The sequence below is a fragment of the Benincasa hispida genome, chromosome 1, assembly GCF_009727055.1.
Source record: "Benincasa hispida cultivar B227 chromosome 1, ASM972705v1, whole genome shotgun sequence".
In the NCBI taxonomy this organism is placed as follows: Eukaryota; Viridiplantae; Streptophyta; class Magnoliopsida; order Cucurbitales; family Cucurbitaceae; genus Benincasa; species Benincasa hispida.
This window is the reverse complement of record NC_052349.1, coordinates 39,599,427-39,667,933: the sequence shown is the minus strand read 5'-3', so window position 1 is coordinate 39,667,933 and position 68,507 is coordinate 39,599,427. Positions and strand designations below refer to the sequence as shown.

The window sequence follows — 68,507 nt, the reverse complement described above, 5'->3', positions numbered from 1 at the left end:
TTTATAATCCCAGGTAGTTTCGATATGAATTTAACGAGTACCATTAATTCTGTTGATTAGAGAAGATAATTACGTTTAGCTAAGGTATGCTAGAACCCGCCATCTTCACCTGTTGAGAGCGAAGTGAAGATGTCATTCTGATCTATCAAGAGGCAAGGTCAGACGGATGTGTTATCTTAAGCTGAGTAATACTTTCAGAAATGGAAAGCAACACTTGCAGTTCATTACGTTACGTCTCTGGTTTTCACCACAACATGTTGGGAACGGACTGATCACTGAAGTTGTTACGCTAAGGAAAAAAACGGAAATTCTACTTATGACTTTAATGCAAATTAAGGAACTTGCGGATGTTTATATTAGTTATTTCTTTCTTTTCTGCTTTCGTACATAAGACTTTTCCATCACATTACATATGATTCTGTGTATAATCTTTACAGCCACGGCCTTGCCCTCATATTTTGTATCATTGCCTGTCATCTTTGTACCATTTTAGCTTAGGTTACTTCATTTTATTTTATATCGCTTTCTTACTGCTTTCCTTTACTTTTATCGCAAACTTTTATATCTGTACACAAATACTTTTTATTAATTGAAAAATAGTGCGCATTGTTATCATAAACATAACGCAATAACCCTCAAACAGTCCCTGTGGTTCAACCTCAGATCACACCGAGGAAACTTACCGGTATGGAATTATCACTTGGTTCAAAACGCAAGGAAACTTGTCACACGCACCAGCATACAACAAGAGCATCCATTTAAATAACACATATCTAGACAGTAGTATTGCTGAATTGAGTCCATTAACGCCATGGCATCAATTATAAGAAGTAATTTCACTATTACAAGTTTATGGCGCCATTGCGGGGACTGGTTACGGTTTTATTGTTGAGTTGTGTTTGTGGTATTTATTAGGACAGGTCTCACTATAATGGTTTGTTCAACGCGGAGAGCCACTTAACGGTTTATGTCAGTACTTAGTGTCTGGAAACCAGGAATTTCGAGCTGACCCTAAGATCGAGCGTACTTTCGTACACCAAGCCGCTCGCCGCTTTAGGAGGAAAGAAGCGCAAGTATGGCGGACAACAACTTAATGCATGGTTACCAGTAGTGACATTTCAAGGAAGTTTTCGACCAAGAGGATTCCTATCTTCCTGGCAGCTGGGACCGCAACATTTCCATGAGGAATTCTGCAATACCCAACCTGTATGACTTTCTCCTGGGATTTCGAGGCCTACTGACCGAGGAGAACGCAAGGTTCGAAATCAAAAACGGTCATGTTTAGATTGATCAAAATGCTCGACAATTGAGCGGTCTGCAAGGTTGAGACCCACAATGACCACCTGACCAACTTTGTTCGAATGATGGCGGCAACTTCTCTCTACCTGGCGTAACCCCAGAGCGTTAAAGGACTGTATTTTGTTCCCTTACACCTTGTAGGGACGAGCGCCAAGAAGGGGCTCTCTCACTGGAGCCCAAATGAAATATACGTCGTGGGACCAAAACTGGCTGGAGCGATTATGAAGATTCTTCCCACAAGTGTCAATGCAAGCGACGGAAGGACGTGCTCGAACTATCGAGCAGAAGGAGAATTGAGACCCTGAGCACATCTGGGTGCCGGGACTTTAGCAAGATTAATTGAAAATTGCCCAACATTATCGGGATTCCGATTGCGTCTGAATGGACTTTTTATAACGGCTTTCTGAACAGATCACGCAGAGTTATTTGCTAACGCCTTCGCAGTAGAGGGTTTTATGGATAAAACATACACAGAGGCTAGGTCATTCTTGTCACATATCACGGAATGATGGAATGATTGGATTGACGATGGATATGAAGGGCGAGGCGCGATTAGAGAAAGAGCCGAAAATGCCATTGTCTCTGCGGAGCATAACCCGTTTGGCTGCACAGATGGCCGCGGTGACTCTCCATCCTTCAATCGGATGGTAATTAATCAAGGAGCCATCCCTCAAACAATCAGGCAAACCTGCTGCGTTGGCTCAAGTGGCCACATCTAAGTTGCGGTCAATTGTGGAGGGGCTCATGGGTTGAAGTGTGGCCCATCGAACATCCAACAAGTATGCGGCCCATCCAGAATAAACCTCTTTCAGCAAACACTTATAATCCTGGCTAGAGGATCCATCCAACTTCGGTTGGGAGGGAAAATCCCAACCAAGGGGGTCCACTCAACCATTAAGGTGGCGGAGAGGAATCTCTCTTTTCAAAAAAATTAAAATCAAGGGTAGCTGAGACAGTCGCATCTCAGCAGCCCTTATCTTCTAACACTTCTGTAAGCTCTTTAGAGACCCTGCTGAAGTAATATATGGATAAAAACGACGCAGTGATGCAAGCACAGGTGTCTTCACTTAGAAATTTGGAGATCCAGGTGGGCCAACTGGCTTCCGAGTTGAGAAGCAGAGCATCAGGAATGTTGCCCAGCAATTCAGAAGCCCCGGGATCTATAGAAAAGGAGCAATGTCCCTAGGATATTGGGCAGGCAAGTAGGAACGCTTGCGGAGATGTGGATTGCGCTCATTCAAGAAACGCATCTGTCGGTCCATATCTCACCACTATGTTTAATGCTTTCTTAAATTACCGTCTCTTTGAATTCTTGAATTTTGTTTTCACTTGCTTATTTAATTTGTTATTGGCTTTATGAATTTAATTCTCCATTTATTTCCTTGGCATTTATTTCCGTATAGTCTTTAATTCTTTAAGCTTTTCTATAATTAATGCGTTGAGCTTTAAATGGTGAATGATTGAGTAATAAAGAAAAATTTATTGCTGCAAGTCATAGCACTTGCGTTGATGAAGAAAATAAAAATAAAATAATATAATAAAAAACAAGTATGCAAGGCAACAATGGACACATCTTGAACCAATAAGATACACCTAGCGTTCACCCAACTCAACTGTATTGAGCTGAGGGGTGTGTTGCGCTAGTATATGCCCTTTGCCCGGCCTTAGCTAAATGCACCATGTTGAGGTATCCTCCAGAAATGTGTTTGGTGAAGGGGTGTGTTGCGGGGATGTATGCGTTGTCGCCCTTCCCCTATGAAGATGCATTTACGTTGGTGAGCACATTGCGTTAATCTTTATCTTGCGACCATTTGAATAAAATATTAAAAAAAAAAAAATTCTTTTTGTAATGTGGGGAAGTCCAATCGTTTTGTATTTCAAAGTAATGATGATTCGGCGAACGAAAGGACATTTTTTTTTCTGAAATACCATAAATGAGGGAAGTCAAACGACGTGCCTTTTGAGTGTCTCGAGGCCTGTCGCCGCAAAAATCACGTTGGGCTCACTACGACCCAACCTATAAATAGGATTCTTACCTCATTTTGAAAACGTTACCTCATCTTTGCAATCAGAAACCCTAGCACCGTAGCATACAGACTTTCTTCTTCCCCAGCATCCCAGCATTTTACCAGTTCTTCCGAGCTTAGCTTCCATGGCTGACCAAACTTCCAACCACTCTGCTTCACCATCCACCCCTACCTCTGACCAAGTCGCCATGCGAGAGGCAGCATTTCTGGCTGCCAGTCGCAGACTCGCCGCCCAAGCCCACACTACCCCCAAACCTGTCTCTTATACACATCTAGATGTGTATAAGAGACAGACCTGAAGCTAGGAGGTGGACTACCCGAGGCAGGGGTTGTAAATCAACCACTGTCTATAGAGGAGGAGACGGTGACAATGACGGGAGGAGTGGTAGAGAAGAAGGCAGTGGTGACTGAAGAAGAAATCGGAAAAGACGTTATGGCCCCAGAGATTCCCGAGGAGACTGTCAACGTAGAAGTCTATGATGAACCTCCCAGAATTGCGGAGGAAGAGATTACGATGGAGGAGGCCAAGGAGGCTGAAGTTGCATTGAAGACCCCTGACGTTGCGATGAAGAAGGTTGCAGGGGAGGCGTAACCAGAAGTGGCTGAGAAGAAAAAGAAGAAGAAGAAAAATAAAGGAAGGAAGGCGGGAGAGGTTGAATCTTCCCATCATCGCGAGGAGAGAGAACAAAGAGAAAAAGGATGATGATGAAGATGAAGAGGCCAAGAAGGAAAGAAAGGAGAAGGAGAAGGAAGAAAAGAAAATGTGCAGGCATAAAGAGAGGCGCCTAAAAAGAGTAGAAGAAGAAAAGCAGAGGGCTGCAAGCCCGCAGAAGGATGAAGAATCAACCTCCATGAGGGAGGATAGGGGGAAACGGCACAGTTGATGGAATCAACGTAACCCGAAACAACGCAAATGGTTGCAGCCGATGAAGGAGAAGAAGCAGAAGAAACCCCCTTGATGTGGCATCGTAGGGAGAATGTGCTGCAAGGGTCCACTATTGACCTGCAAAGATTAATCATCGCAATGGAAGAAAAATAAAGAAAAAGAAAAGAAGAGGAGGAGAAGCAAGAAAAGATGAAGAGGGGAAAGCTCATCATCGCAGAAGGAAATAGAAGAAGAAGATTGGAGTTCGAAGAAATGCGAAACAATAATGAGCTTGCAAGACTTGAAGGGATATAGAAGCGCGAGAAGGAATAACGTCTGTTGCTGGCCTCTGAGCAATTTGAAGAAGAATTTGCGAGGGAAGAACAAGAAGAGGAGGAAGAGAGAAGGAAAAAGGAGGAAGAGGAGAGAACATTGTTGGAAGAGAAGGAGAAAAAGTGCGAAGCTAGTATGCGGTGCTTAATGAAGAAAAAGGGCAAGAACTCGCAGAGCACGAGAAGGAGGATCAACGCAAAAAGCGGGAGAAGAAACAAAGACAAGTAGCCCGCCTTATATTAACTAAGGAAAAAGGAAAAGCAATCGCAGAGAGCAGTGAGCCCGCATCGGCCAGGAAACATTCATAAAAAAGAAAGGATAATGATGACATGTTGATTGAGATGGGCTTCTATCCTACGCCGACACCACTACCTGACCTCATCACGAGCATGATTGTGGAACATGGATGGGACACATTCTGCCAGTGCCCATCCATCATTGTGCCTTAGGTGGTGGGGGATTTCTATCGTGGACATCTACATGGAAACAGGGATGCGGTGACCTTTAAAAGAGAAACAGTATCCTTTAGCACAAGGGACATCAACGAAATATATCAGATGAAGGACTACCCTAATGCACCAGGGAACAAAATTATTGATGATCCCATGGAGCAACAGATGGAAGATGCGCTGAGGGTATTAATGTAAACGGACACGAAGTGGTCGGTTTCGCTCAAAGGCATCCGTACCCTGGAACAAGTCCTTGCTTCCGGAGGGAAGGCTTTGGGTTTACCTGGTCAAAAAGCGGCTGATCCCAACAACGCATGACAGAACTATATCTAAGGATCGGATCATGGCTATATACTGCATCGCACGCGGCATTCCTATCAATGTAGGGCAGCGATCGCAAGGCAGATCAGATCCTTGGTGGGGCATATCTGAGGGCAGTACTTCTTCCCGTGGATCGTTTCAAGTCTGTGCCTGTCTATGAGCATAGGCATTGATTAGGAGCCCATGCCAGAAGTCCACGGCCTCATCAACATCAAAATCTTAAGGCTGCTTCTCAAAGACTACCCATACTGCCCCGAGTTGCCAGCAAAGAGGCCCGTGATCGATTTGAATGCGCCGCAAGAACCCAGGCCAAAAAGACAATGCAGAGAAGATAAGGGAAAAGAAAGAGTTCAAAAATCGCCAGCCCAAGATCCAGAACCTGTAGACCCTCTTCCCTTAGTCATTTGCCCTCCAAGTCCTCTTAGCCCACCCGCACAACCTTTTTCTCCACTACACGAACATTTTACTAATCTTCTCCTTGTCCCAACCTCCTCACATGTTTACCCAGCAGCTCCACCTTCACCAACAGCATCATCACTTCAACCCCCCATTCCACCGACGCAAATTGATGATACACACGATTTGGGTGAAAGCATCTTTGTCCAACCCCAAAACGATGCTAATGAGACATCGCAGACATAACCCTCCATCACCTCCATGGCTGTTGAGTTAACAGAAATGAGATCCCTCTTCTCTCAACAACAACAACTTTTCTCTCAACAAAAACACTTCTTCAACCAAAGATTTGAAGTGGTAATGGAGTAGATTGATGATATTCAATGCAGTGCTGCCACATCAAGAGAGGCGGTGATCAACATGCAGCACAACATTTAAAGGTCCATATGCACCAGTGACTGATTACGGAGCGTAATCAAGAGTACTTCAACTTTCTCACCGCATATCTCATGGTCCAACGGTACCTCCACATCTCCGGTAGCACTTAAATTTTGAAGAAGCTCCTCCAGCACCATCTCAAAATCCTCCTTCAGACCCGTCAGCCCCTCAGCAATAATCCTCCCATAATTTTTTTCTTCCATTTATGTGACCATTATGTATTCTTTTCAATTCATTTATTCTTTTATGAGTTAATCAATTCTTTAATTCTTGTACAGGCACATAATTTTATATTGCGTTAATTTGTAATTATTTGTATACTTTGTTAATATTTAATACAATGAGTACATATTCACTCCACTTTTTGCTTGTGCCTTTCTCCTTATCATCTTTTGTCAATATTTGCAATGTTCTGAATCTTTTACTTTTGTGTTCTTCATTGCGTTGCTATGATGTAATATATGTTTATACTTAGAAACATTTCCCATACTTTGTAAATTCTGACTAACACTTAGTTAATTCTTAGTTTAGTAGTACTTTACCTCTTTATCTTTCAAAGTTCTGCTCAAACCTTCTTTTTGGAATTTTTCTTATAAGTGTTTGTCTAATCTATCCAAACAACGCAATGAGGACCTTGCTCATCTTTAAATTTGGGGGTGGGGAAGGTCTGAGCAGATAAGAGCAAGAATATGCAGTATTTAAGAAAATATGTTCATTTTCTTTTTTGAAAAAAAAAAAAAACTTTTTATGCAAAACTCTAATGTCAGCGCAAGGGAAAAAAATGTTCCCAACCTGATAAGAGTCTAGTTGTGAAAGAAGCCTGCTCGTAGTTGGATGTTCGTATGACACCCATAGAAGCAAGCCAAAAAGAAGATGGATTTCCAAAATCAACGCAATATATATATATATATAAATGCAAGAGACAACTCCTTTGAATATCATGAGTTAAAGTTGAGATTGGCACACAACCATAGTTGGATGTTCGCATGACACCCGTGGGGACAGACCAAAACGAAGAGTGTAATCATGACCAACTATCTCTAGTAAATGATGCAAAAGTTTTGACCACTGTATGTAGATATATCAAGTGTTTTGACCCGAAGAGATAAACATTCTATTTTGGAAAAAACAAAAACCTAGAAAAGCATCTTTGAGCAGAATTTTGTTATATAGAAGAATAAAGTAGGGCTTGTTAAGAATTAGCAAGAATAAGAAGAAATTGCGATGTCAAGAAATGTGCCAATTGTATGAAAATTAGCTTAGAAATACAATAATTTTGAATTACCACAATTACACCGACTAACATCATTAAGATGGAAGAATAGGAGATTTCTACTATGTTTTGCAGGAAACCAAGTCACCGCTTGCAATTAAGGCTCAAGACAAACTGACCAACGCATCTTTAACACATTGCGCCCGTCAATCAACAATGAAAAGACGATTAACGCAATGACGACACAATGCGACAATCGATCCAGAGCTGACTTTCAACCACATGCGGTAATAAAAATAACACCGCATGCGAATACTCGATTGAAAGATGCAGTTGAGCAACGCAAATGCGGAGGATTGTGCCACGTGTACGTCTAACGGTTGTGCAGATTTGACAGTCTGATTGTATAACAGAAGAAATATTATCCCTCCATCTTCGGAATTTTCATAACAACAAGTGGGGACCACAAGGCCGGAGTTAAAGATCTTCACCTATAAATACCCCATAGAATTCACAGAAAAAGAGGTTACTTGATACGGGGCTAATTGCTGCTATTATATTGAGAAAAAGGTTGAGCTAAGTGTTAAACTGAAAAAATTCAAGAAGAAGAAGAGATAAGGCCGAGAGGTGAGTCTCAGTGTTAATCTGCCAGATCCCCGCCGCAAAGCTCTATACTCAGATCCCTGCTACTGGTTGAGCAAGTCTGGGAGGGAAGTTCATCCTTCCACACGATCCACCCATTCCGACAAGCAAATCTCCATCCAAATCGGTGCCGAGACATTGGTGCTTATTTGTATTTGTTTCTATCTCTTTTCATCATTGTATCTCATCTCCTTTATCTCTTCATTCACACACCATGTATCAGACGCTAAATAGATATGTTGAATGTCTCGATCGTTTTCATAACCACTTCTCTGTCTATTTCCATTCCTCCGTTTATCGTCTTCTTCATGAAGTGTTCTTAATCCCCGGGTAGCCAATATGAATTAAACGAGTACTTAATCTGTGTTAGAGAGATAATTGCGTATAGCTAAGGCATGCTAGACGGCATCTTAACCTGTGAGAGCAGAAGTGAAGATGTCATTCTGATCTATTAAGAGAAGGTTAGAAGAATGCGTTAACTAGAGCGAGTAGTACTTCCAGGAATGGAAACAACTTTGCGTTCATTACATTCGTCTCTGTTTCACCATAGACATGTGGGAATGCGGCTAATCACTGAAAGGTGTACGTTAAGGGAAAAAAGGAATCGTACTTATGACTTTAACGCAATTAAGGATCTTGCGATGTTTATATTAGTTATCTTTCTCTTTTTGCTTTGTACATAAGACTTGCCATCGCATTACATGATCTGTGTATAATCTTCACAATCAGCCTTGGCCTTAGTATTTTGTATCATACCGCCTGTATCTTATACCATTTTAGCTTAGGTTTACTGCATTTTATTTTATTATCACATTTTTACTGCTTTCCTTTACTTTATCGCAACTTTATATTCTTGTACACAAATACTTTTATTAAATTGAAAAACATGATCGCATGTATCATAAACATAACGCAATAACCTCAACAGTCCCTGTGTTCAACCTCGGATCATATCGAGAAACTTGCGGTGGAATTATACTTGGTTCTAACGCAAGGAAACTTGTGACAACGCATAGCATACTACAAGAGCATCCATTAATAACGCATATCTAGAAGTAGTATTGCATGAATTGAGTCCATTAACGCATGCATCATTAATAAGGAAGTAATTGCACCGTTACATCTGTATTCCAAATAAAACAAGATAAGGATGTTAATTGGTATCTGTCTTTGGGTAAAGATTTAGGGACTATGTATCCTTTAGTTGTTCATGTTAGTCATCATTCTATAGGAGGATCTTGTAGTGGTATTAGTGGTGGAAATGGTGATCGATTGCTATGTTTAGGTTCTTCTTATAGTTCTTCAAATGATCAAGTTATATAAGATGTTGGTTTTAATGGTGATTTGAAAAAAAAAGATGTATTTAGAAGTAAAGAAATATTGTCCAAATATTTTTTTTTTATTTTTATTTTTGTAATAGCAGTGAATAAGAATTTTTAATGAAGGACTATACGATCAAATTCAAAGTTGCTTGAGTTGAAATGTTTGTAAGAAGGTTGTCAATGGTATGTTTGTATATCTCGGTATAAGAAGCGCGAGTTGTGAATGCTTAGAAAGTACATTTCCGACCATAATTGTTCAATGAATACAACTCAAAGTTGTCATAGCCAAGCTTCTTCATTTGTAACTAGGGACTGCTTGAAGAGGATTTTAGTTTTATCTCTACTGATCACTCCCTTCCTAGAGATATTGTTCATAAGGCTCGTACTAAGCTTGATGTTAATATTTGTTATAAAAAAACTTGGAGGACAAAAGAACATATATTAAGATCATTAAATGGTGATGCAGTTGAATCATATAGCTTGATTCCATAGTTTTTTTAAAGGTTGAAAGAAATAAATCCATGTATTATTACAAATGAAGTATTCTTCTTATAAAATCTATATCATTGTCTATTGTAGATAGACTATGATAGATATCTATCACTATCTATCAATGAAAGTTATGCATCACTGTCTATCACTGGTAGACTGTGATAGGCATCTATCATTGTCTATTAGTGATAGTTGTGTATCACCGTCTATTACTGATAGACTATGATAGACATCTATTGTTGTCTATCTACTAATGATAGACAATGATAGATTTGTTACCATTGTCACTAATATAATTGTTTTCATTTATTTTTTCAAGAACATACACTGCTTTAAAGATTGATGAAAATTGACATTTTAAATTTTGTTTCATGGCTATTGGTGCATCAATTGAGGGGTAAAGGTACTGTAGACCTACCATATCTATTGTTGGCACGTTTTGGAGTCTAAGTTTGGTGGTATTCTACTATCAACTTTAGCACTAGATGGTAATAATAATATCTTCCCCTTGTGTATGCTATTGTAGATTATGAAAATGATGTATTATGGAAATGGTTTTTCGAAAATATACAAACTAGTTTAAGGGATATAGAACATTTAGTCATTGTCTCTGATACCAAAACACAAGCGTATGTATCGAAGTAATAAAATCCAAATTAGAATCAGGTATCGTCCTCAGAGACTAGTGTACACAATTTATCCTAAACTTAGCTATTGTAGTTCCTTATCAATTTTATTTAGTCTACTGGAGGATGGTTTATGAGCAATAATTAAGTGCAAATGACAAATAAACCTAAGAGACAAATTAGAGGAGAACGAATCCAGGGTGTTGTTTCATTAAGAAAATCTTAATGGTAGTAACATGCAATTAATTAATGAAGATAGGGTGTTGTTTCATCAAGCTCATTATGTTCTAACTCTAGTTTATCAAATTTGAATTTCTTCCTATTTCTTAAACTAGTGTTGCTTTAAGACCCTTTAATTACACCCTTTATTAATCTCGATTCACTTTCATGAAATCTTGAGTAATAATATAAATTATCAAGTCTAGCAAATTAAACTCTTCTTCAAGCAGTAGAATTTACTTATATCAATTGATTGATGGCTAGTCAATCAAAGCACTAAGAATGGATAATTTATAAACCTCATCAACAATTAAATAATTGCAATATCAACAATTCATTTAAGAAATTCTAAGCTCTAACAACATCCTAGAATTTAGAGTTTAGTTATGCATATTTTCAATATCCATAAATCCTAAGTAGAAAGAAAGCATCTTAGACAAGGAAAGAGTTAGGGAAACAAAAGTCAATCTTCTTTCCCCATCACCGAATCAGAATATCGGTCTTCTCGACCTTCACCAATGAATTGCCATATGATTTCCAACTGAGCTATCCTTTTCCAGATACTTCGTTCTGCCTTAGGTCGAAATATCCCCCCAAATTCTTCTTCTTTTCACTTGACGGTGCTGCTTCTTTTTATAAGAAATTATCACAGCGTTGCAACATTGACACTAGAAGCGGATGTCATGTGCATTTGCCATTCGAAGCGTCGCAACGTTACTCTGTTCTCAGCTCTCGGGTCTTCAGCGGCGCGGGGTAGCGTTGCAACGCAAGCTCAATACTGACCCCCCGATTTTTCCTTCAAAATTTTTCCTTTTTTTCTTCAATTTTGACCTCTAGCTTCCCTCCTAATTTCATAGTTGACTCCTAGATACTTGTATTTGAACTTTTACCCAGGGTTTTTTTATTATTTTTGCTAAATTTGCTCCTAATGTTCAGTTTTCTGAAATCACTCAACAAACCACATCAAACCATACAAAACTAGAAATAATAATTCCATAATTGAAAATAATTAAAGTACTTTTCAGGTGTTTTTTAGTCTCTGATTGACATTTGAGCATTCTAAAAGGTGTCTTAAGTGTGTTTAACAATGCTGAGTACTGTGTGTACATCCCGCATGTTCTGCAAAATTTGAAGAAGTTGTTCAAGGATCCTTTGATTGATCAGTTTTACTTTAGTTGTGCTAAATCGTACACTCTTGATGACTTTGAGTTTAATATGAGATCTGTGGAGACAATTTCTCCAAATATTCGAAGTTACCTTATTAATGTAGGATTTGAGAAGTGGCCTCGTGCATATTCTCGAAAAGAAGGTATGAAATGATGACAACAAACCTTTCAGAGTGTGTAAATTTTATTTTGAAAGAGAATAGAGACTTACCTATTGTAAATTTACTTGATGCAATTAGGGATTTATTACAAAAATATTTTCATGATCAAAGGAAAGCTAGTTTATCGATGAAAACAATTTCAACTCCTTGGACTGAGAATATATTATGCAATCAACATGAATAATAAAGAATTTTCATGGTAAAAGTTATTTATTCTTTTCCTTTTTGTTTGTTTTTAGATATATAAAATTGAAAGGAGAATGATAGACAATGATAAATTTCTATCACTTTTTATATTTGGTATATTTGTGATGTGCTGATTTCTTTTTCCATTTTTATTTATTAGGTTCATCCTATTAACAAGGTTGAATACTCAATAATGGATGGTGATAAATAATTCCTAGTAAAGCTTAATTTGGGATCTTGCAGCTGCCAAGTATGGGATTTTGATGAAATTCCATGCTTTCATGTGCTTGTCGTTCTTCGGCTGCTTAACATGGATACTTATTTTTATATATTTGATTATTATTATTCAAGTGCATTGTCATCGACATATGTGGGTTGTATTCGACCTGTTGGAGTCCATTCAAACTGGAGGGTTTTAGATGATGGCATTACAACATTACCTCCTATTTTTAAACATTCAACAGGAAGACCTAAAAAACAAAGATCCCATCTATAGGTAAAGCTAAAAGTAGTTCATTAAGATGTAGTCGTTGTCATTGTAAAGGTCACAATTCTAGGACTTGTTGACAAATTAATCAATGATGTAATCATTATATTTGCATTTTCCCTTGTATTGACAAATGGGTTGATATTAGAATTTATGAAAGTTAGTTTTCCCTTGATTAATTCTATTATTGAGTTTGTAAATGAATGGAACAATATCTGCATATGAATAAAATTCTTGAATTCATTTGTTTTATTCCTTTTTTTAATTGAAATATGTGATATACACATTTATACAGACATTGACATCGATAGACACTGATAGATTTCTATCAGTGTCTATCATTTATGCACACTGATATACCATTATGTTGATATATACTGATATCTGTCAATCAATGTATATCATTGTTAGAGAGTAATTTTTTCCTCTTCCTTTTGGCTATTTTGAAAATGAAGAAACTAATGATCAACATATGGATATTGAACTTATCTAATAGTCAATTTGAAAATCAATGTTTCTTCTTTACCATGATGCAGTATATCAGTTTTGGTTATTAAAATTTGTATATCAATTTCATTTTTTTATGTAAAAGTTTTTGCAATATTAGGATTATGCATGATTGATTCATTTTTGGCATCAGACACTGGAACTAGAAGCATTATAATATTATAGTAATTGAGTTGAGAATTAGAGACATTGATAGAAGTCTATCAATGTCTATCAATTAATTATGGAATTTCTTCCATCAATAACTATCACCAATAGATATTGATAGACTTCTATCATTGTTTATCAATGATAAAATTCATGATATACCTAATAGAATTACATTCAACATATATTTGATAGTGGTTTATTCATCATGTACCTGATACAATTTTTTATCCAACATATATAAAAAAGTTTATAAAACTGATAAAATCACAACAGATAACATCATTAGTATAAACTAGAATTCTTATAGATGTAATTCTAACATCGATGTTCATTGTCACTGGTATTGTAACATTCAAAAAATAACATAGTTCATCGTTTGTAGTATCGTAGTCTTCTTCAATAACATTCTAAAATCAAGTTATAACATTAAGTTTGAGAAGGTTGAGATTCATATTGAGAAGGTTGAGATTGAGTTTGGGAGTTCAGTTGAGAGATGTTTAAGTTGAAGCTTGGAGCATTGTCCATCACTGAAGTTGTTTCTTTCTTTTGCTTCTTTCTAGAAGATGCTTTGTTCACTTCCTTTGCCTTTGTTGTTTGTTTCCGTTCTTTCTTGGGCCTCTCATATACAATTTTCCTGTCATCATCTAATATCTTTGGTCTAAACTTTGTACGTTTCCTTTTTCCTTCACTTTTAGCAACCTAAAATAATAATAACAAGAAAGAAAGTTAAATGTTAGAATGTAGAAACTACATATCATGATATCATCAATTATTTATATCTATGTATCAAGAAATATATGAACATAATTTTAACATATAAATTGATTTATCATAAAATCTCTCACTATGTACTGTTGATAGACAGTGATAGTGGTTTATCGCTCTCTATCAATGATAGACATTCTATCCATCATTATATCAATTAATATGTACAAATATTTAGTGACATAACTGGCAACGACAACTATTTAGATCTATATAGCAAGAAATATATGAACATGGTATTAATATACAAATTGATTTATCCAAAAATATTAGTATCTACCATTGATAAACATGATACTTGTCTATCACTCATTATCATCAATGATAGATAATGATAGACCAATATCACTTTATTTATCATGTTATCAAATATCTAGTGATAGAATAGATAACTATTTACCTTCTCTTCTCTTGGTTGTTTTCTTTTATTTTCAAGTCTTTTTTTCTTTTCATTCTCATTTTCGTCTTCAGTTTCTTCCTCAACAACTTGTTCTTCAACATGCTCTTCTTGTTCAACAACAATCTTTCCTCCATCAACAGGTTGTAATAAATAAAGTAATAGTATAGTGTTAGACATTGATAGTATTTTATAAATATCATCAATTAATTATATTTTCCTTTTTCTCATTTTTTTTAGTTTTGATTTTCTCTTTTTTTTTTTTTTTTTTTGGGGTTTTCTTCTTTGTCAAATAGATCAAATTCTTCTTTTTCTCAAGCTCAACTTCCTGCAATAGATCCAAAATTCTAAAACACATAAGAAGGCAACATATCGCTTTATTTTATTTCATAGTGTCTATATATTTACCTTATCCTTTTGCTAAACATGATCAATTTTTTCCATATGTTCCTCAGCTTCAAATTCTTTTTGCTGCAATAATACTATGTAATGTGTCATTGTTACATAAGATTTAAGGAAGTTATAGAAGTATATCATTGTCTATCAATGATAGGCATCGATAGAATTCTTTCTATATCTATCACTTATGGGCAGTGATTGACCTCATTGACTTCTTCCAGAAATGTCTATCATTGATAGACACTGATAAAATTCTATTACGTCTATCAGTGATAGACACTTCCTGATGAGAGTCTATCATTTAGATTTCGACTTAGATATTTACCTTATCCTTTTGCTGAACATGATCAATTCTTTCCATATGTTCCTCAGCTTCAATTTTTTTTTGCTGCAATAGTACAATGTAATATGTCATTGTTACATAAGAATTAAGGAAGTTATAGAAGTATATCATTGCTCATTGGTGATAGACACTGATATCATTGATGGGTAGTGATTGACCTCATTGACTTTTATCAGGAATGTCTATCACTGATAGACACTAATAGAATTCTATCAGCATCTATTAGTGATAGACACTTCCTAATAAAAGTCTATTTTTTAGATTTCGATTTAGATATTTACCTTCTGTTGAACATGATCAATTTTTTTCAGATGTTCTACAACTTCAAATTCATTTTGCAACAGTAATACAATGTAATGTGTCATTATTACATAAGATTTAAGAAAGTGATAGAAATTTCTATTAGTAATATACATTGATAGAATTCTATCAGTGTCTATCATTGATGGACAGTGATAAATTTAATTGACTTTCAAAACAAAGTAGCTTAAGAGAGGAAGCAAACATTTTCCTTTCCATCATCTTCCTCAAACTCTGTGTCATTGGGGTTTCTAATGGTAGAGTTTGAATATGATTGAAATCATCTTGTGTTTGTATATCAGATTCCTAAAACAAAAAACAAAAATCAACACACAAAGATAATGAAAAAAATGAGATTCCTATAACAAAAGACAAAAATAAAAAAAGAAGAAAAAAAGCATTGATAGATAGTGATATACTTCTTTAACTATCTATAAGTACAAAAACTTGTATACGAATCTTTCCTTCATTCCCAATTTCAATCTACAAGAAAAACAATTTTAGTTTAGTTAGTAAATATATGTCTACATTTAAAAAATAAAATAGCACATAGCAAAAGACTTACCTGAGTTATGTAATTCCAATCATAATTCACCATTTTACCAATTTCATTATTTCTTTTAAGAATTTGTAAGCTACAAGGAGCTTTGTTTTTTTTTACCTTTTTTTATGGTCTCCTCAAGCTCTTTTCCTTGTTCTTCTTGCGTAAGCTTTTCAATTGGAAGTCTATCATTCAATCTTTCCATGATTGTTTTTAAAATTCTGATGATCTCTTTTTGGCCTTGTTTCAAACTTTTGTGCTTTTTTTCTACTCTTTGTTAGCCATTTTTTAGTTCTTCTATTTCCTCCATTATATTTTTTCCATGCTCCATTTTTCGTCTAATTAATTCTCTTTCTTTATTTCTTTCTTCTTCTTTTTTCTTTATCTTTCTATCTGTTCCTTCTTCTTTTCTTCTAAATCTATCAAATATTTGATAGTGGTTGATTGTGATTCTTGTTCTATTGGAACTAGTGGAATCACACAAAACTACAAGTTTAAACACATGTTAAATCATTAGATCAAAAACAGGAAAACACTAACAAGCTTTGTTATGATATATGTCTATCACCGTTTTTCGTTGATAGATAGTGATAGACTTCTATCATTGACTATTGCGTGTCAGTCAGCTGATATTATTGATAGAAATGATATATGTCTATATTCTATCATTGACTATCACTCACTATTATCATTCAATGATGAACATCGGAAGAAACTATTTCTATCTATCGCTGATAGATAGTGATAGACTACTATCTGTTTTTTGTTTGAAACCATTACAAGTAATAAAAATGAGGCTAAGAAATTGTAGGAAATACTTACGTCATTTCTTTGAAAGATACCATCTTCAAGATTTCTCTAATGATTAGATTCAAGCACTTCTATGATATTATTCTTGGACTTTGATTGCAATTTTTTCTTCCAAATCCAAGATATATTGCTGAAAAGTTTGGTATTGTTTCAAATGTTCAATAAACTAGTGCCAAAGGAAAACCTTGAAGGCATATAGAATTCTTTTCAGTAGAATAAGCATTTTTGAAAAATTGATATGTCAAGTTATATGACAATCGTCCCCAATAATAGGTATTAAATGCTTGTTCATTGTCAAGTATAGCAACATGTTTCCAATTAACAACATTGTGTCTTGCCTAGGGATTAAAAAGGATTCCAAGAAAAGAAGATTTTCCATTTAACCTTGACACTATCACTTTCAGAATCATGTTAGAATTTGAAGCTTCTCTAGATGTCTTTTCTATCAATTGAATCATCATTCTTAAAGACTCTTTCTCTAAGTTCAAAAATTTGATCTTTTTCTTCTAAATCTATTGATGGTAGTTGAGTACTACTTAAACTTGTGATTAAGCAAAATTCTTTTAATCCAAACTTTGCTATATGCCCATTAAAGTTAAAAGCCAAGACATTTGGCTACTTTGTGATGTATTGTTTTCTTAGAAGGTAGTTTATGAATTTTGTGGGAATTTTCTCAATTTTTAGATTTAGAAAGTGGCCAAAAGAACCATTTCTAAAAGTATTTAAATTATTATCATTTAATTGCTTTTTTATAGTTTGTATTACATCTAATGAGATGCATATTGTTATCCTCAAATACTTGTTATGGTCTTGCATTATTGTTTGATGTTTATGTTCTTGTTCCACCTGTTTAAACATTGAACTATCAGCAATAAGCAAGTGATATATGTCTATATTCTATCATTGACTATCACTCACTATTATCATTTAATGAACATCGGTAGACTTCTATTACTGTCTATTGCAAACTATGAAATGTGATAAACAGTGATAATGTCTATCACTATCTATCAAGTACTTCTTTATATACTAAAACATGACATCAATCCTACTAGTAAAAGAAATATCAAAACACTAACTGTAAGTAGCCTCCAACTAAACATATCAAAGAAAACATATGTATACATTGGTAGTGGTATGAATGATAGACAACATAGAACACTTAATATCACATATAGACACTAATAGTAGTCTATTAGTGTCTATTTGTAGTAGACATTAATAGACTTGTATAACTTTCTATGTACTTCTTTTCTTTATATCATAACATGGCTAAACCACGAAGTAGATCCTAAAAGCAAACTAAACTGAAAACGAAACAAATATCTAAACATATACAATCCAATAAGTAGCTCATAGCCAAACAATCAAATATCAAAACATATATAATTAGGCCAAACATATATGAGAAAATGTTCCATCACTTTATATTACTGATAGACAGAGATACACCACTATCAATGTCTATCATAGGTTTGTTTATACCTTCCGTTTTAGTTTCTCTTGTTCTTCCTTTTGAGTTTTTATCTTCTTTTGCTTTTACTTTTTCTTTTGATGATTATTCTTTAACTATCTTCCTTTTGATGTTGCTTATCATCTATATACAAAATTTAGGGTTATAAATATTACTACTAAACAAGAAACAAGAATTATACTTAATATCTATAATTGTTCATAAATTGATAAGAAGAACAGAAAAGAGTTATACCTTTTGAAGTTGAGTAATTACTAATGTAGTGGTAGAAGAAAGATGCGGTAAGAAGCAACAGAAGAAGAATTAAGAAGAAGAAGAAGATCAAGAAGCAGCGGACGAGGATGGAAATGAAGCAACAGACGGAAAAGGACGTAAATAGAAAAGAAAGAAGGTGAAGCAACGTCGATGGAAGAGGAAGAAGAAGAAGAAATTGATTTTGAGAGAAAATTGCGTCAATTAATCGTGGTTTGGTCAAGTTTTGAGTCGGGTCGCCATCTTTCTCCCATATTTTTGCGTTTGAGTTGGGCTTTTTCGGTATTTTACATCCTTTTTGGGGTTTGGTTGGGTTGTAACCATTTCTTAATCTTTTTTACTATAAATTATAAATACTTTGTCCCACTTTTCTATATATAAAAATCCCCATTTTTAAAAATAACTCATTTTTAAAATTAAGTACTTGTAAAATTAATTCAAACACAACTTTATTACAAATTAATTTTGGGTGATCAAAATTATCCATCCAAGTAATTTGGAGCATAAAAAAAAAAAACTTCCTCTGACCATTCAAAATCACTTTCCAAACAGGGTGGAATAATTTATAAAGGTAATCTACTTAGTTAATGACAATTTAATAACTTAATTAATAAAAAACCATTAATTTAACAACGTTTTCACCATTAAGAAACCATTTGCATTGAAATGCGTTCCCCATTATATTCCATCTTAAAATCTTACCTTTACGATTTTAGTCTACTCTCCACAACTCATCTCATCCACAGATCAGATCTACAATTTTCCAGATGGTTCACTGTCCACCGTCGGATTTCGCAGAGGAAAAACAAAACCTCTATTCTGTCTACATGCGCCTTCTTCTGCCTGTCTGTCTTTTCCCAAAACGATATATATATTTTTCTCCCTCTAGCGTTGACTTTTCCACAGAATTGATCCCATGGTAACTAAAAGGTTAGCTCTCCTTTCTCTTCGCAACAATTTTTATTTTTTTATTTTCTTTCCTCTCAAAATCTCATACTTATCTTTTTATTATTATAATGTCTCTGAAGAAATTAAAAAATGTACCAGCTAAATTGAATTTGATATTCTCAACTGTGGTAGCTCTAGAATTTTAATTTAAAGCTTCATGAAGAAAAAAACACTTTCAAATTTAGGACTATTTAAAGATTCGTATGGATTGCATTTTGGACTCGATTTATAATATTAAACTCATTCCATTCTCATCACTCATAATCCAATCTCTTTCCTACTGTATTTATGTTTTATGATCCTATTTAAAGTATCTTATGACTATGTCATATAAAATGACTTTTCTTTATACGAATATGAAAAAAAAAGTGAAGCTAAGGGGAGACTCCTATGCCTTTTTAGACCTATGGTAAATCTACTTGAAGAAAAACTTTAAAAAAGAAAAAAAAAGAACCAGGATTTAGAGTTAGAAAAATTCAAAAAAAGTAGAAAATAGTAAAAAAAAAAAAAAAGAAAAAAAAAAGGAAAAAAGAATTTAGAATTGAAAAATTCGAAAACAGAAAATAGAAAAGAAACAAAAACGAAAAGAAAATGACAAGTAGGAGGGCCTCTCCCAATAATTCTACGAAAGATATTTTGCTTTTTAAAAATTTGGATAATTCTACCGACGACAGACAACAGATATTTTGCTTCTTAATTTTTGCATAGGAGAAAATAAGAAATTCGAGCAAATATATATATATATATATATTTTAGTTAAAAAGATTTATTTGGATTCGCCATATCTATATTATTCCCAGGTAAATAGATGAATTCAACAGACAAGCTTGGTTGAGATCCAGAAGAATTAAAGAACCCCACAGCTACCAATTCTAATTTTAATAATATTACTAAAAATATTTTCAAATAAAGAGCTTACCAAACTTTAGAATGTTGAATCCTCCTATTGTAATTTCTTCTTGTAACGCCGCCCGTCCATTTCCGGCGTCGTCCATTCCCGGAATTCTATTCCCTTCCGCCGCCGCTGCCATTAAATCCGATAATCCCAATCCCAATCTCCGTAACTGTAAGGAGCGTCACATCAATAGTTTTCATAACTATCTTTACTTTAATATTACATCTACTGCTACTTCTTCTTCTTGTCTCCTCCGCCCTCCTTCTGCGGGATCTTTCCTCTCCTCATCCCTCTCCGGCTTTTCTTCCTCGCTTAACAGAACCAGGGGCGGCGACGGCGACGGCGACGGCGACGGCCGGCGGGATAAGAACTTGTCCATGGGTGGTTTCACGGATGTAGCCGCGTTGGATTCATCGGCTGCTCGAAAGATACCTCGACTGAATGCTGCCGTCCTCGGGGAGTCTCTTGCTACCGAAGATGATCAGCTCATTTTATCTAGCGATCAATTCTCTTCCAACGCTCATATTTCTTCCTACCATCAGGTCTGCTCTCTCTTCACGTATTTATTTCAAATCTGGTTTGGATTGGATTGATGATCATCTCGTTTTCAAATTTGGATTGATGATCATCTCGTTTTCAAATTCTATTATGTTTCTTAATCAGTATTTGGAGATGTACAAAAGGTCCATTGAAGATCCTGCTGGATTTTGGTCCGACATTGCGTCTTCCGAGTTCTTCTGGAAACAGAAATGGGATCAGCAAGTCTATTCTGAAAATCTTGATGTCCGAAAAGGAGAAATCAAGATAGAGGTGAGACTAAGTTCTGATGATCTTTCCTTGCTATCTTTATCATTGAATCTAAAAGATCACTCATATTACTTTCTTTTTTTAATAATTTCTCCATTCCGAGCAGTGGTTTAAAGGCGGAATTACCAACATTTGTTATAACTGCCTTGATAGAAATATTGAGGCTGGACTTGGGGACAAGGTTGCTATTTACTGGGAAGGAAATGAGCCTGGTTTTGATGGCACCTTAACTTACATTGAGCTTCTACACAAAGTTTGTCAGGTTGTTGCACCTTCTTAAATATATTCTATGTTTTTGTTTCACTACTTCTTCCCGTAAGCTGTATTAGATTTCTGAAGCAGAACAAACCCAGACATTTTTTGGCTGCTTTGGTCTGACTTTGACCTTATCCTTCTGTCAAAGCTAGCAAACTTCCTGAAAGATAATGGGGTCAGAAAAGGTGATGCTGTTGTAATTTATATGCCCATGCTAATGGAGCTTCCTATTGCCATGCTTGCTTGTGCTCGAATTGGTGCTGTTCATTCGGTATCGATCAACTTTACTCCTTGTCTTTCTACCTGGAATTTTCTTTAATTATCAAGTCTATCGATTGCTTTTAATTTATATGTGGAAGTTTATTCTTTCAGGTTGTTTTTGCGGGGTTTTCTTCAGAATCTCTCGCTCAAAGAATCATAGATTGCAAACCAAAAATTGTGATTACTTGCAATGCTGTTAAACGGGGTTCTAAAGTTATCTACCTTAAAGACATCATAGATGCTGCTCTCATAGAATCAGCACAAAATGCAGTCTCTGTAGGTGGGGAACTTTTGAAGTTGATTTTTGTTATTATAACTATTTTTTCTATACGTGTTTATTTGGTGTTTAAGAACCTTACTTCGCAATGGCACTCTATTGGAATTTTAATTTCCTTCTCGTAATCCTATCAAAAAAAAGAAAAAAAAAGAAAAAAATCCCTGTTCGTATTCAGCTTTCTTATGTAGGCATTAGGTCCACTCTTAGGTACTAGGAAGTTTGAAGCAAGTAATAGCAAATAACACTTTTTTCCCTTATTCTGTAAAGAACTTTACTGCTATTATTAAATCAATTTAAGAAAAAAGGGTTGTGAAAATATCCTGAATAATACTTATTGTAATAGTTGTATATCTGCTTAGATAATCTTGCTATTCTGCATTTTTCCTCTCTTGCTTTAAACCTTCTTTGATCTCTTCGGCTCCTCCTGTAGCAACATGCCTTACCTATGAGAATAAGTCAGCGCTAAAGAGAGAATCTACTAAATGGAAGGAAGGGAGGGATATATGGTGGCAGGTTTGTATATCCTACCTCATGCTAATGAATTTTCATTAAATATTAAATGCTAACTTGTGTTCAAGCCTCTTGCTTTCTGCTGATATATGTATTTGCTGCATGCCATCAACATAGATATACAAGTGTATTTTTCTCTCAATGGTCTTTGTACCACATAAGATACGAAACACCATCTCATAAGATAATGAATCTTGAAAAGAAATGTATATTTTGTCCTATATACATTTTTTGAGATATTAAGGGAATTTCTTTTTAGGTATGTAATACATGAATTTCACACGTTTCTTTACAAGACCTGTAAATTTGTATTTTATATTTTTGGTTTGCAACATTGAAACTATTTTTGTAGAGATGTTAAAGATAGGTTTTGGTTTGTAATATATTCAGGATGTTGTGCCTACATATCCAACCACATGTACGGTGGAGTGGGTTGACGCAGAGTATCCACTTTTCCTGCTTTATACTAGTGGGAGTACTGGAAAGCCAAAGGTAAACATTTTCCATCATTTAGTGTTCCCTTTCTACTTTCCACTGGAAAAATTAAATATAAGTTTTGTAGGGTGTTCTTCATACAACTGGAGGATACATGGTATATACTGCAACAACATTCAAGTATGCATTTGATTACAAACCATCTGACGTGTACTGGTATTGTCAAAACTAAGATCAGCCTTAACCTCCTCCAACGTACATCTATGTTTATGTTTTCACGAAGTATCCTGCCTTTGATTTTAGGTGTACAGCTGACTGTGGTTGGATCACTGGGCACAGCTATGTCACATACGGGCCTTTGCTCAATGGAGCTAGTGTTATTGTCTTTGAAGGGGTAAAAGATCGACAATTTCAATATTCTTTGGCCTTTGATATTTTAAAAGAGAAAATTCCGTCTGTTTAATTTACAAAGTAGTTTTTTTTTTCCCTCTTGTTTGTTTGTTCATCTGGAGTAATTAATAAATGCTTGGAGACCTTTGATCTTGACTGGGTCTTTCTGATGGATGTTGATATTTGAAGACCTACTGATTTAGTTTATAAGGGACTTGAGATGTAAAAACCAAAGAAACTATTAGCACGATCTATCATGATCTCTATTGTTGTAGTTCTATGGTAACTTAAAGAGAAGAAATTAAGGAGTTTTGAAGATAAGATAGGAAATGAACTATTGGATAGTATATATTCTACAGGCTTTTTGTGGTACTTGTAAAATTGTTTAATACTTGTCCTTTAAATAATTGGATAATGTTCTTTTGCAAAGGTAACGACAATTGGATATTGTGTGTATATATATGTATGTGCATAAGTATGTCTGCATTTAAAGGGCCTTAGTTAGGACAAGTATGTTCTAATGAAAATATTGATGATGATAATTGATAACAAATGAAGAATAATTTTCATCTGCATTCATGCATTATAAATGCATGTGGATTGAATATTAATATTAGAAAATATATGTTCTGTGAAATAGAAACTCAAGATGTTATGTGGGTTCCCAGAGAAACACAACTTGTTTAATTCAGTAAATGATGCACACCAATATTATGAGCAGAATGTAAGACAACCTTGTTCATTTCAGAACCTTTCTAGGCTAGGGTTTGGTTTCATAGTGGGACTTTGGGAAAGTACTGTTTATTTCTTTTTTTTCCCAGAATTTTATGAAGGCTCAGTTTCACTAGGAATGTTAAGAGTTAACGAGTCAGTATATTTAATAAGCAACATTCATCTAGTTTGTATGCTTGTTTCTACTTACTCGCATTACATATATTCTGTGTGTGCCTAAAAAAAAATCTGAAGTCTTAACAAAAAACTGTCTTTCCCATTGCAGGCTCCAAATTATCCTGATCCTGGACGCTGTTGGGACATAGTTGATAAGTATAAGGTGACAATATTCTATACTGCTCCAACATTGGTACGGTCCCTCATGCGTGAAGGGAATGAGGTACGTCATGAATCTAATATTATATTCTATATGTCGGTGGAACCAATTTAAAATCTGGTTGCTACTACAAGATAATAATATGGTTGTATGACATTCTAACATCTAACTTGTGATATTGTGGAGGTGTTTAATCTTCCTCATTTGCAAGACATTTTGGAAGATAAAAAATTTGAAAGAACTTTTGAAAATATAACCAAAAGATTGATGAAAATATAGCCAAAATATAATGAAAAGATTGATGAAAATATAGCCAAAATATAACCAAAAGATTTGTACACCACCAAGTGATTTCGCTTCTAAAGGGTGGAGTATTCTTCTTAATACTTTTGGGTTGGTTAGCTGCCTCCCTAAGAAGATCGATGACTGAATGATGGATGGTCTAAATGGTAGAAGCTTTCATGGAAAAGGAAAAACCCTTTGAAGTTGTGCTTCCCGGGTGCTTTTATGGTATCTTTGGATAGAAAGGAATGTAGGACGTTTGAAGATAAGTTTACTGCTTTTGATTCTTTTTGGGCTCTTGTTCAACATATAGCCTCTTGGTGGTGTACAAATTACAAAAAGTTATTTTGTAACCACTGCCTTCTTATGATAATTAACAATTGGGAGGCTCTTCTTGTATAATCAACCCCTGCTCATAGGTTGTCCTTTTGAGTCTTTGAGTAATATATTCCTTTGTTTCTTATCAAAATAATAATATTACTGATAATAATAACCAGCTTGAACATTACTCAACTAGTTTAGCCATATACTCTCGACCTAGGAATCAATAGTCATAGGTTTGAATCTCTAATTCCATATAGTGTTGAACTAAAAAAGAAAAAGAACTTGTGAAAATATACATGTGCGAAAGGAGATGTGAGTAAATATTTGTCTTAATGCATTTCCATAGTCTTTGAACACAGAGTTGGGTTATTTTTTTCATCTTACGCCTTTTCTTTCCAAATAAGTGGAGAGCTTTTATGATGACTAAGCTTTGACCTAATATAATTTCTTTATCTAGGACTAGGCCCCTTCTCCTTGAAGTTCTTTCTTTTCTATACAAGTATATCTTGCAATTTTATTTTATTCTTTTTTTATTTTTTAACTTTTATCCTTAATTAGTTCATTACATAAGACCTCTCCGATAAGGAGGGAGGTATAGGCATAAAGCTATAAAGATGGACCTCTCTGAAGCTAGTTGACTGAAGATTAAAAGATACTTCTGGATGGAGTTTATTTTTTAGCTTCTGGCTCTTAGTGATGAAATAGTTCTGTAGTATTTCTTTATCTTTTTTATGTTGACAATTGGATTGTTCTGATCTCCCTTGCTTTTGTTCTAGGGTTTGGAAGCCTACTAGTGGTGTTGAAACCAGCCTTATCAAGCACTTCTCTCTAGTTTTTTAGTTTTTCCACTGAAAATTCGTCAATTTTTTACTCTCTCCAAGTAGATTTCCCATAGAGCTTTTTATAGTATGTTTTATCTTAAAATTAGGAGTAATCGTTTTAAATGACAAAACTACTGGAAATATTTTTAAACATAACAAAATGTCACTGTCTATTAGTGATAGACTATAGATAGTAGTTGGACAAAATACGTATCACATTATCACAGCTTAAAAAGGCATTTAGGCCATGTTTATCCTAGGAGAAACATAATAAATCAATGATAATCTGAAAAATGAGCCCCATTTGATAACATTTGGTGTCGTTTACTTGTGTTTTGTGTACCCATACTGACATCTAGGGTCCACTTCCAAATCTGTCAAAAAAAAAAAAAAAAAAAAATGCAAACAGAATGACGAGCAGAGGGTGCTCAATCCAATTGTATTTGAAAATTACGCCGATATAATTACCATTACGGTTACCGTTACTGTTATTGTTATAGCATGAGATTATGAATTTATCATATTTACTATCACATTTACTATTATCATTACCAGTTGATCCTAAACGGTAACAGTATCATAAACAGTAAATGTGACAGATTCATAATTCTAAGTAAACATAATCAAAAGCAATCCAATTATGTTTGCGATTGTGGCCATTACGATTGATCTATCAATGGAATCCTATTATGACTACACCAATTTTCATTATGGATTGGTAAATGTGGCCCCTTAATGAAATAAGGATGATAAGAATAAGACTTTGAATCCCCGTTAATAAATTGGGCTTTTTTCTGAAGCATTGCCACTCGGTTTGAGATATACAACTGCGAATCCAGTTGCTGCCAGTCAGATTTGGGGAATATTAGGACATTTCAGTCACCAATCTGAAACCATATCAATTCCCTTTCCTAATTCATTTTATCTTGCTTTTAGTACAATAATCATTTTTGTCTTCTGAGTTTATCTTCGTATATTAGTTATCACTTGTCATAACGGTTGAGTTTCATTGATAAAACCTTGGTCCAGAGTTTATATCCTATTCCATTGTGAATGAGACTTTGCCTCATGATCTTCATTAGATATTTATGAAAATGGTATGCTGACTTCAAATTTTTCTCTTCCTGCAGCATGTCACTCGCTACTTGAGAAAATCCTTACGAGTTCTTGGAAGTGTGGGCGAGCCCATCAATCCCAGTGCATGGAGGTCTGAATATTTACGATGTTATCTCAATATTTTAGGCTTGTTCCAAAAAAAAAGAAAAGAAAAAGAAAAAGGAAAAACGAATTATCAGCTGAAGGCTCAGCTTCCTTTTGATTATAAGATGTATGTAAAAGGCATATTGATTTCTTGTAGGTGGTTCTACAACGTGGTTGGAGAGTCGCGGTGTCCTATATCAGACACTTGGTGGCAAACTGAAACTGGTGGCTTCATGGTATATTTTCTTTCAATAACAAACAACTTCATGGTATTATTTTCTGATAAGCCTCTTGATGAAAATTGGCTCCATGGTATTTTGGTTTCATTTATTTTCCATATGGAATGAAGAGGAGAAAAGGCATTTCCTATAGAGCCATTTTACCCATGTTTGTTACCTGAGTGTTAACTTTTTAATAACCGGTTAATAATTATTCATGGATAAAAGTAACGAGCCGAGTTACTACCAGAAGTCAATAATTACTTTTCATTAATAGTTAATTATGAAAAATTAATATTTTATCTCAGTTTCAAATATTTATATTACATTTAATTAATTAGTCAATTAAGAAATCTATTATATTAAATAATAGGACTTCAAATCAACTAATAAAACATTTAATTTGAGAGAGAGAAATTATTTGAAAATGAAGGAATATAAAAAACGATGGGCATCCTCGAGGTGGCAAGGAAACTTACATTAACATACTCCAATTGACATCAATTACAAAAAATACTTATTAAAAAAAGGTTCACAAAGAGAACTCCATTTGGAGGTGAGGCCAATCATCTTTTCCCAATATAAATAGTTTTCCACGAAACCATTCTTAAAAGTTCTATTTCTTTCCAGCCAAGGTTTTCAAAGAAAGGGCATTAATCACATTACTCCAAAGAACTTTCTTCTTATCACATTACTCCAAAGAACTTTCTTCTTTCTTTTGAAAGGATTTCCATACAAAATCTAAGCGAGTCTTTTTGATTGATCCTGGGAAACACCATTTAATTCTAAAGATGTTTAGGATGGTTGCACACCATTTCAACAAAGTCACACTTGGACAACAAGTGGTTTTGAGTTTCACCCTCGATACTTTTTTTTTTTGGGGGGGGGTGGTGTGGTGGGAGGTTAAAAACAATTGAGAAAAAAACTGAAGTAATATAAGGGCATATAAAAGAAACAAGCCCACTAAAATCTCTCTAAATAAAGGATTTCCAATTAAGTAAGATGCTACCTAGAGAATAATTAAACCAAGGACCAAACATCATTATAGTTCCTTTCAAAACCTCTAAACACTATTTTTTCCTCTCCCATCGAATATCCCACAACAAAGCAGACACCCAGGAAAACCATAAGAAATAGATATTCTCTTTGAAAGACGGATAGAGGAGGAACTTCTCAATCATCTCCTAGATATCTTTCTGGCGAGCTAATTCAAAATCAAGCTCTTGAAAGAAACTATCCGTTAAGTACCTTAGCCACCGGGAGAAAAAGGAATGGAGATAAAGGCTTTATTTGATTTGTTTACTTGGCCTTCCATCAAAAGAAAAAGAAAAGAAAAGGATAAACTTACCACCTTTGAACCCCTCCCCTCTTCCCTCTTCCACCCTTTTTGCGTTTGCCACCCATCCTCTGGTTCTTCTTCGGCCAATGCTGTCTCCGACCTTCGACCGTCTTTGGCCTTCTCCCTTGTTACCATTGTAAGATCTGTCTCTTATACACATCTAGATGTGTATAAGAGACAGCCCCCCATCTTCTCTCCTCTCGAAACCCTAGTTGCTTTTCCGTTCTACACCCTCTCTATTGGTTCTCCTCCTCACGAATTCTCCTTTGAAAATCCTACCTTCGTTCATCACCCTAGCCGCTTTGCCCGGTACCTCACCCTACCAAGTTCATCTCCCAAACCTTTGCTGTCCATCTTAGACTTCTCCACCATCTAACTTCAGTTTTTACCTCAACTCTTTCAGCCTTTTTGGTCGTGCCTCTGGTCATCGGTTTGGAATCCATAGTGTTTCTTCTACACTAAAGATGTCTTTGAACACTTTGGAAGCGATGAGTTGTATTCGGAATGCTTATTTTTGGATAAAGTTGTGAGAGGAACTTGTTTTCTATTGAGAATTCAAGTAATAATTAGAAGATTTACCTTTCAATCTCTCATTTGCGTTGGTTTGAACTATCTTTGGTAGAGTTAATACAAGATCCGGTTCATGTGTTCTTCTCCAAAAAAGATCGGGATGACTTTGGTTTCATTCATTTGGCCAAGTTCAAATTGTTTAATGAAAGATTTTTCGAATGCACTGTTTCGCCGCCCATTGGGGGTAGGAAAAATCTACATTTTGCAGCTGGTTTCTTGAAGAAAGGTTGGATAGTTTTCTGGGAATGATTAGAGACTTTTTGGGTAAAGCAGAGTCTTGTTTGTTGTCCTTCCCTCGGTTTGGTGTTGGTGAGCCTTTAGCTCCAACTCTCTCAGATGATTTGAAAGTGGCTAGAAACTTTCAAGTCATTTCTCAGCCATAGGACTCTGTTTCCTCTTATTGAGCCAGAAAAGATAAGGAAGTGTTGTCAATGAACTTCAACAATCTGTTTGTTGTTTCTCGTTTGTTTGCCTACTATTCTTGGCAAGATATTTGTCTTGCTTTGGAAGATTATTTTCAGTCTAAAATTTAATCAATACTTTCATGGCTGATAAGGCATTAATAAAACTTGATGATAGTTTTGCCGATGTGGTTTTCAAAGGAAAATGGTGAGAACTTGGACCATTGCATTTGAAGGTTGAAAATTGGTCTTACAAAGCACATTCACATCCGAAGTACATTGTGAATTATGGAGGTTGGCTGTCGATAAAAAATTTACCTTTTCCTTTTTGGACTCATCCTATTTTTGAAACCATTGGAGAAAACTTTAGAGGTCTGGTTAGTATTTCTTCTCAAACTCTGAATTTCTTGGATTGCTTTGAAGCTTGTATTGAAGTTAAAAAAAAATTTGTGTGGTTTTCTCCCAACTGAAATTGAAGTTAAAGATAAGACTAATGGTAATTTTCACCTTAGATTTGGTGATATTTATCCATTAGATCCTCCTAGTATCCTTCAAGGCAAGTTATTTTTTAAAGATTTTTCTAACTCTTTGGATATTGCAAGATTCATTGAAGTTAAGTGTGATGAAGAAGTGTTTGAGTTTTCTGATCCTGTTGAAGAGGGTGTTCCCATTCTATTAGACAAGAAAACTAGTTTTGCTCCAACTTCGAATGAGGCGGATCCGCTTCCTCTAAGAAGCCTTAATAGTCCTATGGAAAACGTAATTAATACTCCACAACATGTCAACTTAAAAAGCAGTAAAGAGGATTCGAACATAGAATGTTCTCCATTTTCTTATTATCCTCTTTCTTACAGTTGGACAAAAAAGAAGCCATCATTTGCAAAGGGAACATTTTGAGATCAATTCAGATGTCTTGGAGGAGTCATGTACACATCTACTATTGGTTGATTCACAACTGGCAGACAATCCACATCCTTTGCCTTATAGTTTGAACTTCAGCCAATCAATCATTAGAGTTCTAGGTTTAAATATTACTTTTATAAAAGGAGTTTATAACCATTGACCTCCTAAAGACAATCCTTCTGGTTATGATTTTGATGGAGACTTAGATGTTAGTTTAAGTAGTGAGGATATTTTGGATTCTTTAGCACAAGATGATTTTGTTGAGGAGACCACAGAGGTCTGCTTTGCGGATGGTTTTGATAATTTGTTTGAGAAGGGTGAAAATATTCAAGCAAAATTATCTCCCAAAATTCCTGCGAAGTTCTCCGATTTGATTGAAAAATGTGGTTTTCAGATGGAATCAATTCCTCCTCATTCTCCTTCAGTTAAATCATAACTTGGTGATTTTATCCAGGAATTGAAGTTTTTTTGTGGTTTTCTCGTGTCTATGAGCCTAAGCCTTATTGTTTTGTCCGTAGTTGTGTTCATCTCCTAGTAGTTGTATTCTTGGAAGCGACAGTTTAGAAGCTGGTTTGTTTTGTGGTTTGATTCTTGCACTTCCGGCCTTATTGGTCTTCTCTCATTGTTGGCTCATTGGAGTTTAGTTTATGTGCTCTCTAGTATTGCTTTCCTTTTTGGAGTTGGTTTGTTAGGTTTTAAGAGATTGCTTATTGATATATTCTCCTCTCTGTATCCTTTGTATCCTATTAGTCCTTTTTTCCTCCTTTTGTTTGTTCGCAATTTCTCTATTCTCTTGAAGGTTATTGTATCTTTGAGCATTAGACTTTTTTCATTTTGTTAATGAAAAGTTATGTTTCCTTTAACTTACAACCTTTGACTTGACTTCCATTTGAGCCAAAAAGTCTTTTGCTTCTGGACATTATCTTGGAAAAACCAATCAATTATGTTCTAACAATAGCTCGGTTCTGCCTAGCAGATACAAGTATGTGATATAATCAGAATAAGCACGTAATATATTGCATCAGCCTTCCACCTCTCTAAGTTAGAGGCTTGAGGACTTTCATTCAAGTTCGTAGTGGGCATCTTTCTACTGGAAAACTTAGGACCCTTTGGCTCATGGCTACGAAAACCTTGTACTGATGGTTCAAAGGAATACATATCTGGATGAAAGGATTGAGAGGGGTACATATATGCTTACAAATGCATTTTATAATATCATTAAGGCCTCTTTGGATAGAGAATTTTGTAACCATTCTCTTCAACTATTGTTAAAGGAGAATCTTTTTGTAATATTCATCAGCCTAATGCTTGTGGATCTCATGGTCTGTTTCAATGGAAAATTTCAACGGCGCTCATAATCAAAGTCTAGCTAGTTGTCTTTATCAAGCATGCCATAACTTTTTTCCTAAAATGTACAAAGTTCTTTCAATTGCAATTTTGTTCATTTCAAACAATTCTTGGGCACAGCTGATATTTCATTTTGTCTCCAAGGAGTAACTGTATTTTTTTTTTCTTGCAGATTACTCCATTACCAGGTGCATGGTCTCAGAAGCCGGGTTCTGCTACTTTTCCCTTTTTTGGAGTTCAGGTATGCAAAGATACTTGAGCAGCTTTTATAATAGACATTTTTCAACATTTTGTTCTTATATTTCCCACCACGAGTTATCATTCTTGCTTCATCAAACTTCTTGGCGCAAATGTAGCCCGTACTGGTGGATGAAAAAGGGAATGAGATTGAAGGTGAATGCAGTGGATATTTATGCTTGAAAAGCTCATGGCCTTCAGCATTTAGAACTCTGTACAATGATCAAGAAAGATACGAAACGACTTACTTCAAGCCATTCCCTGGCTATTACTTTAGCGGTGATGGCTGCACCAGGTAAATCAACATGCTTGATCTCATGTCTGTCATGGTGCCGATCAATGTATCCTATAGTTTGATATTGCTCATATTTAAGAATGAGTTCGTTCAAGATGATAATTATACTAAGTTGGGCTCTATCTTCAAGGGATAAGGATGGATACTACTGGCTTACTGGAAGAGTTGATGATGTTATAAATGTCAGGTTAGTTAGTGTTTCTCCTTTATGCTTCTATGATATGCATAAGGCATATAGTTACAAATATCTATATATCTGTGCTTCAAAAACTAATTTCGCGGTCAGTTAGCATTGTCTCTTCTGAAGGAAGCTGTATTTTGGGTCTGGATATTATTTTTTTGGGATTATTATTAATTTAATCCTTTTTCAAAACTTTTTTTCATAGATTTCCAAACTTTTGGATCTTTTTGTATATAAAATTGAATGGATTTTTTGGACTAGAATACTCTCGAGTGTGGTGGGTGGCTAGATAGAGAATGTGGCATTGGGAGAAATTTTCCATATTTATGAAGTCCCCTTAATGTTGGAGAGTGAAATGCATTTATTTGTTGATATTTTATTCCTTTAGTTTATTGGAGAGAGAATGCATTTAATGAAATTTTATTTTCTATTTACGTTGGTTTCACGTACTAATTTATTGGTTTTTTTATGGATTCCTGGTTATTTTAAATATATCTTAGAACATTTTGTTAGGTCTTTGGAAATATTCTAATCAATATGTGAAATATACTATAGTTTATAAATTAGAGATTGACTCAATGTTTGACATAAATTAATATAAACCAATATATGAAATATATCACAGTATATAAATCTCATATTGACTGATTGTTCGACGTAAATCTCAGTATATATCATAGATTTCATGTACATCACATTATATATATAATATATACCATTTAATTAGTCAGAAATCTCAACAATCAAAATTTGTTGGGAAGGTGGAGAGAACGAGAGATAGAGAGGAGGGATAGAGAGAGAATGAGTGGGAATTTTGAAAAAAAATTGGTTGAAATAAATCTTACACGTGAATCAAGGGAACTTTTGAGTTTGCTTTTTTAAAATATGTGTAGATCATTATTGATGGAGGACAAAAAGGTAATTGGATCCTAAGTTTTATGTAACTAAGAAGCTATTTAGACATTTTTTAAAATAATAGAAAGCTAGACAAAAATAAAATATAGGACCTATATTAAGGCATTGTGTTATTATCCCTATTTTTTTTTTGCAGTGGGCATCGTATTGGCACAGCAGAAGTGGAATCTGCCCTAGTTTCACATCCCCAATGTGCAGAAGCTGCTGTAGTTGGTGTTGAGCACGAGGTAGGTTAGCTGGTTTTAGTTTGTTAGTTTGTCGTATGAGCATTACTGAGGAAAGTAACCCTTGTGCTCGGTGCATTTGAAAATTTTGGATCCATATGGTACAAATGCTTGGGCCAGCATACATGATCATTTTATTCTGACGCTGCAGGTCAAAGGACAAGGCATTTATGCATTTGTGACTCTAGTGGATGGTGTTTCTTATAGCGAAGAGCTCCGGAAAAGCCTTATTATCACTGTTAGAAAGCAGGTCAGTCTTTTATTTCGACACATGTTCTTATGATAATGACATATTCCAAGATATTTCATACCATGGTGCTATAATTGTCTCTACTCTGTCATGATCCTCTGGAAATTCCAAAATATTCCTTATAAAAATTTGCGTGTTTTTTCTTCAATTGTACCACTTATTTTCATTTTTTTACGTTGTTATTACGCTAGTCAAGGATAAATGTGAAAGTATATGCTAGCAAACCTTAAAATAGCATGACAATGGTCCTCAAGAAACAGAGTACCTCTAAAGATGCTATAACCCTTTCATCTATATATATGTATAGATATATATTGTTTTTGTTTGGCTTTTTTTATGTTTCTCGGAGATTCAATAGTGAGGCTTGCCTTATAACAGCCCCAACCATGAGTATTGGTCCCCAAGAGGAGCTATAAACAATCTATTAAATGAATATGATGTTAATTTCTCAGGAAAGTCGAGCAAATGTTCTCTTATTTGAAAACGAACAAAAGGGCATATGAAAATCAACCCAGCAAAAGGAGCCAAAAAGCCCATAAAACCTAACTAGTGACCATAGGAAGTCATGAATTGTTGAAGTTTTGTTATTCTTTTTGGCAAATCTCTTTCAAGTTTCTTGTCGTTATTATACCCTTTTTGTTAACTAATTTGGCAAGCTTTTTGTTTTTTTGTTAGAGTTTAGGGAAAGGGCTATAGTACTCTACTTCTGGTCGATATTATACCCTTTCCCTTTTGTACTTACAGTTACAGGTTACTTTTGGATTTTTAAATTTTTTGTTCTCTCTATAGTACTACTTTTAATCCCTTATAGTTCCTTTTGGTCCTTGAATTTTGAATCTTAACCATTTACATTAATATATTCTTTATTGTATATACTTAGTGGTGTCTTTTCTGAAGACCTCTTGTTTTCTCCTTTCTTTTGTATTGTTTTTATTCGCATCTAATCTTTCTCCACTTTGGAATAGTAAAAAAAAGGAAGATTTTAGAAACCTTCCCAAGGAAAGTTTTAACACAAATATGAATGAGAATGCAAAGTAACAGTCACTGGGTTCTTGCCTCTTCTTTTCTGTACAGACAGACTTAAAAAATGTGCAGTTGTATGATGATATCTGTTCTGAGATTAAATGTTGCACAACTTTCAGATAGGGGCTTTTGCAGCACCTGACAAAATCCATTGGGCACCTGGACTTCCAAAAACAAGGAGTGGAAAAATAATGAGGAGGATTCTAAGGAAAATTGCCTCTAAGCAGTTGGAGGAACTTGGAGATATTAGCACGCTTGCAGATCCCGGTGTGGTCGATCAACTCATCGAGCTTGCTGATTGCTGAAGGTGAGAACTGTATCAAGTGGGACGAGTTTGAGAGGTTTTAAGCAAATTTAGAGTTTGTTGGCAATTGAGTGAGAGCATGTGTTGAGAACTAGATGTTAAACATTTATTTCTGACTTGCCCTGAGCAGAACCATTTCGTTGTGTGCTGGGCAAGTCCACAAAGTTCTTAAATAAGGTTGAATCCCTCCCACCCATTTTTATAATGGTCTGTTTGAAATTACTTAAAAAGAAAAAAATATTTTCAAAAAGTTCATTTTCATTTAAACACTTTTGATAAAACCTCCTTTAAGGCGTTTGGCAATTCTTTTTTAATTTTTATGTATTGTTCGATTTGTTATATACTAAAAATGTTTCTATTAATTTTAAATTATCATAAACGAATTTACTAGTAGCGGTGGTAGTCAGAGTTGGTCGTTGGTCATTGGTTGTTGGAAGAGGTGGTTGGATGTTGGCCGGTGGAGGTCGCGGGAGTTGATGGTTGGTGGTGATTGTCGGAGGTGATGGCTGGAGTTTCTCATACAAATTAGGGAGATTAATCTTGTTAAACACTCCAAATTCATTTTTCTAGAAGTTGGTTTTAAGTGTTTATCTTAAATGAACTTATTTTATAAACTCATTTTTTAGAAATCCATTTTAGGTAGTTGCCAAACACATGAATTTTGTTTCAAAACAACTTATTTTTAATTTAATCATTAGAAAATGTATTCCAAACATATTCTAAATCTCATTTACACTATCAAAAGCCACGACTTGATCCCATGAAGATACTTGTAGAGGTTTCCTTTTTACTTGATGCCTCAATCAGTGCGTATTTGGAGTGATTTTGAAATTAAAATCACTTGAATTAGGTTCAAAATTACTTTTTGAACAAGCTTTAATCACTCAAAATTAATTTTATATTTAATTTTACATAGTTAAATTTAACTTTTGTATCATCCAAATTGATTTTGAATTATTAAAAATATATTTTAGAGTGATTCAAAAAATGAAAAAAAAAACGTGATTTAACCATTTTAGAATTACTTTCATACGTATAGTGACTACTCTCGAAATGGAAAGTTCTACAGTATATTATTAATGTATTTCACATTAAGAGTGTCAACTATAGTTTATATGAGTGATATACCATATATTATGGCAATCACTTTTCTGATTTGCGAATATAGTAGAAAATAGCATAGTCTGAAAAAATGTGTAAGACTCGGTTATACTTGTAAATGAATAGTTGTTGCTATATTACTGATATAGAAGGTAATGAAAAGTGTATTATTTAAATACTTTATTTGTGATCCTATTGAAAACATTGGAAAACTTAAAATAAAATGTTAACTCAACTAAAACAGTGTGAAAAACTCGGATAATTATTTTAAATGATAAAATTATTGAAAATATTTTTAAGTATATCCTGAAAATATTAAAATGTCTCTGTCTATCCGTAGTTGACTCATTTTTTGTAATGAATACTTGGACTTTATGTAGAGATATAAACTTGATCAAGTTCGAGTAAAATAACCTAAATAGTCTATAGTACTTGGATTAGTTTGGTTACCTATTTCTGGAGATACTATTGAATACGACCCACTTTATGATTGTTACAAATGTTATAAAGTGTCATAAATGATGTGATCAATTCGTTCATGTAGATACATGTGAGCGGGAGTGTTCTACACGATGAAATTGTGTAAGACTGACCACGAAATGATCACTGATACGTATTAACACTGTTTACTGTTAACACTGATTAATTTCACTTCTTGATGACCTAGATAACTTGATCTAAATCCTGAGCTGTCTATGAACTCCTGTTTATTCGGGATTGTTCCTTGATCTGCATAGGTGAGGGTAAGCTCAACAACGTTGCTCAATATGCCTCCTATTTCAAGAATAAGACTGGATAGATAGTTGAATACATAGAACTTGCAAGATAGAATTCACTCCTACCCATTTTAAGGATAGTAGAAAGGTTGTTCCCTTAAGGGGCCCCATCCTCTCGTTGGCTTGAGAGGGAATGGATTTAGTGAATAAGATCCTAAATCAATTGTTCATTAGAGGGACATTGGTACTTAAGGAGAAAAGATGTAACTCATGGGTAAAATGGTAATTGACCTAGCTGAGGTTATGAACAACCTGTGAAGGATCAACTTATCGATGATGATTATATCAAATGGACACATAATATATATACAATGAGGGGAGTGCAACTACAGGCTATGGTGAACAATCCTGTTAGTTAACAAATGTTGATTAACTAGGTTAAAGAGTTTTACTGGTTAGTCTCGAATCGTCGAAGCCCATGATCTGTAGGTCCATTGGGTCTCCTTGTTAGCTCAATACAACAAAATTGAAGAACTAGGTGAAGTGAGAATTTGAAATGTTCAAATTCGACCTTTAGGAAAAATTGTATTTTATATGAGATATAATTTACATTTTTATAATTAATTATTTTTGGAGAGTATGTTTTAAATAAAATATTAGCATGAAAGTGTTTTAAAAATTGATTAATATGATTAATCAAAATTAGGTGTCAAAGTATGTTTAATATGTGATATTAAATTTTTTATTTAATTAAATAATTTCTAAAATTTGAAAAATGTATTTCAATTTTTTATTAAAAAAATAGTTAATGGAAAAAACCAATTGTTGGATTTTTCCACTAACTAAGTAGATTATGAAGTGTTTCATGCTAAGCTTGACACCTATTTTGTTTATGCTAATGGAGTTTGAGGTGGAGTCCATGCAAGAAGTTTTTTGCATGTGTTTTGTTTATAAATAGGTTATGATTTTCAAAAATTAAAACCTAATGCTTTCTTGAATATTCAATATATTTCTTCCACAAATTCTCTTTGACTCTCCAATTTAATTAGTGAATTTTCCTATCTTTTACTAATGTTTCAGTCCCACAACCATGTTCTTCAACCAGAGAATAGCGAGGATTTATCGTTGGTAGTGATGATTGCTCGTGGAGACGAAGATTCTTTTGGAAACTACAATGGTTGTATTTCTAACTCTTTTTGCATGCTTATTCCTAGTTAATTAATGTAATTGGAGCGTTTATGATCCGTTGCTTCCACTGTGCATGCTTCTGTTATTTCCATCAATATATATATAGGTTACATGACATAAAACATATAACCTATGGTTTAATATTGTATCAGATACAACATAACCTATAGTTTTACTTTTCTCATTGATGGTATTTAATATACTTCCCATTTATATTAAATTCAATTATATGAATCCAATTCATATAATTAATATTTGAATCATATTAATCATATTAATCATATTCAAATATTTATTTTCTCTCAAATAAACTTTCTATTATAATGTATCAAATACATTATAGTAATTATATCATATATAATTAAATTAAATTAATTATATCACATATAATTAATTCCCTAAATTAATTTGAACAATTCAAATAATCAAAAATTAATTCTCATTAAATCTATGTTGAGCTATAGAGAGGACTTCATGGACCTGTAGCTTGAAGCTCCAATGGTACTTGAATAAATAATTAAATTATTCAACATTCATTAGCTGTCGAACACTCCACTAAAAACCGACAGTTGCACTCTTCACACTACAAATATATTTCAGTGTCTATTGGATTTTAACAGTCAACAGTGCAATGACCCTTCACAAATTTCTTGTAAGTACAACTAAGCCAAAATTATCGTTTTGTCCCTCTAGTTACATCGAACTTCTTAAGTTCCACTGATCTTTCTATTGAACAATAAGTCTTAGTCTAACTATGACCAAGCCCTAGTTGTGGCTCCACATTGTTCAAGCCCTAGATTTAGCCCTTAAGGGAGCAATTTATCTACTTTCCTCAACGTTGAGGAAAGAGTAAATTTCGTCTTGTGTAGCTGTGTTCCTAGCTCACCAATCAGATGAATCCCCAAAATGGTAGGTTTATTGAATCGACGATCTGGCCACTCTCACCTATACAAATCAAAGGACCGCCTTCATAGGCAGGAGTTCACAACTCACTCAAGATTCAAGTCATGTCACCTATGATCATCCTGGTAAAATGTAAGTCTTAATTATGATCGGTGTTATATAATGATACTAGTCATTTCATGGTCTGGTCTTATATAAACTCCTTTGTATTGAATACCACCGCTTACATGTCTCCACATGAATGATCAGGATCAAATCATTTGTAGCACTTTATAACAATTGTAACATCTACAAAGCGGGCTATATTCGTAAAGTCACCAGGATAAGGTATTCAATCTTATCCATCTACTGCAGACCATTTAGGTTATCTCTTAAACATGATCCACCAGTATGTCTATACATACATGTTTAAGCTACAGATGATAACCTTGAATTTTAGTTTATTCGTTTGTGGGTTTAATACTACTAAATGACAAATAAAATATCTCATATTTTATTAGATAAATAAAATATTTGTACAATGCAATTACAAACTACAGGACCCTAAGAGATTTAGGGCATCAACCCTAACAGAACCATATTCGTATTAAATCAATATCACACAAGTTCTACTCCACGAAACAAATTTTTCCATAAACCTTGTTCGAACAAATTGGCACACCTAGTGAGACCATCTCTACCTCTCATATCCCTCTCAACAATCAAATCAAGCAATGACACTAAAAAGAGCTACATCCAAAGTAGCTGCTACAAGCAGCTCTTACATAGAACATGTCACCCACAGTCGTTTAAAAGAGACGATGCAGGAAGAAGAGCAAGTTCTATTATCGCACATAGCATTTTGAAACAATTAACTGAATTTCCTAAAGTAGGGATTGGCATAAAAAATCAACTCACCGATGATCTGCGATAGAAATCTATACCCAAAGTATGCATTGGGGACTTCTATGTATTCTATAGGGAATAAAGGCTCGTACCTTCGAATAGTTGGAAACTCATGCTTATGATATGGAGCTGAGCTTGCTAGTTTCCGAAATAAAAAAGGACAAGAAGGAAATAAATGGCACCAAAAAGACTATAAAGAGTGCCACAAAGGAATCATGATTGTCAATACAAATCCACTGAAGTTTTCCTCCAAAAGAAAAAAAGACCAAAATTGAGAAGAGAGACAATGGAGGCAAAAGGCATCACCTAACTTTGAAAGAAAGACAAGAAAATGTTTATCCATTTCCTGACGCTGATGTTCCAGATATGTTGAAGAATTTGTTAGATAAGCAACTTATTCAACAGTCGGAATGCAAACGACCAGAACAATTGGAAAAAGTAGATAATCCTAATTACTGCAAGTATTGTAGGGACGTTAGCCACTCCATCGAGAAATGTTTCGTGTTAAAGGAGCTGTTTCTAAGGTTGGACCGTGAGAAAAAGATTGAGCTGGATTTCGATGAAGTAGCTCAAACAAAGCACATTGCAGTGTCGGTGACTTTAAGTGCTCCAACATAATCCGTGTTTTATGATGAAAGAGAAAGCTTGTCCAGTTTGGGACCCTCGAACCTATAGTTTTTTAGTTTCAATAAGCAATTCTAATGACAGGATCTCGAAACAAAGATGAATATGTTGATGATGATGATGAAGAATGGATCCTTGTGACTCGTTGGAAAAGAAGACAATTAAACTCCACCCAAAAGGAGTTGCACTCCCATTGAAATTACAAAAGAGGAAGCAAGACTCATAAAAAGAAAGTAAAGAAGAAGTCGTGGAAACCAGAGCTTGTTGAGGAGGAAGATAAGGACTTTCCTCAACCCAAGCGATAAATGACACTAGCAGAGTTCCTTCCAAAAAATTTCTACAACTGTTCGAAGAAAGCACTAAAAGCTATTGTGTGTCATGTTGTCAGCAAAGTGGAAAGCGAGGATACTCCTTTAAGTTCATTGGAGATGGTGAAAGAACCAAAAGACTTACCATCGTTCAACATAGATGATTTATTGTCACTCGCTCAAGCAACAAAGACAACTCTCATCGACACGTTGCTAGATTCAGCTCTTTCAACTGCTGCCTAATCTCCCAACATGCTCAAAACCATACTATAGGATCTCATAGAATACTTCTCTCGTAGAATATTGATAATTCTAGTATGCTAATTTCATTTAAGACGCAAATGCATCCAGTGCTTCAACCTCTATGACATGCACATGTGCTTCTTGTTGTACGTCCATAGGTTTCTCAGAAGACGATCTACTGTTGGGATCAAAGCTTCATAATAGGCCTTTGTCGTCTCAGGATACGTTTGAGAATAGAAGGTTGGTCAAATTCTCATTGATAATGGATCGACCGACAATATAATGCTTAAGTCAACTATGAAGCAATTAGGCATTTTGATGGAGGAACTGTCTGACTGCAAGTTTGTAATTCAAGGCTTCAACGAAGGCAGCCAAAAAACGATAGGCGTGATACGTTTAGAACTCATCATTTGTGACCTGAAGGCCAATACATTATTTTATATCATATACTTAAAGACCACTTATAAGTTGCTGTTGAGTCGTCCTTGGATTCACGAAAATGGACTGATATCTTCAACACCGAATCAATGTTTCAAGTTTTATCAAGATGGTATTAAGAAAGTTGAAGTAGACTTTAATCCATTTTCAGAAGTTGTATCTCACTACGCAGACATGAAGTTTTACTTGAAGCGTGATAGCATCAGTGAAGCAATGCCTAAAGGTGGGGATGAAACCAAGTCAAAACCACAAGAAGATGCAAGGAAAAAACACAAGTGACAAGGTAAATGTCTCTAAATCTAAAAAGAGCGAGGTGTCTGCACTAAAAAGACAACAATTTTAAAATATGGAAAAGCTTTAAACCCTCTAATCTTGTGCTATATTCCTTTGTTGAGAAGTAAAAAGGGTAAGTCATCGTTTGTAGAATGCTCAAAGGTCCTCAAGGTCGACGATGTTAAAAACCTAAAAGAAAGTTTTGTTATAGTGCTTACCAAAATAACGGAATAAGAAATACATAGACTAAAAATAGATATGGTGGAAGCAAATTTGCTTGAAAGATGGACGAAAGACAGGTTCGATCCAAAGACTTACAACCTACTGGCGAAAGTAGGTTATGACTTCACAACTCACATTGAGTTCAAGAGCTTGAGGATTTATGAGCGGCCTAAGCATTCTCCGACCCAAAAGAAGCTTTTGTAGGAAGGGCACGTTGTACTTGCATCGAGAAAAAGACTTGGATATAAGTCATCAAAGCTAGTTCATATAACTAGAAGGGAGAAGGAAAATGTGGTCGACAACAATCATATAACTATGGAAAAGGTTGATGATGCAAAAGAAAAGGAAAGAAATAATCGAAGAACCTCAACTTTTGACCGAATTAGACCATGTGAGATGGCAGCATCAAAAAGAAAGTCTGAATTTTCCACGGAAGCCGGCTCGAAATATTTGATCTCACGAGCTTTAGTCTTTGAAAGATTAAGCATGACGATAGAGGAGAAAGGAAGTCGGCATCTAGCCTTGGTCGACACTCAACTTTGCGAAAGTTGACAATGCATTCTAAAGTGGAAGAATTCATTTTTCAAATACTAGTAGCAACATGACCGCCAGTCTTCAAAAGATTAAGTGTAGCTACGAAGAAAGATGGGGGAGCACCTCTTGTGTCAATTTTCAGCTGTCTCAAATGTGAATGTGTTTAGAATTGTTCCAGCAAAAAATGGTCCAATGAGACAAAAGGTGAAGGAGAGATTTGCAGTGATGATCCTAATGTAACTATAAAGAAAAAGGAACCGATATCTCGCATGTCAAGTTGGCGTCGCCTTAGGCATGAAGACATAGAAAGTGAATTAGGCAGGAAGTAACCTTGTGAAATAGAGGGTGATAGAAAAAAATCGTGCTCTGTTCCTTTACGAATGAAAAGAAAATTCTCGTTACTCTCAATACTTGCGAAGGTTTGTTGAAGGTAAAAAGATATGACATTATCTTCACTAATCCTGAAAATAAAAACTTAGAATAGGAGAAAGGTGAAACTTCATGTCACTGTATCACCATCATCGAAGAGTTGGAGAATGAAATGCCTGAAGAAGATGCGGAGGACGCCCCACTAAGACTGGAGGATGGTGGTCAATCCACAGTAGATGAACTCAAAGAAATAAACCTTGGTACAATCAAAGATGAAAAAATCGTGATATTTTGTTGAGATAACACTGAAAGTTCGCCAAAATCAAGGTATCGATACATATATCAAGGGGTAATGCCTTTTCTTTCTTTCTTTTTTTTTTTTAACAAAAAATTGCCGAAATATCAGTGAAATATCGAAAATATCGGCAATATTACCGATATTTTGATGATATCACCGATATTTCAATTTTTTTTTTCAAAAAAATCTGCCATGTGTTTTGGTATAAGGGAAGGTCACCTCAAGTTGCTCACAAATCATTTTTGTTGCCAACTTTGTAGATTGGCAACTCAACAACCATAAGCATGCGAATTCGAACCCCGCCCTAGATACTTTTTTTCTTTACTTCCAAATTTTTTGTTTCATTCCATTTTACTCTTTCCTCTTATTTTTTCCTCTTTTAATCTCTCACATTTCCTTTTTCTTCATGTTTAGCTTTCCTTTTTATTAATTGTTATATAATTTTTATTTTTTATATTTTTAAGTTCATTTTTCTCTCTCTATCATTCACAACAATCATCTCTCTCCTTATCTATTTTTTAAATTCTCTAATTACATCTATTCTTTTTTAATTATCTCATTATATATATATATTTTTCTATTCTTGTATATTGTATAGTTTATATTTTGGTGCTGTTTTTTCTTCTCTAGCCCATGATCTCAAGCTCTCTTTATTTCTTGTCTATTTTTATTTTATTTTATTTTATTTTATTTTGAATTTAGATTTTACTTTATAATACTAATGTTGGAATATCCCAAGAACATCATGTTATTATTGAATTATGAATTAAGAACTTGTTGATCCAAATTTTAATTTACAAGTTATTCAAGTTTATTTTTATTAGTACAATGTTTGATATTTGTTTTGTATGACCTTGACCTTATTAACGAAATCCTCAGTTCATAATAATTTTTTGGTCTTTACTATTTTCTATTATTTTATTGCCAATCATATTTAACTTCTAATTATTGGTTTATATGCTTAAAATTATAGTTTATTACTTAAATAAGTTTGTTCTAAAATTTTACTAAAAAATTTACGACATTTTTATAAATTTTCGTGATATTCGTGAATTTTCTTGGAATATCCGTCGATATTTAAATATTCGTAAATCTGAGTTAGGGGATATTTGTACCGATAACCATATTTTCGTCCTTGGTTATAGTAAAGGAACCGTACCCAACTTTCATTATTGCATCTTCACTTGGTCATACAAAGAGATGCCAAGGCCTGATCCAAAAATAACAGTCTATCATCTCGCAATCAAACAAGGGTATCAACTAGTTAAACAAGCTCAACAACACTTTCGATCAGAGCTTATTCCCCAAATCAAAGCTGAAGTCAATAAGTTGATTGAAGTAGGATTCATCTGCGAAGTCAAATACTCAACGTGGATAGCCAATATTGTTCCTGTTAGAAAGAAGAATGGATAGCTTTACGTTTGCAAAAACTTTCGTGATCTAAATAACACATGCCCAAAAGATGATTTTCCATTATCCATCACTGAAATCATGGTAGATGCGACTACTGGGTACGAGGCCTTCCCTTTATCAATGGGTTGTCTGGATATAACCAAATACAGATAGCTCTCATAGATGAGAAAATGGCGGGCTTTTGAACTCCAAAGGGAATGTACCGTTACAAGGTGATGTACTTTGAGTTGAAGAATGTTAATGCTACTTATTAACGCGCCATGCAAAAGGTGTCTAAAGATATGTTGCACAAACATGTCGAATGCTATGTTGATGATCTCGTGGTAAGGAAAGTTTCTTGGTTTCGTTGTAAGGCATGAGAGATTGAGATAGACCAATCCAAGACCGATGCCATTCAGAAGATGCCAACTGTAACATCTTGAATTTCGAGTAAATTTAAATTAATTAATTATCTTAAATTTACTAGATTTTGCGCTCTTTGTAGTTTTGGTAGGACCAAATTTAAGAAGATGATTAATTCATACTAATTTAACCATAGATTTGGAAGTTATTTGTTAAATTATTTTAGATATCGAGTTTATCTTAAATAAATTAAGATCTATTTTCCTTTAATTTGATTTGAGATATGAGATAAAGGATTTGAGAATTTGAGTTTTAGGGAAAAGATAATGAGTATATATATATGTATATATATACTAAAAGAAGGAAAAAAAAAAGATAAAATCTCCTTCTTGATTGTGCATATAGACCCCCCTAAATCCTCACTCAGTCACATCTTCTTCATAGTGCAGTCCTCGTTGTCGCCAGGGACCCTGTCCAACATCTGCATCGAAGACTTCTGTCTACAATCGACACATAGTGTCGTCATCTGTTCGCATGCCAATTCGACGATGTTGGGTTGTATGTCCTAAAACTCGCAGTTTGTAAGGTTATACATATTCTATTATCAATAAAGATGTTATTGACGTTTATTCAACAAAACTATTATTGAATATGTGAATTGCACTTGTAAAGTCTAAATCCAATAAACTAAAGATCCATGACTATTATATGAATACATGAACTTTATGTGGAGACATAAGAGTGGATCAAGTTTAGTAAATAGCCAAAATGGTCTATACTATACGAATAAGGCTTAATACCTTATTCTGGTAATACTATTAGATGACCCCACTCTGTGATTGTTACAATTTGTTGTAAAGTGCTACAAATGAAGTGATCCTGATTCGTTCATGTATTGATATGAGGAGTGGGGACATCCTATGCAATGAGTTTGCATAAGATCGAACTAAGAATTAAATCACTCTTACTTTATAGCGCTGTTTACTGTTTAAGGGGCATCCTATGCAATGAGTTTAGCTCAACAGTGTCGGCTCAATAAACCTCCCATTTAAGGGGTAAAATCGAGTAAATAGCTGGGGACATAGGGTGCAAGATGAAATTCACTCTTACCCGCTTTTAAGGTAGATAGGAATTCACTCCCCTTAAGTGTTGTCTCCGGGTCTTGAACAAGGGGCCCCACCCTCTCATTGGTCCAAGAGAGACCCGATTTGGTGATTGGATTGCAAACTAATTGTTCATTAGAAGATATGTGGAACTTAAGGAGCAAGATGTAATCTCGAGGGTAAAACAACCTTTGACCCAACCATTATTACGAACAACCTGTGAAGGGTTAACTTACTAATCATGGTTATATCGAGTGGACATTATATATCTACAGTGAGGGGAGTGCAACTACCGGGATTTAATGGTGTGACCCAGTATTTAACGAATGGTGGTTAATTAGGTTAAATTGTTTAACCGGTTAATCACGGATCGTTAAAGCCTATGATCTGTAGGTCCATGAGGTCCCCTTACTAACTCATATCGGACTAAACCTTAGAACAACGTGACAAACAAATTTGAAGTGTTCAAATTCAATTTTTGGAGAAAAACATTAAATATATACGATATATTTAACCTAATGTTTAATTGTGAATTAAACATAAAGAAAGAGAAAATATGAGATATTTAAATAAGATTTAAATATCAAGATTATAAATAGTGATTCATATTGTGATTTTTGTTGGATTTAATATTAATTTGCCTTAATTAAATTATTTAATATTAATTTAATTTTAAAATTGATTATTAGAATTAATTTTGAAATTAAATGGAAATTTTCAAAATTGCATTAAAAGTCAGATTGTTGACTAGGTAAAAAATGCAATGGAAGTCAAATCGTTGACTTTTGACTTTTAAAAGTTAAAAAGTCAAATTTGTTGACTTTGGACTTTGAAAGTCAAACTTTGACCAAGTTAGTGGAAAGATCCAACATTTGTGAGTGCGAAATACCAACTTTTGCATGACTAAGTGTTGTCTTCATTTGAAGACACTTGTCCCACTAAATCCCACTTTAAGTTAGTGGATTTTTTAGTGTCCAATTGTCTTGAGGGTAAGATAACCAAAAGATCTTTTACTAGAAAAGGTTTTAGAGCCAAAGAACCCTTAGAGCTGGTTCATTTAGATCTTTGTGGTCCAATGAATGTTAAAGAGAGAGGAGGACATGAATATTTCATCAGCTTCATCGATGATTATTCAAGGTATAACTACTTTTACCTAATGAATCATAAGTTTGATACACTTGAAAAGTTCAAGGAATATAAGGCAGAGGTTGAGAACCAATTAGGTAAAAGGATTAAAATACTTCGATCAGATCGAGGTGGTGAGTACATAGACTTAAAATTCCAAGACTATTTGATAGAACAAGAAATTTAGTCACAACTCACAGCACCTTTCACACCTCAACAAAATGGTGTTGTAGAAAGGAGAAATAGAACCCTGTTGGACATGGTTCGTTTTATGATGAGTTATGTTCAGTTGCCAAGTTCTTTTTGGGGTCACGCAATATGGACTACGATGTATATATTGAATATGGTTCCCTCGAAAAATATTTTAGAAACACCTTACGAGTTATGGAGAGGATGTAAAGGTTGTTTACGTCACTTCCGGATTTGGTATGCTCAGCTCATGCGTTGGTGTAAAATCCAAAGAAGCTGGAACAACGTTCAAAGGTATGCCTATTTGTAGGCTATTCCAAAGAGGCAAAAGGTGGTTTCTTTTATGATCCTCAGGAAGATAAAGTATTTGTGTCGATAAATGTAACATTCCTAGGGGAAGACCACATTAAAAATCATCCACCTCACAGTAAGTTAGTATTAAGTAAGATAACCAGATAAACTACAGATAGACCAACAAAAGTTGTTGATCGAGCAGGTCCTTCAACAAGAATTGTTGATAGAACTGGTACTTCACATCCTTCTCAAGAGTTGAGAATACCTCGACGTAGTGGAAAGGTTGTACAACTAGCATGAACAGTACGTCGGTTTAACTAAAATTCAGGTTGTCATACCTGATGATGGCTTAGAGGATTCATTGACTTTTAAACAAACAATGGGTGATGTGGATAAAGCAAAATTTCTGGTTCTATATGTTGATGATATTCTACTTATTGGGAATGAAATAGAATTTCTAGCTGACATTAAAACATGGCTAGTCATGCAATTCCAAATGAAGGATTTGGGAAAAGCACAGTATGTTCTTAGGATCCGAATTGTTCAAAACTGCAAGAACAGAATGATAGCCTTGTCTTAGGCATCTTATATAGACAAGATGTTGTCTCGATATAAAATGCAAGATTCCAAGAAAGGTATGTTGCCTTTCAGGCATGAAATTCATCTGTCTAAGGAACAGTGTCCTAAGACACCTCAAAAGGTTGAGATTATGAAACGAATTATATATGCATCAACAGTAGGGAGTTTAATGTATGTCATGTTGTGTACTCGTCCTGACATATACTATGTAGTTGGAATTGTAAGTAGATATTAGTCTAATCCTGGATATGATCATTGGACTACCGTTAAAAACATCCTTAAGTATCTTCGGAGAACGAAGAACTATATGCTCGTGTATCTAAGGATTTGATCCTTACTCGATACACCGATTCTGATTTTCAGACCGATATAGATTATAGAAATCTACTTCGGGGTCAATATTCACTCTAAATAGAGGAGCTATAGTGTGAAGGAGTATCAAGCAAAGTTGTATTATTGACTCCACCATAAAAACTGAGTATGTACACCGAGGAGACATGATTGTCACGTAGATTGTCTCTAAAGACAGCTTGGCCGATCCATTTACAAAGGCTCTCTTGGCTAAAGTGTTCGAGGGTCACCTAAAAGGACTGAGACTGTAAAATAGATAGAACTAGGGCAAGTGGGAGAAGTATTGAGTATCTGATGCCCTAGTTTATTGTATTTATTCTCTCATTACTCAACATTGTATCTATATTTGTATATATATGTAAAATCCACGGGAGTTTTGGTCCAAGTGGGAGTTTGTTGGGTTGTATGTCCTAAAACTCGCAGTTTGTAATGTTAAACATATTCTATTATCAATAAAGATGTTATTGACGTTTATTCAATAAAACTATTGTTGAATATGTGAATTGCACTTGTAAAGTTTAAATTCAATAAACTAAAGACCATGGCTATTATATGAATACATGAACTTTATGTGGAGACATACAAATTCAGTAAATAGCCAAAATGGTCTATAGTAAACGAATAAGACTAGGTACCTTATTCTGATAACACTATTGGATGCGACCCACTTTGTACTTGTTACAATTTATTGTAAAGTGCTACAAACAAAGTGATCCTGATTTGTTCATGTTTTGACATGAGGAGTGGGGGCGTTCTATGCAATGAGTTTATATAAGATCAGACGAAGAATTAAGTCACTCTTACTTTATAACGTTGTTTACTGTTTAAGACTGACTATTTCAAAGCGATGACCTAGGTAACTTGACCTTAATCCTGAGCTAACTATGAACTTTTGTTTATTCGGGGTTATCCTTAGATTTGCATGGGTAAGGATTGACTCAACAGCGCCAACTCAATAAGCCTCCCATTTTAGGGGTAAGACCGGGTAGATAGCTGGGGACATAGGGGGTAAAACAATTTTTAACCCAATTGTTATTACGGACAACCCGTGAAGAATTAACTTACTAATCACGATTATATCGAGTGGACATAATATATCTACAGTGAGGGAAGTGCAACAACTAGGTTTTAGTGGAGTGATCCGATAGTTAATGAATGATGGTTAATTAGGTTAAAAAGTTTAGCTGATTAATCATGGATCGTTGGAGCTCATGATCTATAGGTCCATGAAGTCCCCCTACTAGCTTATATCGGACTAAATCTTAGAACAGTGTGACAAACGAATTTGATATGTTCAAATTCGATTTTTGGAGCAAAGCATTAAATATATACGACATATTTAACGTAATGTTTAATTATGAATTAAACAGAAAGAAAGAGAAAATAGGAGATTTAAATAAGATTTAAATATCAAGATTATGAATAATGATTCATATTGGGATTTTTGTTAGATTTGATATTAATTTGAATTAATTAAATTGTTTAACTAATTATTTAATATTAATTTAATTTTAAAACTGATTATTAGAATTAATTTTGAAATTAGATGGAATTGATCAAAATTGCATTAAAAGTCAAATTGTTGACTAGGTAAAAAATGCAATGGAAGTCAAATTGTTGACTTTTGACGTTTGAAAGTCAAAAAGTCAAATTTGTTGACTTTAAACTTTGACCAAATTAATGGAAAAATCCAACATTTGTGAGTAAAAAATGAAAACTTTTGTATTACTAAGTATTGTCTCCATTTGAAGACACTTGTCCCACTAAATCCTACTTTGAGTTAGTGGATTTTTTGAGTCAAATTTTCTTCAAACTCAAAGTTGCATGTTTACATGTAATGGTCTTTAAAAGGGAGTGTTTAATATTTTTGAAGAACTCTTGACCATAGTGGGTTTTGATGAGATTATGTGATAATCTCATCCATTTTTTCTCTCAAAGCTTCAACATTTTTTCTCTCCAAATTTGTTACTCACCGGATTCCACCATCCCATTCTAAGGTCGAAAAATAGTCAGAAAGACTCTCGTGGTGGTCTACGAAACGTTATGAGGAGATTGGAGCTGATTTGGAGAAGATTCAAAAACTACAAAAGTTGTATTTTTTCCACATTTTTCTTGTTTTATTGCATGCATGCTTATCTTTATAGTTAATTTAATTAGAGTATTTTAGATCTGTTTTTCTTTCGATGCACATGTGTTCATTCCATTAGACCCTTGGTCGCCGATTGTTGAGCGTTGTCAGTAAGCTCTCTCTCTTTAGTCCTCTGTCGACCTCTACCTCAAAACATCTCTTATCAGATCCGATTGCTGGCCTTTGCTCCACCACTCATTGCCATTTAGCAGATGTCACCCCCATCCACTATAAAAGCCGCCACTATTGGAATTTTGGTCGATTTTGGGTGAGTTTCTTATTTTGTTGTGAGCTTTTGGCTGTTTTGGTTGGATTTTTGATAATCCAGTAAGTTTTGATCCAAAACTATGTTCACCCATGTTGTGTTAATTTTAGATCTGAGTTTTGAGGGGAACTTGTGTGTTGTTTAGTGGAGTTTAAATTGTTCTGGCATCCTCTAAGTAATTATCTCAGGTTTTGAAGCTCTTTGCTGGTTTAGTCTAGGGGCTGTAAATTTATTCTGATTAACTATTATTGATATGTGCATAGGGTGGAATAGGATTTTGAGGATTGGAGGTGGTTTCGATTTAAGCTACACTTGGGTATGACTTCTGGAGGCATTTGGGTTGAGTTTAGTGTTTTAGTTTTGATTATGGAATATCTAAGTGATTTCCTTTTGTGTTTAGGAAGACTTCAGAGTTATTTTCACTCAAGCTAAAAAGGAGTTTAGTTAAGCTTGCTTGAACATATTTGAGTTTGATCCCAAGATAAGTGTCTTACTACTTGTTCGCCCGAACCAGATGCCCTAGTCGATGTTAGGATTGAATACCTACTACGAAAGCATGCTTCTAAATGTATTGGGTTGACTAGCTTTGTTTCATTGATGTATGATTTGTTTTGGGCGTGCTGGAAGCTTATGAGCTATGTTGATATGAACATGGCACAAGATCTTATATTTACATTTTGCATGCTGGATATATTGGCTAAGATAATATGATTATGATTTATAGTATGAGGTGCCTATTAGTTGTTTGATGCATACTAAATTAGATAGTGACTATCTATCGTGCTGCATACATCTTATGCTTATGAACCTTCGGGTTCACCACTTATGACTGACTTGGTGTCCCTATGGGATCACCACTATTGCCATAATTTTTGTTCCTCCGAGATCACCACGACAATCATGATTTATGTTCCTTCGGGAACGCCACTATTGCCATGATTTGTAGGCATTTGGGCTCACTACTTATACCCATGTGCACATGTACCCGAAAAGGAAGGTTAACAACTTCATCTAATGGACTAAGTTGTGGATCACTTACTTAGTATTTTATACTCACCCTTTCCTTTGATATGTTTTTCAGGTAAAGACAAGAACAGATTGATGAATGACAAGAAGAATCCATGACCATTCTATTGGGACTAGATCGACGCTTCTGCATATGTTTTCCATGTCTTTCATGTTCCAGTTTCTAGCAGACGAATGTTTGAGTTCTTTATTTGTTTTACTTTATTCTATTTTGAAATATCAAGTTTTATAGGTACCCAAAAAAGGTTTTATGCTATTTAAACTTTTACTTTAAATAAAGAGGTTTGATTGGTTTTGCTTAAATTGCAAGATGTTTATTTTTAAGCCTATACATGCATATAGTAACGTCCTAATAATATATGTTAGAAAGTCAGATCGTTACACCAAAGCCTAAAAATTTACATGAGTTAAGAAGTCTTCAGGGGTACTTAGCTTACATCCGGAGGTTTATTTCCAACCTTGTTGGTCAGTGCCAACCTTTTTAAAGGCTAATGAGAGAGGGAGAGAAATTCAAGCGGGATGAGGTCCATCAGAATGATTTTAATAGTATAAAGAAATATTTACTTAATCCTTGTCCTAGGCACTCCTGTAGCAGAAAAATAATTGATATTGTACATTGTCGTGCAAGAAAGATCACTGGAAGCATTGTTGGTAGATCCTTAGAGGTATTGTTGGCATAAGAAGGGGAGCAAGGAAAAAAGTCTGTCTCTAATGTCTAAAGCTGAGATCAAACTTTGCTACTATCTTGATGGTTCTGGACGATGTAACTATAAACATATCACTTTGTCAAAGGTGGGTTATACCACCAATTGAGACTGAATGTGAGGAAACGGACATGATATTAGTTAGTTTAATTGACAAAGAAGATTGACGACAACCCATTATAGATTATCTTGAGCATGGAAAGCTTCTGGAAGACCTCCACCATAAAACTTAGGTGTGGAGAAGACCTACTCACTTCATTCATTACAAAAGGATTTTATATCATCATTCCCTTAAAGGGCTTTATGCCTTGGAAAAGAGGAATCAACGAAGGCTTTAGAAGAGGCACATTTAGGTGTTTGTGGCGCACATCAACTTAGACCAAAGCTCCAGTTCCAATTAAAGAGAATGGTTTATTACTAGCTCAAGATGATTTAAGATTCAATGGAGTATGCAAAGAAGTGTGAGGCTTTTCATTACATGCAAATTTCATTCATCAACCGTTGGAACTTCTACATCTGACTGTAGCTTCATAACCTTATGGGGCCTTGATTTTGTTGGTTCTATAACACCTAAGTTATCGACAAGATATTCTTACATCCTTGCAACAACAGATTACTTTTCAAGGTGAGCATAGGCTATTGCACTAAGAGAAACCAAGAAAGAAAATGTGGCAGACTTTATATGAACTCGCATTATTTACCGATATAGTATTCCTCATCAAATTATGACAGATAATGGATGACAATTTTCTAGTAGCTTGATAGACAAATTATGTGAAAAACTCAAGTTCAAGGAGTATAAGTTGTCCATGTATAACACCATCGCAAATGGATTACTAGAAGCATTCAACAAAACGTTGTGCAACCTACTGAAGAAAATTGTCTCCAAGTCGAAGGAAGTTTGGCAAGAAAAGATTGATGAAACATTATGGACTTATCAAACCACTTATTGTACTTCTCCAGGTATTATGCCATATTCACTTGTTTACAAAGTGGAAGCTGTTCTCCCTCTAGAAAGAGAAATTTCATTGCTAAGGATGACAGTTCAAGAAGAGTCAACTACAGAGGACAATGACAAATTATGCCTTCAAGAGTTAGAAACACTTGATGAAAAGCGACTAGAGACTAAACAGGAATTGAAATGTTACCAACCACGAATATTCAAAATCTTTGATAAGTTGTGAAGTCTTGATCATTTCAGATTGGTGATCTAGTACTTGCTGTAAGAAGACCACTCATCACAACGAGACATATAGAAAATAAGTTTACGCATGAAAAACCCTACATCATCAAAGAAGTCTATACAAATGGAGCATACAAGATCGTCGATCAAGATGGATTAGAATTGGTCCAATCAACGACAAATTTCTTAAGAAATTTTATACTTGATAAATATATAAAAAACTCCTTATCGTAATAATACAATCTACTTCCATACATCAAGCGTACGCATGCAACTGAGAGAAGAATTAGAGGATCAAGTGCTAAACTTTGAACTACATTTGCATCAAATCAATATCAACATAAGTTCAACTCTACGAAACAAGTTTCTTTGAAAACCTTGTGTGAACAATATCTTCAATTTCAACCATTCATTGCAATTTCTCTAGTATAGGGTCTTTGAATTATTGACTACCTACTTTTTATTTCGTACTTGATCCCTAAACCATTATACAACAAAAAGGCTATCAGAAGATGAAAATAAAAACATTTATTCAAGTTGTAAATGTAACAACACATCAAAATCTAAGAATCAATTAAATGAAATTAAAAGTTTAAATTTAAAATTTACACTTTGACATATAAGGGCCAAATTTTTTGTTCCTTACCAAAAATAATTATTCTGTAAGAGTCATTTTTTTAGTACCCTTATATATATATAAGGACATTATGTAACTTATGACATTTCCAAGTAGAATGTTAATTATCTATGATTCAGACATCCAAAATTTTCAATTATCTACCATCCTAAAAAACAAATAGATCCTTAGTGTTAGTCAGTATGCAGGTACTGTATCCCTCGAAAGATCAATCTATGGCCTCGATGAAAAGTTCTAACCTAAATTTACATAATTACAGATAAAATTTCTCCCACAATATGCAGACTAGAATTCTAAGAACATTATTTATCCAAACACGATCAATTCGGTACATTGTAAAGCCTCTATAATAACCAATTACCATGGCTACACTTGGGTAAAAAGAAAAAAAGAAACGAAAATTCTCCCAACTGGGCTAAAATTTAGAACATTAGAATGTTAAATACTTCATTACAACCAAACTTATTAACCGTCATTTCTCTAGTAAAAGAAATAGACGAAGCAGGATCATCACCTCTTTTCATCACCAAAACGTTGCTTTCATCCAAGGAATTCGTCCAATTAACGCTAAGTGGTTTTTAGTTTCTGCAAAAGGTTTTCCTTACCAATAAATAATGTGGTTCTGGTTCATCTTTTCATTCCTCAAGAGTGCGAGTAACCAATTACTACTTTATCATCTCCACTAGCCACAAAATTCTGACCTGAGCTTGAAAGGCAGAAAAGAATGAATGATATGAACAAAATTTCAACCTTTGGCGAATTGACAAATTTAAATACGGCACTGTACAAAAAAGAAAAATAAGAAGAAAAAAGTAGCTACAGAGGATTGTTATAAATTATGCATGCCATTGCCCAAGATTGACCAAAAGCTTCCAAACCAGCCTGAACTTTCAACTGCCAAATGCATCCCAACAACAGAAGCGGCCATAATCAGAAAAGCTAAGAGCTGGGGATCCTCTAATGATGTATAGATGGCATGCAGCAATTAAGTCACATTTGGTATATTGCGATGACCATCAGCAAATTCACGAACTAGACGCTTCAGAACTCTTCCACCCTTCCCTTGCATATGTCCATAATTAGTCTTTGCTTCATCGCAACTTTTACTTTCAAGGTAGTCACGGGCTGCATCTCCAAGAGCCTTTAACCATAGTGGCACAAGGGTTTCTACTTCCCCTGGTTTCAAATATTCAAGTGGGAGAGCCTGCACCTGGAAAAAAGCATACAACTTTAATAATCAAAATGCCAAAGTTAAAAAGTATGTTTGCATATAAATATTGAGTCATGATTTCAATTCATGTTTAGAACAGGAGCCACGGATCTAAAAACCAGTTATGAAGATGTTGATCATCCTATTCTTACGGTCTCCTTATTCTTTCTTGTTGGTGGCAGGGTATTACTTTAGGTGTGCACATGCTTTTTCTTGAATAAACAATGACAGATATAACCTGGTTTTTGGAACTATTCATCGAAAGGACAAACTCTTCAATCTAAGGCCATCAAAACACAAAAATGCAGAGTTTAGAGCATTAAACCAGAAATTTTTTGAAGAGATATGGATCATAAAGATACTTGAAGAATTAAAGTTTCCTCAAAGTCTATATAGATTTATTAGCTGCCGTATCTATAATTCATAATGGGAAATTATTTCAAATGGTAAAACGGTTGAAAATATTTACTAGATATAGCAAAATTTTAGAACTATCAATGATAGATGTTGATAGACACTGATAGACTTCTATCATTGATAGTTCTAAAATTTTGATAGAAGTCTATCAGTGTCTATCAGTATTTATCATTGATAGTTCTAAAATTTTGCTATATTTTATAAATAATTTGATTCATTTTTCTATATAAAAAAATAGTCCATTCATAATCCAATTCCACATTATAGAATAAATTATCTGATTTTGCTTATTCCAAATAAGCCAAAGAGTAACCGGATAGTGCAATTCCAAAGGATTGAAAATAAAGCAATCAACCACATCATCTGGGAGAGAAATAGACAAATTCAGCTGATTGAAAATAAAGCTCCAAACTTTTTGGGACAACAGAAGTGGAAGAAAATGTGGTCCACGAATTCCATATCTCTAGACTCTAAAGCAGAGACAGCAGATGAAAGCGAAGGAATCCAATGAGGAAACTTTCTCTGAAGTCTAATAGGAGGGGAGTGTTAGTTTATATTGATTGTAAACAATATTTAATTAGGTGTAATCATTAATATAATATTTTTTTTCCTCTTCTCTTTTCCTTTCTCGTTTGGGACCTTTCTCGTATATAAGAAAGTTGTGTATTTCACTCGCATTTAATTTCATCCTGTTGAGTTATAACCCCTGTTATTATTATCTATTAAGATTTATTTTTCCAAATACAGTAAATATATCCTACCAGCTCATGGTACCAGAGGTAACTACATTAGTCTCTATCAGAAAATAACGCAGGATTCATTTGTTTATATTCCTTTTCAGAAATATAGTTAAAACAATTAACACACTTGGAAAGTAAATTATAGTACAGTGACCCATAGCAAAATCATCCTCCTTTTCTAATTATAAGTTATAACCATTATGCAGAGCCATTATGCAGAGCCAATATTTACCAACTGACATATATATATAGAGAGAGAGAGAGAAAGAGAGAGAGAGAGAACCGCTAATAGTAGCCAGCCATGCAAAGATTCCCAGCGCAGGACAGGTTTCAAGTCCGTTCTTTCACTTACACTGCAGATTGCTGCCAATTGTTGCAGAATTGTTGCACACTTGTGAACCTGAATAAGAGGTTACGTGTTAACTTCACTGCACTGCACGCCTTGCAAATATTTAATTAGACGAGAAACAATTTCCTTCACGTGCAAAATTTACCAAAAGGAGAATGAAAGAATCCCAACAAAACTAGAGGGCCTCCAAGAGTTTATGGAACATAATGAGCAGTTATCAAAATGTTTTACTATCTGACTCCAAGAGGAAAAGGATGAAAGAAAATCTAAGAGATTTTTTTTTCCCCTTGCTCTTCCTCTCTTTTCTTTCTCCCTCCCTCTCAATCCAATTTCACTAGAGCTCACAGCTCCTGAATTNAATAATAATATTTTTTTTTATTTTAAATTTTCTTATATTCATAACTCCCAAAAAAACAACGCAAAGTATGAAATAGCAAAAGATCAAACGCAAAAATTCATCTTCATTTACAAGCAGGCCCCACTTGTATAGAATAAAGAAGATGACAACGAAGTTCACAAACAAGAAAATCTCACACAATCATTAACATCATGCACAAATGTTTTCACTGTTTCAGGTGCTCAAATCTCGGGATTTTTCACACACCTATTTGAAATAGCAAGCTTCCATGCTTGTCTTAAAATCACACGATTCATTAACTTCGCATCTCTCTCCTCTCTCTATATATATATCAGACATCAACACCAACAAACCAAATATATAATATTTCTTTGGATTGTCGATCTGATTCTCATTGTGCGTGGGATTTTAATTTCACTGATGCTGAATTCGATGATTGAGTTGCTCTTTTGAACAAGCTTAAACTTTTTAGACCGAACAACAGGGATGATTGATAGTTCTCGGGAAGAACTATTTCTATGTCCTTAAATTTCTTTGCTTATTATGTTTTAAATGATTAAATATATATTTTTGTAGGAGCGAATTCATGCACTTTAGAGTGTATATGCCGTTTGAGGTCGATTTGGAGCTATCGAAAGTGAAATCGGGCATCTGGAACTTCAAAGGAGCAAAATTATGAAAATGCCCCTGAAGGGAGTAAGGGCTGCCCTTGCTCGGTGCCTTGCGCTGCATGCAAAGGCAATAGCATGCATTTGGCAAAAGCGCTGCAGCGCTCGCTGTGGCACTTTGGATTTTGATGGAAGGGCACGCAATGCGTGTGCGTGGTGTCTTGGGCATGCTTGTCCAGGGTATGTTAGCCCATGGTCGCATGTCCAAACCATCCATCTTTGAGTCTTGTAATTAGCTATTTCATGTTGTTTTGCATGCGAGTGATTGCTCGCCACTTTTGATATGCAAGCTAAAAATATTAAAAATTGTTTAGAGTACACTATAGAGGAAACCCACTAATCAACTCTAGGACCATGTATTGATGTACTCTTTGCAATCAAAGCTTTCTTGGTGTTATAAGATATATTTAAATTAATATATACAATTGTCCTTTATTGTATTTTTGTATATCCTAGATTAGAGTTTCTCATTCTTCTATATATATGTACCTTCTATCTAATTAAATGATAAGAAATTCATTCCTTAAAAGTACAGAGTACATGATATCAGAGCAATTCTTTGTTTAGGGTTTAGAATATTCTTTGATGGCTTTGTGAGTTAGGGTTTGAATTTGGGTCATCATTTCGAGTGGCTATTTGATGACACCGCCCACCTCAGGAGGAGTGCCGCTGCCGTCTGCCTCGATCTGCCGTCACCGTTCACAGGAAACAGCCGTGCGTGAGTCACATGCGCCACCAGTCTAGTGTTGCTCCATTGCCGCGCACCGGCGCGTGGGAGTGCGTGAGGTCGCCTTCTTCATTTCCATTAGTTGGGTTCACTCGAGTTAGCTTTTCCAGTCCATCTGCGCCTTTAGTTAGTTCTACCAACATCTACTCGAGTGTGAGGCTGTTTGTGAGTTTAGTTCATCTGTGCCTTTAGTTCTACCAACATCTACTCGAGTGTGAGGCTTTTCTAGTTCATCGTCGTTCACCGAAAATAGCCGTGCGTGAGTCACACGTGCCGCCAGTCCAATGTTGCTCCATCGTCGCGCACCGGCACGTGGGAGTGCGTAAGGCCGCCTTCTTCATTTCCATCGGTTGGGTTCGTCTCGGGTTAGCTTTTCCAGTCCACCTGTGCCTTTAGTTCTACCAACATCTACTCGAGTGTCAGGCTATTTGGAAAATACCCTTTTATTCCTAGGGTTTGTAATTGTTTTGCTCTCATTTGGGGTTGTTTCGCTCTTTGGTTTACCTTGCTTTTGATTCTAATTTGTTTAATTCTGTCTGTGGGATCGTGTGTTGGTTCTTCATGGATGAGATGAAGCATATGGTTGTATCCATTGTAATTCTCTTAGCATCAAAGATAACAGAACATAAGTTAAATGGAGCTAATTACTATGATTGACATCGTACTATTCAGTTTTATTTACTTAGTACTGATATGGATGATCATATAATTGAGAATCCACCACAAGATGATGAGAAAAAAGCTTGGCTTCGTGATGACGCTCGACTTTGTCTTCAGATTAAGAATTCCATTGAGAGTGAGGTTGTTGGTTTGGTAAATCATTGTAATTCTGTTAAGGAACTCTTAGAGTTCTTAGAATTTTCGTACTCGGGAAAAGAACACGTCCATCGAATGTTTGAAATTTGTACGCAATTCTTTCGAGCCGAACAGACATAATCTATTACAAGCTACTTTATGAGGCTTAAAAAGACAGCTACCAAACTTGCCTTATTGTTACCTTTTAGCCTGGAAGTCAAAGTTACTACAAGCCCAACGAGAAAAGATGATTGTTATGATATTTCTGAATGGACTTTCACCTGAATTTGGAATAGCTAAAACACAAATTCTTTCCGATTTTGAGATTTTGTCGTCAGAGTAGGCCTTTAGTCGTGTTCTTCGTATTGAGAGCTCTCAATCTGGTTTGTCTGTTTCTCATCCTAGTAGTGCTCTTATAAGCAAGAATAATAATTCTCGGGTTACTCCAGGGATGACCAACAATTTTCAGAAGCCTAGTTATGATAATCGAAAATCAGATTCTTAGGAGATTATTTGTCACTATTAACGTAAGCCAGGATATTTGAAGCATGATTGTCAAAAATTGTTGTACAAGGCTCAACGATCTCAGCATGCTCAGATAACTGCCACCAATGATATGGCCAAAAAGTCTATTACCATCTCTGCTGACGATTTGGCTAAATTTCAAGTATTTCAGGAATCTTTGCAGGCATCTTCTTCATCGAACCCTATTGCCACCATTGCTGAGATAGGTAATTCAAAATGCCTTCTTACATCATCTACCAAGTGGGTCATAGACTTAGGTGCCACTACTCATATGACAGGTAATTCTAACTTATTTTCAACCCACTGCCCCATCCCCATCTGTCACTTTGGCAAATGAATCCACCTTCTCTGTTCTTGGATCTGACACCATTCCTCTCACGCCATCTTTTTCTTTGTCCTCTGTATTACATTTTCCTCAAGTGTCTTTTAATTTAATTTCTATTAGCCAGCTTACTCGCGACCTTAATTGTTGTATCTTTTTTTTTCCTTGTTATTGCTTGTTTTAGGATCGTATGACGAAGAAGATTATTGATAGAGGACATGAGTCGGGGGCCTTTACATTTTTTACCACCAGATACCAAAAGTTGTAGCCTGCTCTGGAGTTACATCCCCGTTTGCAGTTCACTATCGTTTGGGTCATCCTTTGTCCGTGTTGAAGAAAATTTATCCTGAATTTCATGTTTTGTCGTCTTTGAATTGTGATTCGTGTTAGTTTGCTAAATTTCGTCGTCTTAGTTCTAGTTCTAGAGTCCATAAACGAGTTAACGCTCTATTTGAGTTGGTTCATTATGATATTTGGGATCCTTGTCCAGTTGTGTCTCAAACAAGTTTTCATTACTTTGTTACTTTTGTTGACGATTATTCTCGTGTGACTTGGTTATATTGAATGAAAAATCATTCTAAGTTATTGTCTCATTTTTGTGCTTTTCATGCTGAAATTCGAACTCAATTTAATGTCTCTATCAAAACCTTGTGCACTGATAATGTTGGTGAATATTTCTCTCATGTTCTTGGATCTTACATATGTGATCATGACACCATTCATGAATTCTCTTGTGTAGATACTCCATCTCAAAATAGAGTTGTTGAAAGAAAGAATAGACACCTCCTTAAAACAACCGTACCTTATTATTTCAAATGCATGTTCCAAAGCAATTTTGGGTTGATGTCGTGTCCATTGCTTGCTTCCTGATTAATAGAATGCATTCCTCTGTCCTCAATGGAGAGATTCCTCATCGTACCCTTTTTCCTACAAAATCTTTGTTTCCTATTTTCCCTAAGATCTTTAGTTATGTTTGTTTTGCTCGGGATATTCATCCACATCGTATCAAATTAGAACCAAAATCTTTGAAATGCATTTCCTTAGGCTATTCGTGTGTTCAAAAGGGTTATCGTTGTTATTGTCCTACTCTTAATAGGTATCTAGTTTCTCCCGATGTTCTGTTTTCTGAAGATATACCTGTTAGTCTCTCACCATCCAGTCATTGTAAAGGAGAGGATGATTTGTTTATCTATAAGATTTCCTCTTCAGCATCCTCTCATACTCAACCTTCTTCTATGTCTCTTCCTTCTCGCCCACTGGTCACTCGAGTTTACTCTAGGCGTCCTCCATAGCCACCTTTAGACACATGTTCTACACTGAAGGCTTCTTCGACATCTGATCCGGAATCGAGTGATGATCTACCCATTGCCCTTTGAAAAGGTAAACACACTTGTACTTACCCTAATTCTTCATTTGCTTCGTATAACTGGTTTCTTCACCAACTTATTCTTTTACTACATCTCTTGATTTCATCTCTATTCCTCGCTTGGTTCATGAAGCTTTATCTCATTCTGGGTGGCGTAGTGCAATGATTGAGGAGATGACTGTATTGGATGGGAATGGTACTTGGGATTTAGTCTCGCTTATGACAGGGAAGAATGCTATTGGATGTAAATGGATGTTTGCTATAAAAACCAATCCTAATAGAACAGTGGCTCGCTTGAAAGCTCTTCTTGTTGCCAAAGGTTATGCCCAAATCTACGGGATTGATTATTTTGATACATTTTTTCCTGTTGCTAAGTTAAGTTCCATTCGATTATTTTTATCCATGGCTACTACTCATAATTGGCCTTTCCATCAACTCGACATTAAGAATGCTTTTCTACATGATGATCTTCAGGAGGAAGTTTACATGGAGCAACCACCTGAAATTGTTGCTCAGGAGGAGAGTGATAAGGTATGTCATCTTCGAAAATCTTTGTATGGACTGAAACAAAGTCCTCATGCGTGGTTTCGTAAGTTTAGTCAAGCACTCGAATGTTTTAGTATGAATAAAAGTGCTTCTGATCATTCTGTATTCTATCGACGATCTGATAATAGTATTACTTTGCTTGTTGTGTATGTTGTCAGCATCGTTATCACTGGAAATGATATATCAGGTATATCTTCTCTCAAGACTTTTCTTCCAGATCAATTTCATACTAAAGATTTGGGACAATTGAAGTAATGAGAAGCAAGAAAGGTATTTATCTATCACAATAGAAATATGAACTTAATTTGTTGTCTGAGACTGGAAAATTAGGAGTCAAACCATGTAGTACTCCGATGATACCGAATTTGCAACTTGCTAAAGGAGAATTATTTGAAGACCTTGATAGATATAGAAGATTAGTTGGAAAGTTGAACTATTTAACAGTGACACAACCAGATATTGCTTACTCTGTGAGTATTGGGAGTCAGTTTATGTCTTCTCCTACAGTGGATCATTGGATTGCAGTAGAACAAATTCTATGTTATCTAAAAGCTGCACCTGAACGTGGGATCTTATATAAAGATCATGGTCATACAAAGGTTGAATGTTTTTCAGATGCTGATTGGGCTGGATCTCGAGAGAATAGGAGATCAACCTTTGGATATTTTGTTTTTGTAGGAAGAAACCTTGTGTCATGAAAAAGTAAGAAACAAAATGTAGTTTCTCGTTCGAGTGCTGAGTCAGAATATAAATCTGTGGCACAATCTGTGTGTGAAATAGGATGGATACACCAACTTTTATCTAAGATGGGTTTCAACATTACTGTGCCAGCTAAATTATGGTGTGATAATCAAGCTACACTTCACATTGCATCCAATCTAGTATTTCATGAACAAACTAAACATATTGAAGTGGATTGTCACTTTGTTCGTGAGAAAATACAAGAAGGGTTAATATCTATAGGATATGTGAAGACTAGAGAACAATTGGGAGATATATTTACCAAAGTTGTAAATGGAGCAAGAATAAGCTATTTATGCAACAAACTAGACATGATCGACATATTTGCTTCAACTTGAGGGGGAGTGTTATAAGATATATTTAAATTAATATGTATAGTTGTCCTTTATTGTAATTTTGTATATCCTAGATTAGGATTTCTCATTCTCCTTTATATATGTACCTTTTATCTAATTAAATGATAAGAAATTCATTCTCTAAAAGTACCTAGTACACTTAAAATTGTCAGTCTTTAATATATTCTTTAATAATGTTTTCAATGCTTTTCTCTCTCATGTTTTATAAAACCATTTTCTATTAAAACGTGAAGAGAGGCTACATCATATACCGACGCTGTCCGCAACTTTCAATTTTTACATGGCTGACTTGCTCACCGGATTAGAGCAAGTGCCGAACAATCGCCCATCCCGTGTTCGAAAGTCTGCAATTGTGACATGCGGCACGATAGGAAGGGCACCTTGGCCAGCGACGTTGCAGCAAGACTGCACTACAGCAACAAGGCTAGAGGCACAGCTGCACTAGGTCAGCCTCTATATATACTTCTCTTCTTTCTTTAGGGTTTAGCATGCCAAAAGTGATGGAGGCCAAGGAGAGACTAAAATTCCTTCTTCTTCCTTTTATCTTTTTAGCATTTTAGGTTAGGATTAGCTTAGGGTTTTTGAGTTGTAATCATGGATCGGAGCTCTTCCTCTCTTCTTTCTTTGTCTATGGAGAAGTTGAGGAAAGTCTTCTTGTTTTTTGGAGTAAAACCTATGTAACTACTTTTTGTATAAACGCCATATTGATTTATGCATCTTTGAATCCGTTTAAAATCTTTGATGTATGTTTCTTGTTTGGATTGATGCTCTTTACCTTGATGTATGTCGTATGCTAAAGATTTTAGACTTGCACGATGTCTTCCATCTTTGTCTAGCTTAAGTTGATGAGTAGCAATTATTGAATCTTGTATGCTAGGGTTTGTAGTCTAATCTAGAATCTTAGATCGCATGATTTGATTATGTTAAGAAAAACTTGGTTAATTAGGGTTTGACTTTCCGACTAATTAACCACACAATAGAAACCTAGGGCTTAATGCAAGTGTAAGTCGATTCATCATGACTGCTAAGGATTCTGTAGGATTGATTGCATTTAGATTAGTTGAAGCTTCGCATGAGGTTTTAATTATAACTTAGGTCGCTTGCATGGTTTAGTTCTAGCTAGCTATCCACTATTGTAGAGGATAGTTAGGCCGGATCAAGCATGTTGTTGTGCAAAGCGTGATTGAATAAGTTAAATCGAAATAGTCCAATGATAGGAAATTGCATAGGAACTCAATTTACTCCCACGAAAGAATTAAAAAACTGCCAAGATACTCGCACGTGGTCCCTAGAAGCTAACGGCTCCTTCTCAGTAAAATCACTGGTCAAACATCTTTCTTTGACTTCACCACTCACAACTTGCCTTCAGAAAGCTCTCTGGAAGTCCAACAGCCATCGGAGAGTAAATATAATAGTGTGGATAATGCTTTTTGGAGCGCTTAATTGCTCCTCAGTTTTACAACAGAAGCCGCCTTCCCATTTTCTTTCTCCCAATTGGTGTGCTCTATGCAAATCAGATGGGGAAGACCTCTAACACCTTTTCTTTGATTGTGCATATGCCATTAATTGCTAGAGAGCTTCTTTTAAATGCTTCACCACTTGTTGGGTCTTTGATAACGCTTTCAAAAACAATGTACAATAGATCCTTACTAGGCCACTCCTCAAGAAAACTTCAAATATGTTGTGGTCTAGTGCTGCAAAAGCATTGCTTGCTGAGATTTGGTTTGAATGAAACCAAAGAATGTTCCCAGATAAGGAAACCCCTTGGTTTGCTTGATTTCAGGCTGTAAAACTTAATGCTTCTCTATGGTGCTCCCTCTCAAAAGCATTTGAAGCCTACTCCTTACGAGATATAAGTTTAAATTGGCAGGCCTTCATTCATTTGGACAGCTAGTTTCAGAAGATAGTGGACTGTTTTTTCAGCATAATGTGGTCTTGTTTCTCAGCTTTTTGTTTTTGATTTCCTATGTTTTGTAACTACTGCTAAAGAAGTCTTTTTGTTTGTTTGTACTTAGTTTCTTTCTTGTTGCTTTGTAAGGCTTCTTTTTATCTTTGTTCTTTGAGTTGTTGGTTTGGATATGATGAGGACGCTAAAGGGGTGTCAACCTAGCTGAGATGTCTGGGTGTGCCTCCTAATTCTTAGTTCTTAGTTATTTGCCTTTATGATTCAAGTACACAGCTCTTGTACTCTCATTTCATGAATAATAAAGGCTTGTTTCCGTTTCAAAAAAAAAAAAAAAAAAAAAAAAAAAAAACTCAATTTACTCCCAAGGATAGAATCTTTGATCCTTAATTACATTTACCCACTTTATCTTTACTTTTCTTGCATACCCTATTTCTTATCCACACCAACTACCTACATTTACCACTATAACTATTAATTACACCTTAACGAAAAAATATCACGCCTCCCAGCAGATCGACCCGAACTTACCACTATTGCTACGTCTTTATAGTAATAGGAGTAGATTCGGTATTATAAATTTCTTTTGGTTTTTAGTCTTTCGCCAACCAATGATGTGTTTTTGTCGTTATTGGAAAATGATGGCTCATTTTCGTTAAATCTCTTTCCCAACCTCATTGTGAAACAAATAGCTTTGGAAAGGCAAAAATCTGATCGTATTTGGAAGGCCTTGTCCCAAGAAAGCAAAGATTTGTGGATCTTCTCTTTTGAAAGACTATACATCTGTTGTGGAATTCAAAAAATCCTTCGTAATTGTGCTCTCCTAGTTGGCCTAAGAAAGCTTTAGATGCTTTTCTACAATTAGTTGAACGTCCTCAATTTTTTTTTTTTTTTTTGAAACAGAAACAAGGCCTATTCATTGAACTAATGAAAGGAGTCTAAAACTCAATTTACAATGAAACAAACAAAGAAAAGAGAAAATACAACATCGAAATTGGACCAAACAAGGACCAAAAGAAAGACAAAGGAGAACAACCCTTAAGACAACACCCAAAGAATAAAATACCAAACTGCCAAACTACTAGCAAAGTACAAGACTTGAGGCTTGAACAGGAGGCCAAGCACAAAACCAACCCACAACAACATAATCTGCTTTAAAACCTCCCAAGTTGCTTTCTCTCTACTGTGCCCGACCATTGAGAAATACCTTTCAAGAGGAGAAACAAATGCGCATGGTGCAACCAATCAAATATTGTTCCATATGCTCTGCAGCTGTTTGAGTTCCAAGCAATCTCTCGGAGAACTCTCAACAACCCAATCAATCATGCTGACAAACAAGTTCAAAAGTTTGTACTGTCCTTCTAACAGAGAATAAAACTTGGAGCATCTTCCAAGATTCAAATAAAATTTAAAACAAACATAAAAACCCCCACCAGCTAGAAAGACTTCCAAGATCTCTTGTGCTTCACGTCAGAAACTTTAAAGAGGAAAAGATAAAGATAGCAACCCCAAAATCTCACAAACAGCTATAAGCAGCTCAACCAAGAATGATATCACAAGCTACAATTATTGAATGTCGATGCTTGGGAATATCTTCCTTTCTGAGAGGGTTAGAAAAAAAAAAAAAAAAGACTTCATCCTCACCTTTCAAGTGAGCTTCCTCCGGTTGAAATAAATGACAAATATTGAAACCAAACCCATGAGCTGTCTCTTCCTCTTGTATTTTCCTCTGTATCAGAATTTTCAAGCTCTTCACTACTAACACTTACTATTGATTATTCGTCTGTCTCTAGCTTTTTTTTTTTTACAAGAATTACTTGGAAAACTAGCCAAGAGACCTCTCAAAAAGTTAATGTTTGAGCCAGAAATTTTAAAGTTGGAATGGATAAAAGAAGGATGATTCGAAGAAGCAATTTTAGGCTTTTCAGGTATAAGCTCGAGATTTGTATTTTGACACAAAATTCCTCAAGCAAATCCGAGTTCACCATTTTAGACCACGAATTTAGGAAAGAAGTTTTTTTTTTTCTGGCAAAATGCTTGGGATATGGCTTGAACAAATGTGAGCGCTTCTTTGCTTCCACTGGCTGAGAGACGTGAGCTAGGGAAGAAGGAACAACCATACTATTACAATGAAGCAATGAAGAGGGGGCTACTGAAAGATGAGGGTTGTCGTCGTTTGATATTCTAGGAGAGAGAAAATTAACGCAATCAATTATTGCCTTTTCATTATGGTAGGAACCAACGACATTCTACCTTAAGGACGAAACTTCATTGGTTGGGAATACGAGAAGGACAAGAGACAGCTTTGGGCAAGGGACAATTAAATTTGAAGGTGAAACAACCGGGTCTGTGGCTTTCATGGCGGCAAAGGTTGGCTGAAAATCATTCGAAAGGATATCAGGGATCTTTTTTTGGATAGCAGTTGTATCACCAACGGGATCTAAGGATTCAAACTCTATCAATTGGTCTAATAAAATCTTTAACAAATAAGTCACCTTGCACCCTTGAGGGAGGATTAATTAATTCAATGTCTCCAAAATTCAGAAAAATAGAACCACGTTTTTTATCAATGATTTCTATGGTTGATGACGTGAATCTGCATAAATTTTTATTAACTTGAATTTTGGCTTCAGATACATTAAGAAGGCTTAAAGTATCCGTTGCAATATCTTGCAGTACTCCAAAATAAGCTCCTATAGCTTCAAACGTTTGCCTACACCAATAATCTAAAGGGAGATTCTTGATTGAAATCCACCCTCCATATCCTTTTGAATACAAGGGTCAGCTATGCATAAACTTGTTC

The 68,507-nt window shown here is 35.0% G+C and overlaps 3 protein-coding genes and 1 long non-coding RNA gene across 7 annotated transcripts in view; 2 read left to right on the top strand and 2 right to left on the bottom strand.

The window, feature by feature from the left end:
• Window positions 1-13,725: 13,725 nt before the first annotated feature.
• On the bottom strand, window positions 13,726-16,101 carry LOC120077307 (nucleolar protein 58-like). The gene is made up of 5 exons (XM_039031194.1): window positions 16,069-16,101; window positions 15,945-15,986; window positions 15,186-15,248; window positions 14,465-14,587; window positions 13,726-13,998 (listed from the first exon to the last, which is right to left on the bottom strand). Exons 1-5 carry the CDS (start codon window positions 16,099-16,101, stop codon window positions 13,726-13,728), a joined length of 534 nt encoding a protein of 177 aa, XP_038887122.1.
• A 4,220-nt stretch (window positions 16,102-20,321) lies between these two features.
• Window positions 20,322-35,521, top strand: LOC120086652 (acetyl-coenzyme A synthetase, chloroplastic/glyoxysomal). 2 transcript variants are annotated; one of them, XM_039043398.1, is made up of 19 exons: window positions 20,453-20,594; window positions 20,743-20,965; window positions 21,087-21,233; window positions 21,337-21,492; window positions 21,634-21,756; window positions 21,858-22,026; window positions 22,454-22,536; window positions 22,924-23,025; window positions 23,096-23,184; window positions 23,272-23,362; window positions 24,356-24,469; window positions 26,964-27,040; window positions 27,191-27,269; window positions 31,984-32,052; window positions 32,168-32,343; window positions 32,474-32,530; window positions 33,576-33,666; window positions 33,815-33,913; window positions 35,056-35,521. In XM_039043398.1, the coding sequence occupies exons 2-19, from the start codon at window positions 20,801-20,803 to the stop codon at window positions 35,239-35,241; spliced, it is 2,073 nt and encodes a 690-aa protein (XP_038899326.1). In that variant the 5' UTR covers window positions 20,453-20,594; window positions 20,743-20,800; the 3' UTR covers window positions 35,242-35,521. The 2 variants fall into 2 exon arrangements, with proteins under 2 accessions (XP_038899318.1, XP_038899326.1); XM_039043390.1 differs by having other exon boundaries at window positions 20,322-20,965.
• A 15,116-nt stretch (window positions 35,522-50,637) lies between these two features.
• LOC120073614 lies at window positions 50,638-52,460 on the top strand. The gene is made up of 2 exons (XR_005480768.1): window positions 50,638-52,128; window positions 52,213-52,460. It is a non-coding gene; the product is annotated as an uncharacterized LOC120073614 (long non-coding RNA).
• A 2,486-nt stretch (window positions 52,461-54,946) lies between these two features.
• Window positions 54,947-68,507, bottom strand: part of LOC120080791 (transportin-3) — a 104,984-nt gene continuing 91,423 nt past the window's right edge. For 2 of the 3 annotated variants that reach the window (XM_039035423.1, XM_039035431.1), the window contains exons 24-25: window positions 57,332-57,448; window positions 54,947-55,891 (exon numbers count right to left, since the gene is read on the bottom strand). In XM_039035423.1, coding sequence (XP_038891351.1) covers window positions 55,667-55,891; window positions 57,332-57,448 — 342 coding nt within the window. In that variant the 3' untranslated portion in view covers window positions 54,947-55,666. The remainder of the gene's footprint in view (window positions 55,892-57,331; window positions 57,449-68,507) is intronic. The other variant, XR_005482648.1, reaches the window with a different exon arrangement.

What these genes read in the sequence shown, in the direction of transcription:
- LOC120086652 (XM_039043390.1), top strand. Translation starts at nt 20,459, where the DNA reads ATGTTGAATCCTCCTATTGTAATTTCTTCTTGTAACGCCGCCCGTCCA. An exon ending in TTCCCTTTTTTGGAGTTCAG is followed by an intron (nt 32,053 to 32,167) that starts GTATGCAAAGAT and finishes GCGCAAATGTAG; the next exon opens with CCCGTACTGGTGGATGAAAA. An exon ending in AGCGGTGATGGCTGCACCAG is followed by an intron (nt 32,344 to 32,473) that starts GTAAATCAACAT and finishes TCTATCTTCAAG; the next exon opens with GGATAAGGATGGATACTACT.
- LOC120077307 (XM_039031194.1), bottom strand. Translation starts at nt 16,101, where the DNA reads ATGGTGAATTATGATTGGAATTACATAACTCAG. An exon ending in AGATTCGTATACAAGTTTTT is followed by an intron (nt 15,249 to 15,944) that starts GTACTTATAGAT and finishes GTACTATTGCAG; the next exon opens with CAAAAAAAAATTGAAGCTGA. An exon ending in AACAACCAAGAGAAGAGAAG is followed by an intron (nt 13,999 to 14,464) that starts GTAAATAGTTAT and finishes TTATTATTTTAG; the next exon opens with GTTGCTAAAAGTGAAGGAAA.